This window comes from Engystomops pustulosus, chromosome 3 (genome assembly GCF_040894005.1).
Source record: "Engystomops pustulosus chromosome 3, aEngPut4.maternal, whole genome shotgun sequence".
Lineage (NCBI taxonomy): Eukaryota > Metazoa > Chordata > Amphibia > Anura > Leptodactylidae > Engystomops > Engystomops pustulosus.
This window is the reverse complement of record NC_092413.1, coordinates 36,249,955-36,309,131: the sequence shown is the minus strand read 5'-3', so window position 1 is coordinate 36,309,131 and position 59,177 is coordinate 36,249,955. Positions and strand designations below refer to the sequence as shown.

The 59,177-nt window shown below is 43.8% G+C and overlaps 2 protein-coding genes across 2 annotated transcripts; one reads left to right on the top strand and one right to left on the bottom strand.

The window, feature by feature from the left end:
- The first annotated feature begins 2,923 nt into the window (after positions 1–2,923).
- Positions 2,924–40,695, top strand: ANKEF1 (ankyrin repeat and EF-hand domain containing 1). Its single transcript, XM_072140470.1, has 10 exons — positions 2,924–3,081; positions 9,408–9,787; positions 13,108–13,307; positions 14,702–14,851; positions 15,965–16,088; positions 21,229–22,051; positions 26,933–27,159; positions 28,236–28,432; positions 38,021–38,143; positions 40,463–40,695. The coding sequence occupies exons 2-10, from the start codon at positions 9,430–9,432 to the stop codon at positions 40,628–40,630; spliced, it is 2,370 nt and encodes a 789-aa protein (XP_071996571.1). The 5' UTR covers positions 2,924–3,081; positions 9,408–9,429; the 3' UTR covers positions 40,631–40,695.
- Positions 40,696–55,433: 14,738 nt separating this feature from the next.
- On the bottom strand, positions 55,434–58,180 carry LOC140120449 (hemoglobin heart muscle subunit alpha-type-like). Its single transcript, XM_072139487.1, has 3 exons — positions 58,046–58,180; positions 56,376–56,568; positions 55,434–55,712 (listed from the first exon to the last, which is right to left on the bottom strand). The coding sequence occupies exons 1-3, from the start codon at positions 58,138–58,140 to the stop codon at positions 55,599–55,601; spliced, it is 402 nt and encodes a 133-aa protein (XP_071995588.1). The 5' UTR covers positions 58,141–58,180; the 3' UTR covers positions 55,434–55,598.
- Between the last annotated feature and the right edge of the window lie 997 nt (positions 58,181–59,177).

The window sequence follows — 59,177 nt, the reverse complement described above, 5'->3', positions numbered from 1 at the left end:
ATATATATTGTTCTTCACATGCTATTTTGTTCACACCGTTCCGCGCGTATCTCCTGACAAGTAAGCAGATGTGCCGAACATCTGTAATCTATTCTTCACTGTGTTCTTTACTGTGTTTTTCACTTAAATGATCCTGTGTTCACTGTGTTCACTGTTTTTATTCTATTCTTCACTGTTCTTCACATCTGCTAACTTGTCGGGAGATAATATATGCGCGGAACAGTGATAAATAGATTGCCGATGTTTGCATACATCTGCTAACTTATCAGAAGACATTCTTTTTCAATTAAATAAAACATTTTATTTCTGAACCAAAAGTCCCATTGACTTAAAAAACGCGCGTGAAAAATGCAAAGAAAACGCAAAAAAACGCGAACAACACGCGCGTGAAAAACGGAAAACCGCTAATGACTCCAAGGAAAAATGGAACAAAAACGCAGCCAAAAAAGTCAGTTTTTCACGCATTGCACCCTGACGTGAAATGCAACGCTAGTGTGGAAGGGGCCTTAATATTAACGCTTAGCACAAGAGCCCCATACAGATAATTTTACATCAGTGTCTATGCAAAGACTGAACTCTGCGCACAGAAGGCACAGACCCAGATAACCAAGCAGTCCCTGCAGTTTCTGTATCCTCATACTGGTTTTAGGTGTGCTCATGTCTCCTCCTATCTTGATATGATTTTATCATAATAAGCACATTGCAAAGCAGCAACAGACATGCATATAGTAACCACATTGCTACAATACTCCTAATGCTGGAGACAAACAGGTCAGAGGACGAAGAGGTCAAATCTTTTAATTTCAAACTTTGCACCCGAATCCTCAACCATATTGGACATGCTGCGTGTTTTTATACATAATGTGAAGAATATTTGTTTAAATCCAGGGGCACATTAAAGGTGCATTTCCATTTCAGCAAATAAATGTTATTGTTTGTATGATGAAAAATTATACAATCTTCCAATATATTTTTTGTATCAATTCCTCATGGTTTTCTAGAACTCTGCTTGCTGTCATAGAATAGAAAGCTTCTATGTTTTCTTCCAGTGGATAGAAATCTGACCATGGTCACACAGGTGCACGGCTCGTTATATCACAGAGAGTAATCAGAGCTGTGTGATGTAACGAGCCGTGCACCTGTGTGACCATGGTCAGACTTCTGTCCATTAGAAGAAAACATAGAAGCTTTCTATACTATGACAGCAAGCAGAGATCTAGAAAACCAGGAGGAACTGATAAAAAATATTGGATATAGGAGAATTGTATAGCTTTTCATTATTCAAACAATAACATTTATTTGCTGAAATGGGAAATCCCCTTAAAGGGAACCTGTCACCAGGAGACCCATTTTTAGTACTCCCCAGGTCCCCGCAGATCATAGTACATACACTGCCAAAGTGTTTTTGTATTAAAAATTGGTTTTACATAAAAAAAGATATGTTATATTGTACCTTTCATTAGCATCTGCTGTGTGACTAGGCAGTTGCCAATTAGGAGGAGCTGGAAAGGAGCAGTTTTCCCCCCACCCTTGGGAAACATGTGACCTTTTCAAATATATGAATAACTCCCCACATTCGGGATTGGCTGTAGAGGAGCAGGGGGCGTCGCTAAGCCAAGTGATGGATGATTTCATATATTTGAAAAGGTCACATGGAGAAGCTGTTCCCCAAGGGTGGGGGGGACTGCTCCTTTCCAGCCCCTCCCAATAGGCAACTACCTAGTCACACAGCAGATGCTAATGAAAGGTACAATATAACATATCTTTTTTTCTGTAAAACCAATTTTTTATACAAAAACACTTTGGCAGTGTATGTACTATGCTCAGTGGGGACTGGGGGAGTGCTAAAAATGGGTCTCCTGGTGACAGGTTCCCTTTAAACTGGTAACCAGTTGCAGTTGCGTACAGTGGGGAACCTTACTTCAGGGGAGTGAGGAAAGGTTAGTTTTTGATTCTGCCCCTCCTGACGAACACAGCAAAGGGGCACATAACAAGAAGAGCCAGAAGGTGATCATTTGTACCAGTGTCTTAAAGTGACAGTGGTACCATTGATTGGGGGGTGGGGGGCGAAATTTTCTTTTCGGCGCTCGAGTGGGCCCTCCAGAACCCTTGGCCGGGTAAGGCCGGCGGCACATGTGGCGTTTTGAACCCGTTTTTTGGACCGTTTTAAAGCATTCCTTTAAAAAACGCATGCGTTTTTGAAAAATGCATGCGTTTTTGAAAAAAAGCATGCGCTTTTTGAAAACGCGGCCATTTTTGACCCGTTTTAATCAAGATAATTGGTAAAGCTGGTCAAAAACGCATGCTTTTTTAACGGACTGCTTAAAAACGGCCCAAAAACGGGTTCAAAACACCATGTGTCCCGCCGTATCCTACGGCTTCACTCCGATATCCTACAGCACTGAGGGGACGAGGGATGAGGTGAGTATAAAGTGAAGTTATTTTGAGACTATCCCTGAAGAAACATACAGGGTGATTTGGAACACTAAAATACCAGTCCACAAGGACCTTTGGGTGCTCTAGTGACCAAAATAGCCCTGACAGGTTCCCTTTAAAAAACAGATAGTGGACATGTGAATTAAGGGCTAAAGCAGTGGAACAATTAACAAAGTTATTTAAAAAAAAAAGAAAAGCAGCAGCTGTACTCTGCTACATACAAGGGGAGGGAAATGCCTCACACAGCTTTATTGTTATATGGCCTTTGTGAACAGTGAGTAATTGCTGGTAACAAGCAGCTTAAAAGATTTTCTATGAATGTCTATGACTATGAGACCTATACATGGCACCAGTCTCTGCATCTATGGCTATTCATAGATTGAGCTCCGGACATATCCACTCACGCATCCTAGCGCCGGTCTACGCTGTGCGCATGCGCCGGGCGAGGATTGGATTCATCCACGCATGCTCAGACCTTCCGCAGCCGGCGCTGCTACATTGTATCCAGATCACCATGGAGACGGAGCGCCGCGTCCTTCCTAACACTGCGCTGCGGGCGGAGGAATGCGGTTCCTGTCTGTGGCATCTTGCGGTAATAAGAGGGGATACATGCAGGAGAACACAGACTGAATTCACATAAAACAGGTAACAAACAGCCTGTCATAGCTGCGGGTAGCTTGGTATTATTACAGGAGAAAACTCCGAAAAAAATTTTGTTTGTGTTTTTGTGAAAAAAACCTTTGAAATCAGACTTGACGTTTTTAGCCACCGATGTTACATTATTTATTAGGACATTATTTCCCCAAGTGTCAGGCTCTGTTCACACCGGTTGCTATTTCCATAGTAGATTCAGTGACAAATAGTGAACAAAATAACTTTTTTTCTTACATCTCAGATGGAGATAAAGCCCCAATATAGTCAGGGGGTCCTCTGAATATTATTTACATCCTTCATGTAACAGAACTGCTAATTATATTTCATATTGGAGCAGTCAATTTACCATAAATCATATCATAAATTTGTGATTTTTCTATATCTTTTTGATCTTGATGATGAAGGAAATGTATCCGAAATGAATTGTCATAGAAATTAAATCGATATAGAGTGTGGGAGGAAACCGGAAGGACCCAGAGGAAACCCACGCAAACATGGAGAGAACATACAAACTCTTTGCAGATGTTGACCTGGGTGGGATTAGGACCCAGGACCCCAGCGCTGCAAGGCAGAAGTGCTACCCACTCAGCCACCTTGCCACCCATGTATATGTATGTTTATGCTGTATGTGTGTATATATGCAATGATCGTTACAAAGGAGCCACTTTTGGCATCTGTGGGTCAGATTACAGGTTCTCCTTCAATGCCACCCTTCCTGCATTTAGAGGGGCTTCCAATCTGATCACATGACCGCAGCCCCTGTAACATCACAGCAGTGACTTTGATTAACCTCTCTGCCAATTAGATTAAGAAATATTATGATTAGCATACAGCACACACTTGCCACTGTAATCTGTCCAATCACCATTTATCTGGCACAATAAAAACCGTTGTATCATATTGTAAAGATTATCTTTCAGATCTGGTTGTAAGATGCTGGTTGGTTATCATTGGAGAAATATATTGAGTGGCTATGGGGTCCATTATGCAGGGTCGTAACTCAGAGAGGCTGGGCCCCATAAAAGATTTCTGAATTGGGCCTCCTAAGTAAATGAGCCGAAATATGTACACAGCACACACAACCAACGTGCAGAGCATGAGACTAGATAAGATGCAGTCCCTTCTTCCATGCTGTGCGTCGATGCTGGTTTGCGGGGAAGCAGTGTTATTATCAGCAGGATAAGGGATCAATGTCTGATTATTGGGGTTAGATGCTTTTAAAGGAAACCTACCACTTGTAGTGGCAGGTTTCTGTTGGAAATACCGGGCACCAGCTCAGGGTGAGCTGGTGCCGGAGCTTATTTTCGTTAGTGTTTTAAACCGCGGTATCACGGTTTAAAACACTTTTTAAACTTTATAGCCGGCGCAGGCAGGTACGCGATCGGCGCTTACCATACGCGCGGCTCTCATTCACTTCCTATGTAGCCGCGCGCACGGTAAGCGCCGAGCGCGTACCTGCCTGCGCCGGCTATAAAGTTTAAAAAGTGTTTTAAACCGCGATACCGCGGTTTAAAAAGTGTTTTAAACCGCGATACCGCGGTTTAAAACACTAACGAAAATAAGCTCCGGCACCAGCTCACCCTGAGCTGGTGCCCGGTATTGCCATCGGAAACCTGCCACTACAAGTGGTAGGTTTCCTTTAATATGTCTGTTGGATACCTGGTAGATTGACTTTATTGACAGTCTACAAAACATGGTCACGAATTGTTATAGGGAACCTGTTAACAGTTTTTACCCCACTAAACTACTAGTCACCTCAGGTAGGGTATGAAATGCCTAGAATTCCTTCTTTTATGTGGAATCTCATCCGTTTACCTAGAACAAATCTCCGACAAATATGACTCTTCTTATCCCATTTTCACATGAGATAAGTCAAGTTTAGTGGTTGCAGGGAGAAGATCACCATCTTTAGTTCTATAACACCTAGAACATGTTTCTGGATTTTAATCTGCAGTTCGAATTTCCAAATATGCCTTTAGCTGCCTGTATCTCTGGTTCTGTAAATCCCAAAGCTATAAGCCTGATGTGATCTTAAAGATAAGAATCTTATCTTAATACATGCTTCTAGGTGCTATGGAAGAGAAGATAGGGGCTTCTAAAGTTAACCTCCCCCTGAACCAATGAACTTGACTCATCTCATTTTAAGATGAGGCAAGAAGAGATCTATTTGCCTGACTTTGAGGGACATTTTTTACAGGTAAACTTGTGAGTTCTCTCATAAAAAGGGAATTCTAGAAAGGACATTTCATACACTACATGATAGGACTAGTAGTTTAGTGGGGAAAAGATGGTGACAGGAAAGCCTGCTGTGAAAATCCCTCTGCCAATGTGTGTCCAGAGCACAAAATGTGACAATGTGCCCTTACAGAGTGCTATCTCTCATATTTAAAGAGTTATCTGCCCCACTTAATCAATATTTTATAGAGTAAACATATACAAAAATATTTTTAGTTAATAAGTTTTATTTTTACAGTCTTGTGTTAAAAATTGCTGATTGATTTGGAATACTTATGTTGTAGTGCCACCAGCTGGTCAAGAGGAAGAATACAATAGTAGAAATATTCATGTGCTTCAACTGATACTGCTGCAGATATAGAAACCATACTGGGCTTGCAAATGATGTCTCACAGTCTTAAAGAAGTAAATGGATCTGTGGTCATGCATGTCACCCCTGTTTTCACCCTCAGTCTCCCCACTTCTTGTGATTGCTGATGCTCCAGGCCATTCAGATCGGCAGCGATAAGACACTTATTCCCTATCGACCCATCCTGTGCTGCCCTATAACCCATTTCAGCTTATGTATATTATACATTATGTGACAATGGTCGTACAGTATTTTAGCAGACATTGAGCCCTTTGCAGGAATCCCCCACCTATCACTATGTACATATTCTAACCTTACTTGACATCCATACCACCACAAACAGACTTGGCCTCCCTGTAGCTTAGTTTCAATATACACTTCCTTCTTTACACAGTATAAAATGTTATACACCTGAATAAGGAGAAGACACACTTCCTCAAGCCATTCACAGCCTGCCAGTTATTCCTGACAATGGCCTTTCTTGCACAATCTGAATGCAGTAGGTTCACTTACTAGTTACATGGTCTGACATCAGATAGATCATAACTTTATTCTGGGGTGAACTTCAAGGACATCTACCAGCAGGATAAAAGACTGTATGCAAATGAGCCTGAGGGGCTCCAGGCTCCATTAACACCTAAGGAGCCTGGAGCCCAGAGGCTTATTTCCATACAGCCCAAAAACAGCACCTCACCTGACTATGGGCCGTGCATGGTATTGCAGTTTAGGGACATCTACCACCAGAATCAAGGATTTTAAACCAAGCACACTGACATACTGGCAGAATCTGCTCTTATTTTAGCTTTTTATGTTCTTGTTCTTGTGTTGTTTTTACAAAACAGGCTATATAAATGATACAAATGAGTCTGATGGGCTCTGGGCTCAATTTACAGCTATGGATGCCAGAGCCCCTCAAGACTTTTTTTTGTAAAAGGGCATAAAAAGCTAAAAAAAAGAGCAGATTCTACTAGAGGGGGCACACACCAGTATGTCAGTGTGCTGGGTTTACAATCCTTCATTCTGGTGGTAGATGTCCTTTAAGCTTCATTTATCTCTACAATTGAGCTGCAATACCTGCAGTAGCCATGGTCAGGTGTAGTGCTGTTTTGAGAAGAAAGCAGCAATGTATTTCAAACACTGGAAAACCCTTTAAACCATAAAGCATCCCAGGAGATCAGGTAAAAAAAGAACAGCATCTCAGTGTAACTGGGAAGATGGATATGTACCTGAAACGTGCCCTCCAGGTCATGTTAGGGTAGGTGAGGCTAGACTTTCTTGTTAGAGAAGAGAACTCCAGCTCACCTCCTGCCTCGTTACGCAGTGGGGACGGCACCAACCTTGCTGTGAAGGCAGTCACAGTATGGAAAACATTCCAACCGTCCAGCCAATTCCCATAAATCTTCAAGTTTATTTCATGATAATTTCACAAATCCAGAGTGTAGATTCAACAAACCAACGCGTTTCGAAGGGCTAAACCGTTCTTCACCATGGTCTACTCTAACACCCCCACACTTAGCATGAAATAATCTTTAAGATATATGGGAATTGGCTGGACCGTTGGACTTTCCTGTTACTGGATCTTAATAGGAATAATTAGAATAAGAAGAATAAGATGAATTTTGGTTGCACAAAGGGTTTTGTCGCACAGTAACTCGATCAATGCCAGAACAGCGCAAACAATAAAATATGCAGTCTAATAGTAGAAGGCCGTAACCCCTTGTGGACACATAAGTCTGTATCCTGTTTGTGACCCCCTGGAGCCTAACAGGCATCATGGGAGCAATAGTCCATGAGTAGAGCGGTCTTGGTCTGCTGCCTAGAAGGGTGGTTACAGTGGCCCTGACTGATGACAATACTTCTCCCCCCGGAAGCAGGGCTGCTATAAGAAGTGGGCCCTTACTCCTGGCTGGTAATAGTCCCAGGCTGATGGTATAAGGGTAATGGTGATGGTCAACGCACAGTTCTTTATTCCAAAATAGGAATCCAAAACCAACTGTAACCTTATTGCAGAATCCGTCTGGTAGCAGGCTGTAGGTACAGTGGAATCAAGAGCGGAGGGCGCACAGCAAGACCGGGTATTGGTTTCCAAAATGATTTTGCTTTATTATTTCAATGTTAACAGGCTGGGCGGAGGTACCATAGTACTGTTTACCTGCAAAGAGTTTGTAAGTTCTCTCCGTGTTTTCATGGGTTTCCTCCAGTTACCTCCCACACCCAAAACATACTGGTAGGTTGATTAGATTGTGAGCCCCATTGGGGACAGGGACTGATTTGGGAAGCTCTGTGCAGCGCTGCATAATCTTTGTGCGCTATACAAATAAAGGAATTATTATTGTAGGCCGTGTCTCAAGCCTACATTGGCCAGTAGGTGGTTAGGGTTCTGTTACCTTTAGTCCTTCCATAACATCATTTTTTGGGGCTAATATGTGTGCGTGGTGGCTTAGTCATGGTGAAATTATTTACACAAAGCAAAATTCTTCAGTATGCTATAATGTGCTACAATCACCCAAAATTGCAGTACGTAGAATCACACCACTATTTTTCTTTGCAGTTATTGCTCTGAATTTGGGAAATTAACTTTTTCCTGATTTGAGTCATACTCAGGGATGTTTTTGACCACCATATTGTGCGGTGTTATATATTACTCAGGAGAATTCATTGCTGCGGCTCCAATGTCCATTGCTCATGTATACCATACCTCTCCACCTGACACTTGGAATAATGGATGGTCATCTTAGACTTGTGCTTCTCCTCCACAGAAATCCAATCCATTTTATTCTGACGTTCCTTCTAGCGTCAGTCTGTAACCTGGTAGTGAGTGATGCAACCATGAGATGTTTATTCTCATGCTATACCCTTAACATATTAAGGTCCTATCCTGCAATCTTATGTTACCTTTGACCACTAGGCTCGGGTGTCGTTGGTCCTAGGTGTTGCATTTCCCAATATCATGTAGTATGGGCTATAGATGGATATGTATTTGTTGGAAATTCAATATGTATTGTGAATAGATTCTGTTAAGAACCATAGTTACTGTAGGTTGTATCAGTATGTGTAATTTCAGGGAGGAGAAACCACATCCCCTAGGGATAGTGGTTAACCCAATTTTTGGTAAATTTATAAAATGGCATAAGACACTGAGACAGCAGTTTGTAGATTGAGCCCATATGCCCTAGGCTGGTCCCCAAACTTGGCTGCCCTTCCCATACATGTGGTGGGAGGGTGGCACAGCAGCAGGGCAATTTCATCTGCCGGAGCCCCATAGCTTCCTACAAGTCCATACGTATCACAGACAGTCCCACACAGTTGCTGTGGCTTTAGGCTAGTCTCCTTGGTGCCTATGTACAATCTTCTCTGCTCCTCCTGCTCTATAAAATGTTTCCTGCATATAGGACACTATGTACAATCTGTTTATCTAACCTTACTCTATAACATTTTGCATGCAGATCAGACAATGGGGCTTATTTACTAAGGGTCCCGTGGCCGCATTTTCGTCAGGTTTACGGACTTTTCGGGCATTGTGTGGCGCGCAACGGCTTTCACGCGACACAAATCAGGGGGTTGCTGACGCTGGAGAGAGGAGCAATATAGGATGATTGCTTTGAGCAATACAGTGTTCAGTACATTTTTAGGAATGGATTTTTGACGTTTTGCCTGGGTGTTAAAGTAACAAGTAGTTGTTTTCAATATAGTGTTACTACATATGTATTTATACTGTGACTTTTGTTAATAGAAACACCCCCGATTTACAACAAATGGCATTAGAGTCCTCTGTAGCAGAAGGAAGACTAGAAACCCTACAGATCTACAAAGTTCTTCAGTGCATCCGAGAGCAAGACAAAGAACAGATCGAAAAACTCACCAGACTTGGTGTCCCAGACCTTATAAACCTAACTGAACCCAACCATGGAGACGGGGTACTACACATGGCCGCCGTGGCTAATAATGTCGACATGTGTTACTTCTTGCTCAACCTTGGTGCCCATCCTAATATGCAGGACTTAAAGGGATACACACCAGCCATGAAGGCTATTGAATTAGGTCACGACTTGGTGCTAGAGGTTCTCCTGGACGCCCAAGCAGACATGACCATTGTGAATAAAGAAGGAAAAGGTAAATTACTATTATTCTATTGTTTCTCCTACTTTATTTATAGTTAAAGTGGTTTTCAAGGAAAATTAACATGTATATAAAATAGCTAAACATAGGGTCCTAGCATGCATACAGAAATATTCACCTCTTCCTGATCCAGTGGTTACCAACATTTTTGCAACTGGGGCTGGCTGTAGATAAAAAGTTTTTTATTTTCAGGGACTGGTGGAGGGAAAAGTCTATAACGCCTCCTTTCCTACAGCCTCCCCCCTAATAATTCCCCCTCTCATGCAAATCCCCGCTCCCCTTATAATGCCCTCTTTCCTTCAGTCTCCCTTATGATCTGACTTTCCTGTAGCCCCCACCTTAAACTTTTCCCATTTCCTCCAGCTATATAACTTTTAATGCCCCCTTTATAGAAGCTCCCTCCTTAAACACCCCCTTTTCTGTAGCTCTCCCTTTTACTGCCCCCTTTTAGCCCATAGCCTCCTTTATTATGCTGTGTTTCCTTCAAGATTCTGTATAATGCCCCCATTACTGTAACAGCTCCACTTTAGTAGCCTCCTTCCAGCAGCTTGCTTTATAATGCCTTTTTCCTGCTATAAACTACCCCTGTAATGTCCCTTTTTTGGCCTACACCCTCCATTTTCCAATACTTACCTTTCCCCCGTTCCCCAGCAGCTTCCCTCCTCTTTCCTCTTCTACAGCTATGCTCTGCTCTGAAGCCGGCAGGCAAAATGTCATGTCATCATTACATTTGACGTTCTATTACCAAAATCTCATCCAATGCCTCTCAGCTGCATGTGCCCCTATAAGGTCTCCATTTCCTGGTGTCTTACATCTCCTGGAAGTTCCTAGGGTAGATCACAAACTCAATGAATTGTTGATGAAGAATAATAAAAAATAAATGGGCAAAAAAGGGGCGCTATTTACAACATCTGATGAAAACAGATTCAACTCTAATAGTTAGTTATAGATTCATTTCATAGTATCATAGTTTATACGATTGAAAAAAGACACTTGTCCATCAAGTTCAACCGAGGAAGGGAAGGGATTGGATGAGGAAGGAATTTAGGGAAACAATTCTATTTAATATTACCCTATATTTTATTTAGGTGTTAAAAGGCATCTAGACCCTTCTTGAAGTTCTCTGCTGTCCCTGCTGTGACCAGCGCCTGAGGCAGGCTATTCCACAGATTGACAGTTCTCATAGTAAAAAAGCCCTGTCGCCTCTGGTGATTAAACCCTTTTTTCTTCAGACAGAAACAGTGCCCCCTTGTCTTTTGATTTGATTTAATCTGGAACAATTTACCACCATATTTTTTGTATGGACTATTCATATATTTATATAAATTAATCATGTGCCCTCTTAGTCATCTCTTCTCAAGACTAAATAAATCTAGTTGTTTTAATCTTTCATCATAACTAAGACCCTCCATACCCCTTATCATTTTTGTGGCTCTACGTTGAACCCTCTCCAGCTCCAGGGCCTCCTTTTTATGGACTGGTGCCCAGAACTGGACGGCATATTTTGTTACATTATATATATCCTCAGATAATGGACAAAAGGAAATGGAACTTCGTCTGGTTTGCTTTTGTCCATTATCTGAGGGACGGTCGGAAGGATCCGAAATGCTATATAGGCTACATTTTATACCTTTTTATGTATACCTCATAGTTTCTAACTTTCATTGCAACTAAATAAATCTATAACTGACTATTGGAGTTGAATCTGCTTTCATCAGATGTTGATACTCCTGTAAGATGTAAATAGCGCCCCATTAGTGCCCAATTTTTATTGTTTAGCTGCAATTAACTTATACTCTTCACTGGACCTTACTACTTTCCCACTGTGAGTACCCTGTTTGTGTTGACACACATTCAACCAAGTGAATACCGAGTGAGCACCACCTTTCAATCAAGGATTAATTCTTCCGATTATCCGATGACATCACCCAAGGCGTCGTCTTCTGTGTTCTTTTTTTCTGTTTTGATTCAATGAATTGTTGAGGCTGGTCACCCCCCCCCAAAGCCGACATCACCAACCCTGTATATTGGGAGACACAGTGGGGACCCAAGCCGTATCTGGCATCTGCAAATAGTAACTATTTTAGGTCACCATGTTCAGTGTAATTGTTGATTTAGCAGTCTTCCAGTCCCTGCAATAAATAACTTTTTTATGCTGGATGTTATGTTCATTACTTAGCAGCAGAGATCTTAAGTGGCAGGTGGCAAGGCTCACATTCTTCTGGTCTCTGTATTGGAAACGGTTGGTGATGTATATTGATTTTCATTACAACACACTAATTCTCAGTATCACTTTCATCATTGCCGGAACCTGAGCGTATTATTTTCAGTGTTTAGTATTTGATATATTGCAATATTTATTTTTATGTGTTGTGTAGTTTGGGGGTTTGTTGTGGAGTTAGTAGACGTTGGCGTGAAGACACCAACTCATGTCCTTGTAAGGCTAGATCATATCTTATTTTTTTCTACAATGTTGAAAGAATTCGTTGGGAGGATTCAGATGTATCCTTACAATGGAGGGGTATAATGTATCTCACAGTATGAGCATGCATCCTCTGGTTTAGTTCTTCCTTGCTGAAAGCAGGAGAAGAGAACATCGGCAGAAGCCAGTGATGTTAACAGTGTCTCCCAAGTGACATAACTGTCCATATTTGGACAGTTATATCATCAGGGAAACACCCACAGTGTACACTCAGCATAGGCTGGGGATGGATGCCATGCAGTTGCATCCATCCCCCATAGCCTCTAAAGACTTTGGGGCACATTTACTTACCAGTCCCGTCGCGATCCCTGAGGTGCGTTGTCCGACGAGGATTCGGGTCTGCCGTGATTCACTAAGATCGTGTGTCCAATTTCCTGCATTCGTCGCTTCCCCGCTGAGGTCCATCGGAGTTCACCTTCTTCTTCCCGGTGGATGTAAGTGCATGGCTTGCAACACAATTTTGAATGTTAAATCACGCGCGATGTCTGTATCCGTCAGATCGTCTGACGGCCCGCCCCCCGATTTGTGTCACGTGAAAGCCAGCGTGGATGCGGCAAAATACGATTGCGTGCAACAAAAAGCCCTTCTAAATGCGACGCACAACGGAAATCGTCGGATATTCCGACAATGGTGCAGTCCACGGACCCTGAGTAAACGAGCCCATTTGTAGGTAAAGTTAGAAGATATATTTACTTAATGTTTACTAGAAATGCCCTAAAAAAAACGTGTTTAAATCCACATTTTAGGAAAATTTGTAAATGTAAGTTACATGTGTTACCTTCCCCATCTATTACATGTTTATTAATTATGACTATATTCCTTTTCCTAACAGGAGTTTTATTTTACTGCATTTCTCCGACTAAGAGACATCTCCGTTGCTTTCAGCTAGTGCTGTCCTCTGGAGCTGATGTGAATAACACCTCAGCAGAAGGAATACCTGTGCTGCTGGCAGCATGTGAACATGCCCAAGATTGTAAGGAAATGTGTCTCAAATTGTTGGAGAAAGGAGCAAACCCCAATGCATTTAATCCGGTAGGATTATACCATAAATCTATATAAGACTGTGCAAAAGTTTTAGGCAGATGTGAAAGAAATTCAGCTACGTATGAATGCAAAAAGACAAGGGAATACATCACCATGATTAACCAAAGTAACTGCTCTGTTATGTAGGACGATGCCCACTAATGCCACCCATAGCTTTTTTTTTTGTCCAGCTGCTCCTTCCATGCCAAAATTTAACCTCAGAAATATGCAAATGATGCTCTAGTGCTTTGGGGGGCATTTTCAGAGGACCTCAGGGCACTGGCCTCAACATCTCGCTGGACCCTGGAGTAATGTAGCCCGAAGGGTAAAGATGGTGCTGGGTGGTGGAAGTATTATTGTTGCACTGGGGTGCTCTGCTACCCCACCCCCACCCCCAAAGCACTTCAGACTAATTTACATGTAGGGGAATGGGGGGATTAGAATACAATGACAGATTACAAAATTTGGGATTATTCAGATTAGAAAAAAGACGACTGAGGGGAGACCTCATTACAATGTACAAATACCTGAACGGACAGTACAAGGATCTCTCCAAAGATCTTTTTATACCTAGGCCTGTGACCAGGACAAGGGGGCATCCTCTGCGCCTAGAGGAGAGGCAATTCTACCATCACCATAGACAAAGGTTCTTTACTGTAAGAGCAGTGAGACTATGGAACTCTCTGCCGCAGGAGGTTGTTATGGCCGACTCTATGTACATGTTCAAGAGAGACCTGGATGCCTTTCTGGAGAGCAAAAATATCACGGGTTATGGGGATAAAACATTTATTTAATTTGTAAAGGTTGGACTTGCGGCTTTTTCCAGCCTTATATACTATGATACTATTTATAAAGTGAAATTTTGGCATGGAACGAGCATTTGGAAAATAAAAAGCAATGCTATGGAAGGCATAGCATAGTTTGTGTAGATAAATTGTGGTGGTGGATTCCCTTTCAGCCTCTATACTCCTTCAAAGTTCGCCTTCAATGGTAAGTTCTCTAAGGAGTTTAGTTTATTCCCTATTTTGCATCTACAGCCTCTCACTTAACTAAACCACTTTCATACACTGTGCTGATGAGATGCAAAGACTATGAAACAGCACTTTCTATGGTTGAGAGTCTATTCCTTTTGGATGGATGTACTAGTTTGACTATTATTCTCAATCATTACAGAAAGTAAAAGTAGAGGTAAAGGACACTGCCTTTCAAGAAAAAGTTTTCCTTATCGGTTCCTGTACAGAATCAGGATCTTAATATGAAGATTTATGACTCTTAGTAACAGCACTATGGGACCAAGCAGAGAAGTTGCAAAATAAAATCCACACTTCAGTGACCCAGAACATTTCGGAGATGACGTCCCTTTAACGTGACACAAAATCAATATGTTATATCTTTCTATTTAGAAAACAGGTCGAACCGCTTTGATGGAAGCAGCAAGAGAAGGAGCCCTGGAAGTTGTCCGCAGTATATTGGAGAAGGGAGGAGATGTGAATGCAATTGATAACCAGCGGTATCATGCTGTACATTTTGCTGCTAAAGGCGGATTTTTTGAGGTATGGTTTATACTTTTTTTATTCTGTTGCCCTAATCTCCCTTTATGAAAGGATTAAAGGGAACCTACCACCCCGATTCTACCTATAAAGGTAGAAGGGGTGGTAGGTGGATAAATGGGACGTGAGGATAGCCCTTTTTGGGCTAATCCTCACGTCCCGGCTATCTTTTAGAAAAGTTTATTGCAGGCATATGCAAATTTATGCGGCTACTGGGGCGTGGAGTAGCCGGACATGAGGCTACTAGTTGCGGCTACTCCACGCCCCAGTAGCCACGTTACTCCGCCTACCATTTAATCTTCGGCGCGCAGCTCCTCGTAGCTGAGTGCCCGCGTCCTAGTCCCCTGCGTTCTGCGCAGCTACGGCTGCGCGGCCGCGGCTCTGGGGCCGGAGCTACTGCGCATGCACAGAAGGCCGCAGATGCCGGGGGACTCGGACGAGGGCGCACAGCTACGAGGAGCTGCGCGCCGAAGATTAAATGGTAGGCGGAGTAACGAGGCTACTGGGGCGTGGAGTAGCCGTGACTAGTAGCCTCATGTCGGGCTACTCCACGCCCCAGTAGCCGCATAAATAAATTTGCATATGCCTGCAATAAACTTTTCTAAAAGATAGCCGGGACGTGAGGATTAGCCCAAAAAGGGCTATCCTCACATCCCATTCATCCACCTACCACCCCTTCTACCTTTATAGGTAGAATCGGGGTGGTAGGTGCTCTTTAAATACTGGAGGTAGGCGGAGTAACGATGCTACTGGGGCGTGGAGTAGCCGTGACTAGTAGCCTCATGTCGGGCTACTCCACGCCCTAGTAGCCGCATAAATAAATTTGCATATGCCTGCAATAAACTTTTCTAAAAGATAGCCGGGACGTGAGGATTAGCCCAAAAAGGGCTATCCTCACATCCCATTCATCCACCTACCACCCCTTCTACCTTTATAGGTAGAATCGGGGTGGTAGGTGCTCTTTAAATACTGGAGGTTGGACAGCTGACCAACAAAACCTGGAGTGTTCCATCAATAAACAGCCTCATGTATTCCCATTACACAATAAAAAAACATCTGATGAATATTTATCTATGGATAATTAAGGTACAAGTCTCTTATCCCTCTACTTTCTAGATCTTGAAGGTGTTGTCTGCATACAAAGGAGATATGGGAATTATTGCAATGGATGGAAACACAGCTCTTCACCTTGCGGCCAGTGGTGGTTTCGTTGATTGCTGCAAGTTCCTTGGACAAAGAGGTATTAGATATGGAGTTAAATCATGTTTTTGATTTTCAGGTCACATGACTATGCCCTTGGACAGAGGAAACAAATTGTTCAATCACAGATAAAATAAGCAGTAAAATTCCCACTGAAAAAGTGTAGGACATATTGATGGACAGTAAAGATTAAGCATGCTTAAACTTTTGAAAAAATGCTATACATGAATAGTGCAGAGGATAATAGTAAGTGTTGCAATCTATTTTAATATAAAAATCTGTTCCTGTGACCTTTATTCCCCCTGCCTTTCTTCCTTATTTAAACAGTTTGTGTAAATCAGCTTTCTGCCCTGTATCCACTGACAGCAGAAAGATAAACAAAACTGTTAAAGTGTCTAATAACTTAACTCTTTACGGACAGTCCCTCAATAGTTTAATCTACTTAGAAAGGTGAACCATCAATGGGAATATGCTTTTGACATGGAAAGCGTTCATAGCTGTCTAAGGTGGACAGACCTCAAAATGGTTCCAGATGCTGACACTGCTCACTATAGAGACTGCCTACTGCAGGGATAATATCAGGAGAAGGCAAAGAGAAGCTGCATTACTTAGTGAAGTATATTACAATGTTTACTATTATCACCTGCTCTATTCATTTCTGAAATAAAAAATATTGTTTAGTTCCTCTTTAATTCAATGGATGTATCATGAGATGCCTAGATAAGCGTCATAATTCATCATGTTTCACAGTTTTGCTTCCATGTAGATTCACACTTAAGGCATCAAACTATGAATGAATACATCTGAAATTATATACTTAATAAAAAAGTATGAAACAACTGAAAATATGTCTTATAGTCTAGGTTCTTCAAAGTAGCCACCTTTTGCTTTGATTACCGCGTTACACACTCTTGGCATTCTCTTGATGAGCTTCAAGAGGTAGTGACCTGAAACGGTCTTCCAACAGTCTTGAAGGAGTTCCCAGAAATGCTTAGCAATTGTTGGCCCTTTTGCCTTCATGTTGTGGTTCAGCTCACACTAAACCATCTCGATTTGTGGAGGTCAGGTCATCTGGCGTAGCACACCATCACTCTCCTTCTTGGTCAAATAGCCCGTACACAGTCTGGAGGTGTGTTGGGTCATTGTCCTGTTGAAAAATAAATGGAGGTCCAAACAAATGCAAACTGAATGGAATACCATGCCGCTGCAAGATGCTGTAGTAACCATGCTGGTTCAGTATACCTTCAATTTTGAATAAATCCCCAACAATGTCACCGGCAAATCTCCCCCACACCATCACACCACCTCCTCCATGCTCCATGTCGGAAACCAGGCATTTAGAGTCCATTTGTTAATCTTTTCTGCGTCTCACAAAGACACGGTAGTTGGAACTAAGGATCTCAAATTTGGACTCATTAGACCAAAGCACAGGTTTCCAATAGTCTGATGTCCATTACTTGTGTTCTTTAGCCCAAATAAGTCTTGTCTTCTTGTTGCCTGTCCTTAGCAGTGGTTTCCTAGCAGCTATTTACCATGAAGGCTGCTGCACACAGTCTCCTCTTAACAGTAGAGATGTGTCTGCTGCTAGACCTCTGTGTGGCATTGACCTGGTCTCTAATCTGAGCTGCTGTTAACCTGCAATTTCTGAGGCTGGTGACTCGGATGATGGCCATGTGAGTGCTGATCTTGCGACACAATTTCATTTTTAAATTCCGCAGTTTGTTTGAATCAGTCGGGTTGTCTGACGGCCACGCCCCCAGTTTTGTGTCGCATGAAAGCCGGCGCCGTTGCACCACAATCTGATCGCGTGCGCAAAAACCTGGGGCAATTCAGGGCAAATCGGAAAAATTTGTGAAACCCAACAAAAATGCGTCAGACGGACCTTTAGTAAATGTGCCCCTTTGTGTCCAAACTTTTGTTCTGTACTGTAAATGGGGTCATACTACCTGAATGCTTATTCAATAGACAGATGCTCAAAAGTTGTTGAATTGTGACTCAAAGATTTATGGGAGAGGTGTAGTGTATAATTCAGGGGCTGTTTATAGGACATCTACCACCAGAATCAAGGATTGTTAGCCAAGCACACTTACATGCAGGTGTTTTCCCCCGTATGGCAGGATCTGCTTTTCTTTTAGTTTCTTATGCCCTTGTATTAATAAACAAAGGCTTTAGAATATGCAAATGAGGCTGAAGGTCTTCCGGTTCCATAAACATCTATGGAGCCCAAAGCCCCACAGGCCATTTGCATATTTATAAAGCCTTTTTTTGTGAAAACATGGGTATAAAAAGATAAAAGAAAAGCAGATCCTGCCATAGAGGCGCACACACCTGGATGCAAGTGCTCTTGGTTTATAATCCTTGATCCTAATGGTAGATGTCCTTAAAGTAGTTTTCCAGGAATTCTAGGAAACCCCATGGAGACTGGGAAAAGGGGGTTCCAGTACCTCTCCAATACATCCAACTCATCTGGAATCAGCAGCAGTAGTAGGGAAAATGGCTCCATGGAGGGGAGTAAACCATTCATACTTCATTGGAGACCTTCCTCGTATCTTGGGACGTCATTTGGTCCCTTTGGTCCAGAAGGCCACTGAATGGCCAAATTGCATCCCTTCATCCCCCGGCTGGGCACAGGTGCTAAAGACCAGAAGTGCTGGACAACAGGGTACCCCCCCTATGAGCGATGGAAAAATATATTTTATATATAACACAAAAGTCTCAAAGCTCCACATACTCGAAGACTTGCAGACTTATGACGATGTGATCAGCCATGTGCATCAACCATTTTCACAAATTTGCTCCCCTCCCTATCTTTGTTCCCCGGTGGTTGCAAAAGTTCACAAAGTCTTTGTAAGCTCAATAAGATATTGCTTGGTGCAGTACAAAGCATAGGATTGACCGGCATCAGCAATTTTACTTCAAGGTCCTACAGTAAGTGTGGATAACTGGTATGATATGTTACCAGTGCATTAATAAAATATAGGAAACATTTTAATGTACACATCAGCAATCATATATGTAAATGAAGGATGCGGTCCCATATGCATTATGTATGGATTGCGTTATCTGGGAAAGTTTTCCAACATTTTGTGCAAAAGAAATATTTTTCTATAATAACATATTTGAATAATTACAATCAGTTTTGACCTGTTCCGTACATGAAAGGTAAAGGTTTATCAAAAATGTTTTAATACATAATCATATAAATATATGAGGAAATGAATCCATTGTCCAAAGTAAAATTTATTCCTCATTTCATTCCCTTTCCCGGTCCCTGCACTTTAGTAAATTGAATATTCAATATGCTCTATGGGATTTATGATAGCAATTCTGTAGAAAATCTTCTTAGGTGAATACAATGATTTTGTGTCTATCATGATCTCATGACCAGCTGGAGAAGTTTAAGATGAGATTTTTTTTAATCCACTCTTTATATTCAGATTTATATTGTTTCTATCATTCCTGAAGCGAAAAAAGGAAGAAAGAAATGAATATATTATTACCATCTCACAGACAGGGTACAGTTGAATTTAATATAATAATCACACTTCAAAAGTAATTCTAATGGTTACTTAATAAATTGCTTAATCATTTCAATGGGGGTCATTTACCCGATTCGCGTTTTCCCGACGTGTTACCCGAATATTTCCGATTTGCGACGATTGTACCTGAATTGCCCCGGGATTGTGGCGCACGCGATCGGATTGTGGCGCATCGACGCCGGCATGCGCGCGACGGAAATCGGGGGGCGTGGCCGAACGAAAACCCGACGTATTCGGAAAAACCGCCGCATTTAAAACCCGAAAAAGTGTCGCTTGGGGAGCGCTTACCTTCACCTGGTCCGAGGCGGTGCATTCCGGCGCGATGAGATGACTTTCAGCGAAGCAGCGCCACCTGGTGGACGGCGGAAGAACTACATTCATAAATCCCGGCCGGACCCGAATCCAGAGCAGAGAACGCGCCGCTGGATCGCGACTGGACCGGGTAAGTAAATGTGCCCCAATGTGTCTGACATGACAGCCTCCAGACTTTTTGTATGGACAAATGATACATAAAGACTTATACATCAAGGGAAACCGAGCTAAAGTCAACACAGATAGCCACTTCTACCACTCTGATGTCCTTCAACTAGGCATCTGCTCCATCATGAAGTGTCTAAATAATTCACTTAGAGTTATTTAGTAGAAGGTACAAACATAGTCCATCTTGGGAAATCTCCTGGTCAACTGGAGGTATCTATAAATTCTAAATTCTTGTGGGTTGTTAAAATCACTTTTCTTAAAACGTTCCAAAGTCACTAAACTTCCAAAGATTTCCTCAGAAAATTCCTCCTGTCCTGGTGGTAGGTGGATTATAAAAATATAGAGGGAGATTTATCATAAGTCTCTTAGAGCAGAACTGTTCTAGTTGCCCATGGCAGCCAATCAGAGCGCAGCTTTCATTTTCCCACAGCTGTGTTTATAAGTTGCCATAGGCAACTAGAACAGTTTTATCGCGGAAACTTGATAATAAAACTCCACCATAGTTTTTAACATAGACATCTAAGTAATTTCTGTCACTTAAAATCTAGTTGAAAGATGTTGATCCCACAATCATTCAGAAAGATACCCCTCCATTTGTAGCAGTAACAATAAGAAAAAGAAAGTAAACTTACCCTGCTTTGACTCTTTCTAGATCACATTTCTTTCTTGGCTCAGTGTTGATGGCATCAGCCACAAAATCAATTTTGGAAAGAAAAAGTCATGGGGACAGAGAGCTCGGCACTGAAGTCAAGCTCTCCCAGTCTCAAAATGCTCCTCAACTGTGATTGACATTATGTACCAGACTTCTGGAGAACTGATTACTTTAGTCCCTGGGCTGTCAAATGACCATTTAGGATGTTGGTCGGTGTAATGTGCTGAAGGTTTTTTGGCATGTACCCCAGCACTTCACTTAATCTACAGTACTACATGGCAGATTAACTCATATTATCCAATAGGTGGACGATGTAAGATTCTACTAAAAGTCACTGCATAGTACATTTCAGGCATCTTTATTAACTTTGTGTAATTGGTCACCTTACATCCTGTTTTTTTTAGTAAATTTATCCTTTTATTATTAAAACACAGACATATCAAAGCTTTTAGGTTTGTAATAGCTGATATTTTACTAGAAACTGGTAATTGTATTTTGTATTTTTACAGGTTGTGATCCTACCTGGAAAAATATACAAACCCTGACGCCTAAAGCCATTGCCAAAGAAGGTGGTTTCAAAGCTGCAATGAAAGAAATAGGGAAAGCAATGCGTCTATTTAAAAAATATTCCAAGCCAAGTGTTAAAAATCCCAACCCGCCATGGGCCCTTAGATTACATGACTGGTCATTTGAGCACCAGTTGGCTCTTCGAGAATCTTTTGCCGCACTGGATAAGGGCGAAGGGATTGTTTCTAGGGCAGATTTTGTAGAAGTTCTTACGGAGAAAGGAGCTCCAGTGACCCCAGAAGAAATGGACAATATACTTCGCCTTCATGAAAAGGGGAGGGCAGGGGATATCAGTACTGAGGAGTTTTTGAAAGGATCAAAGTACCTGCAAAAAAATTTTTTGCTCTCATCCTATGCACCAAAAAAGAAAAAAGGAAAGAAAGGGAAGAAAGGGAAAAAGGGGAAGCGTACACTACCAATGCCAATATGTACAATGCCAAGTCATCTAATCACACGCAGGGAAGATGGCGGACCTCCCAACTTCATGATCGAAGCTTGCCATAATGTAACTGATGTTAACCGATTTGATTATGATCATCCACCCCAAAATCCACTAACAGACGATACCGGTTGGTATGTGGACGATCAGGAGAGAGCATACACTCATATAAACTTTGCCACAAAAGCTGGAGACCTCGAATCCTTGAAGCGGGCCTTCGAAGAAGGCATTTCAGTGGATGTGAAAGATATCTTTTATAAAACACCCCTAATATCAGCATGCACTTATGGAAATATGGAGGCTGTCAAATTCCTGCTAGAGAAAGGGTAGGATCTTTGTTCTTTTAAGATATATAACATTAAAGGACATCTTCCTTCAGTTTGTCTGATGGTACATGTGTAGAACTAACATGCAGATTAAAAAATATGCAGATTAGCCGGTGGCGTTTGGGCTTTTTCTACCCGCATTCTCAGAGCCTTGCCTGCTCCTGGCCAAAGAGCTTAGAGAGAGCTTACAGAGATTGCCGGGCAAGAAATCTCTTTAAACTCCTCGGCCTGGAGCAGGCAGGGCTCTGAGAGTGTGAGGAGTGCATAAATGAAATTATGCAGTGCCGAGAGGCGCTCAGTTGACGTAAGGGTACATTCACACGCGGTATGCCTGCCGTGCGGGCATACCTCCGTGTGCTGGAGAGGAGGTGATCCCTCCTCCCTCCATAGAGAATAGCGGCGCACGGGCGCACACACGCCAAAAGATAGAGCATGCTCTATCTTTTTGCGGTGTGCGGGCCGGATCGGTGTCACACATGTGTGGCACCGTATCTGCGCCGCGCCACTATTGCCATCTATGGGGGCGTACATACGGCCGCATGTACGTCCCCGCAGACGGCCATGTGAATGTGCCCTAAGTCTGAACGCGTTTGGCTAATCAGCATAATTTTTTCTTGAATATTGCTCCTTTCCTGCATGTAATAACATCCGACTAGGCTGTAAGTTGTACACATCTAGGATCAGTTAGTCAGTCATCAGACTCCATTAAATTTTTCACTCTTGGTTTGATGCAGCTAATTGGTAAGATCAAAAAAAGTTCATTTCTGCTCATTAATGTGCACTCTGCACCTCAGAAATATAGATATTTTTGCTAATTTATTAAACAAGAAAAACTGAAATATCACGTCATAAATATTCAGACCCATTGCTTTCATTCTGATCCTCCTTGAGATGGTTCTACTCCTTCTTTGGAGTTCAGCTGTGTTACATTAAACCAATTGGACTTGATTAGAAGGGAGGTACAATCAGTAAATCTGATGGTAGATGTCTTTTAAAAATATTTCATTTTAACTAAAATAATAATATATGGAACTATTATTATAATGTATACTAGAATTTTTAGTGCAAATATAAATATGGTTAGTATGTGATGGCTTCAATGTGGTATTCATATATCATACCAGCAGAGGGTGCAGAGTTGTGCAAATGCTGAGTCCTTGAGAGCAAGAAGCTTCATTCATCTGCAGGACCGCACCTCGGCTGTATCTGCAGTGTGGATGGACCGCTCATCCCTGCTTATTCCCTGAGATTCCTGGAGGTCTCTGCAGTCTGATTCTCTCTTTACACACAATGACCACAGAATCAAAAAGATCAGATCCTGGGCACATAGAACAGTTTGCAGGCTTTGTCCTAATATATAGGAAAAATGTGCTTATTTTCTTCATTCTCATATTAATCCTTGTGTGACTCTAAAAAAATTAAAAAAAAATCAAGTGATTATATTGATTATAACATAAGAAAATATATTTTCTTATGTTATAATCAATATAATCACTTGATTTTTTTTTATTGGTTTGGTATTAATCCCACATTATGTCATTAGGCTTCCTGAAGGTCATTCTTGATGTCAAAGGATCTGCCTTACAAAGTAGCTAAAAGGGGCGTCGTTTTCCTTATCCAATCCTGGAAAGTGTTGCATATTTTCCCAGAGCTATTTGCCAGCTATTTGTCACGTTGGGATTTTTTTTCTCAGTTGTTGTAATTTGTACCATATTGAACAAATGTTATAAAATCTTTGATCAATTTGGCCCCTATTTAAATAGATGGACGTCATGGTTGTCATACCCTTTGCGGATCTGATATTAATCCTTAATGGGTTGTCTAGAGGTTTAAAAACATGGATGCTATCTTAAAAAATCAGCACCACTTCTGACCAGGGTGTGCGCCGGTATTGCAGCTCAATGTTATAGAGATGAATAGAGCTTAGTTGCAATGCCATGCACTACTTATGGTCAGGAGAGGAGCTGTTTTTGTAAGAAAGCAGCCATGTTTTTTCACTTTTGGACCGCGCCTCTACGAAAAATTTTTACCAGCATCATACCCCTTTAACACAAATTTAGTGGGTAAGAGAGTTAAACATTTTGCATTTTTTTTGTAAAAGTTGTAGATATTGTGAATTTTTCAAAAGAATCAGTGTGTGGCTACATTTTCATGAAAGTAATACAGCCTGCCCCCTGTAGTATACAGCCTGCCCCCAGTAGTATACAGCCTGCCCCCAGTAGTATACAGCCAGCCCAGCCTGCCCCCAGTAGTATACAGCCTGCCCCCAGTAGTATACAGCGACCCCAGCCTTCCCCAGGAGTATACAGTGAGCCCAGCCAGCTGCCAGTAGTATACAGCCTGCCCCCAGTAGTATACAGCCTGCCCCCAGTAGTATACAGCCACCCCAGCCTGCCCCCTGTAGTATACAGCCACCTCAGCCTGCCCCCAGTAGTATACAGCCAGCCCAGCCTGCCCCCAGTAGTATACAGCCTGCCCCCAGTAGTATACAGCCTGCCCCAGTAGTATACAGCCTGCCCCCAGTAGTATACAGCCTGCCCCCAGTAGTATACAGCCTTCCCCCAGTAGTATACAGCTTGCTTCCAGTAGTATACAGCTTGCCCCCAATAGTATACAGCCTGCCCCCAGTAGTATACAGCCACCTCAGCCTGCCCCCAGTAGTATACAGCCTGCCCAACAAAGGCCTGCCCCCAGTAGTATATAGCCTGCCCAACAAAGGCCTGCCCCCAGTAGTATACAGCCACCTCAGCCTGCCCCCAATAGTATACAGCCTGCCCCCAGTAGTATACAGCCACCTCAGCCTGCCCCCAGTAGTATGCAGCCTTCCCAGCATTAAAAAAAAGAAACTTATATACTCATCATACGGGGGCCCCGATGTGCAGCGCTGCTCCCCCTATGTCCGCGCAGGTCCTCTTCTGGCTTCCGTGCCTATTTTCTTTCTGGGCACCGCGATTGCCCTCTCCTGGGAGAAAAACATGGCGGCACCCAGCCAGAAGAGGACCCGCGCGGACATCGGGGGAGCAGCGCTGCACACCGGGGCCACCGAAGGGTGAGTATGTAAGTTTATTATTTTTTAAGTATTTTTTATACTCGTATTGACTCGTGAAAAACTCTGCTTATACACAAGTATATACGGTAAATGGGAAATGCAATTATTTAGGTACAAATCAAAGCTCTTATAAAGAACAAATGTGTGATATTAGACCAAATACATGTGCGTCCAGGACAGATTTTATAGCAATGGAAGAAAACAGTAACTTTCTATATGAACAGTCTGTAAGCAGAGATGTCTAACTCTGATACACAAAGTGGATTTTACCAACAATATTCCAAAATCTGAGATAACCATGACCCTGGCCATGGAATTCCTTAAACATAAAATGTAATAGTGATGCACAATTAAGGTAGTTAGACATAGGGCCCAACCCTTTAACAATGTTACTAGTATGAGCTGCCCATACCTTAACATGGCAGCCCAGCCCTAAGAAAGGCCTCAGGAAAGATGTCATTTCAGCGGATGTGAAAGATATCTTTTATAAAACACCCCTAATATCAGCATGCACTTATGGAAATATGGAGGCTGTCAAATTCCTGCTAGAGAAAGGGTAGGATCTTTGTTCTTTTAAGATATTAAACATTAAAGGACATCTTCCGTCAGTGTGACTGATGGTAGCACCTACATGATTGTCCGCTTGATTATGTTACTGGAACAGTTCATATTACATGCAAAAACAGAGAAATATTCAAGAAAAAAGACTTTTTAAAAATATGCCGATTAGCTGGTGGCATTTAGGCGTATGTCACCTATATCAGCACTTCTCGACACCGCATATTTTAATTTATGCATTCCCCACACTCTCAGAGCCCTGCCTGCTCACACCTGAAGAATTTAGAGAGCGCTGGTGAAGTCAGAAAGCCAGGCACAGAGAGTGCTGGGAGCAAGCTCTCTTTTAGTTCTTTGGCCTGGAGCAGGCAGAGTTCTCAGAGTGCAGGGAGTATATAAATTAAAATATGCAGTGCCAAGAGTGCCTCTGGCTAATCAGCATATTTTTAAAAAGTATTTTTCTTGAATATTGCCAAGGCTCTATGCCCATTAGGCACTTTGCCTGTGAGCGAGTTCAGTCTGAGATTGGTCGTCGTGATTGGTTGCTGTTCTGCCACAGGTCATTAATATGAGCTCTGAGCTTTGATTGGTTGCTATAGGCAATGAGTATAAGACAACATATGTGTGAGGTAAGATGGATGGAGATAGAGAGATAGGGGCATTTAAACAGTATAAAGCATTTATAGATGCAAGCCCCACATCAGGGACCTGTTCCAGTACCTGGGAGGCACCCAATTAAAAATTACCCTCCCCCCCCCAAAAAAAATAATGGGAACTAGAGGGGTTTTCCAATATACATCATGTATTTTGTAATGTGTGTGTGTGTGGGGGGGGGGGGGGGTGGAGGATATAAGGAAATTTAAAGTTAAAATGGCCGCAGTTGGAGGGTCATGTGATCTCTAACTGTCCATGAACAATCACCTCGCCAAGACCCTGATCTTAGTATTCATGAATACTATCATAAGGTCCTGGCAGGGGGATTGTCCATGGACAGTTACGGATCACATGACCCTCCATCTGCGGCCATTTAATGGGCAGGAATCTCTGGCTGATGAGGTAAAAGACAGGAGGCTTCACTTTACATATCAAGAAAGCAGAGCAGAACTATTATTAGATGTGTATTGGTAAATTACCTAATATCCTGCCCCCCACACTTACACATACATTACAAAATACATGAGGTAAGGTGGCCAACCCTGTCAAGGATTATAGTTGTTTTTACCTCAATTGCCTAAAATTAAAAGTTTTTAACATTTTTTATCCCCTTTGGCTTTTAGTGCTGATGTCAATTCAAGCGATAATTTCATGTGGACCCCACTTCACCATGCCTGTCATGCGGGCCAGAGTGACATTGCTGAGCTGCTGCTACAATACGGGGCCAAGATAGATGCCATTGCCCTGAATGGATCCACACCGCTCATGAGGGCAGTGGAGAGCGGAAGCTTGGACTGTGTGCAGACATTAATGAAATCCGGAGCAAAGGTGCAGATTGTGAACAAGAAAGGTAAAACTGGAAGAAAAAAATCTGTAGATGGAAGTATTAAAGGGTTACTGGAGCACAAAGTGAGGACAGGGGGAGATGAGACTACTAAACATCTCCTTGTGTTTAAGAAACTTTCAGATTTGTTTTTGAGGAGTCTTTTAATGGCAGTTATTATTTTGCTAGAACATTCCAACACTTTTTTGCTTAATTTATGTTAAACAATTTTTTTTAATTAAAAAGTGAAATTTATTAGCATGATAAACCTGGGACACTTACTGATAGATCCAGACACTGTGACTGTGGTAATTTTCTTATATTTGTTATTCATGGGCTCTTTCCTTCTAAAATAAACTTTTACAATTATGCTAATGAGTATGCAGGTCTCCTCTAGCTTCACAGGCTGTTAGACTGTCTCATCCCCCTATGATACCTCTGCATCTATGCCTCCTCCCACAAAGTCAAAGGGGGAAGTGCTTCTGCACTGTGTAACAGCCTGTGAATCTGCAGCATGGAGGGTCTCTGGAAAAGCCCCAAGGAGCCCTTAAGACTCATTAACATCATTTTACAATTTGATTTTGAAAGGAAGGAGGCCATGGATAAAATTATAAGAAGATTACCACAGTTACAATGCTGGGGTCTATGCATAGGGGCTCCTGGTTTATCATGCTTAATTTGGCTGGTAGATTTCCTTTAACAACCTAAGGTAAAATATTCTTGTATAGTACTGTACTTTAGACAAACATTTAGAATAGCTCTAAACTTTAACTCTATTCTTCTGTGGGCTCATAAACCATCACATCATTTAGACTGAATTCTTAATTTACTTCACTCCTTTTTATGGACTAAAAGATTTTTCTTGTAGGTTTTTTATTTCTCAGAGAAATCCACCAGCCTGAGCTGTGCTTATATCTTTAATCTCTTAATTCACCAAGTGGTTATAAACACCCATTTAAGCCTATTTATGGTCAGTTGGCTTAAGGGGTGTTTCTAACCACAAAGGAGAGCAGATAAGATAAAAAGTTCTCACTTATATTGAGAAGAAACACCTTCAGAAAATATTGTCATATAATGAAGTACTTTTTATTTTCTATTCATAGGACAAAATGTTCTTGATGTTGCGAAAGCCTATGCTGATTATAGACTGATTGACTTGATTCAGGCCAAACTGGACAGTTTGCCAAAACCGAAAGAGAAGAAAGGAGGCAAGATGAAAGGTAGAATGGAGGGCAAGGCTAAAGCAGTGTCCAAGCCACAAACCCCTGCAATGCCAGAGCTGGCACCTGCAAAGCAAGAGGTAGGAAATCATTTCAATTTATTGTTAAAGAAATTCTACCATTTGATTTCATGCATTATGAACCAAACATACCTTGAGAATGCTGTAGCTACATGGATGCAGGCACATATTTGTTTAATCTCTGAGCAGAAAAAATAAAGATAAAATTATGACAATGAATCTGTGTCACTCCTTTACCTGGCTCGGTGCTTCTCCTCTCACATTAGTTATGCACTACACCAGAGAATGATGTAATCACTGTGTTGTGCCCACAGGCAGAAGTAATCAATCGCTGCACCATACCCCAGCTGCTGTGTATGAGTCATCCAGCTCAGGTTGTTTAGTCCTGTGTGGACTTTTCAGAAAGCTCTGTGTAATGTATTTATCAAGGGCAGGCTGTAGCAATCCAGCTATCCCAAGGTTCTGAATGTTATAATAGTTTTTTTCTGCAAAACCACTCAGCACAGGGATTAAACAAGATATGTGCCTGCATCATTGTAGCTACAGCATTCTCAAGGTATGTTTGGTTCATAATTAGAGATGAGCGAACATACTCGTCCGAGCTTGATGCTCGATCGAGCATTAGCGTACTCGTAACTGCTCGTTGCTCGGACGAATACTTCGCCCGCTCGAGAAAATGGCAGCTCCCGCCGTTTTGCTTTTTGGCGGCCAGAAACAGAGCCAATCACAAGCCAGGAGACTCTGCACTCCACCCAGCATGACGTGGTACCCTTACACGTCGATAGCAGTGGTTGGCTGGCCAGATCAGGTGACCCTGGGATAGACTAGCCGCTGCCCGCGCTGCTCGGATCATTCTCTGTCTGGATGCCGCTAGGGAGAGAGCTGCTGCTGGTCAGGGAAAGCGTTAGGGTGTTCTATTAGCTTACTGTTAGGCAGGAGTGATTGTACAACAACCCAACAGCCCTTCTTAGGGCTACAATAACGTTATACTTTTTTTTTTTATTTGCTTGTGGCTGGGCTTGGTGGCACTAGTAGTGCAGCTAGTACCATATTGTGAGGAATTTGCAGGGGGACTTGCTACCGTTGTGTTTAGCTCTTAGTGACACACATATCCACCTCAAACACCAAAGTGGGAAAATTTATTAGGGGTTTGATTTCAATTAGGCACAGTCTGGCAGTTTATTTTTATTTTACGTTTATTTTTTTAATAACTCAGTGTCATCTCATCTTGCATAGTAGTGTGCTTTCATACTTGGCTAGAAAATAGCCATAGGAGAATCCAAACGGCTTACTTACGCCTACAGTAGCGTTATATAAATTTGATTTCTGGTTGATCTGCTGGTGGCTGTACTTGCTGCAGTGCATCTACTAGCAAATTGTGAGCAATTTGGAGTGAGACTTGCGACCGCTGTGTTTTGCGCTTAGTGACGCACATATCCATCGCAAAGACCGAAGTGGGAAAATTTATTAGGGCCCGGGGTTGTATTTCAATTAGGCACAGTCTGCCATTTCCTTTCTTATTTTACGTTTATTTTTTTAATAACTCAGCGTCATCTCATCTGGCATAGTAGTGTGCTTTCATACTTGGCTAGAAAATAGCCATAGGAGAATCCAAACAGCTTACTTACGCCTACAGTAGCGTTATATATATTTGATTTCTGGTTGATCTGCTGGTGGCTGTACTTGCTGCAGTGCATCTACTAGCAAATTGTGAGCAATTTGGAGTGAGACTTGCGACCGCTGTGTTTTGCGCTTAGTGACGCACATATCCATCGCAAAGACCGAAGTGGGAAAATTTATTAGGGCCCGGGGTTGTATTTCAATTAGGCACAGTCTGCCATTTCCTTTTTTATTTTACGTTTATTTTTTTCATAACTCAGCGTCATCTCATCTGGCATAGCAGTGTGCTTTCATACTTGGCTAGAAAATAGCCATAGCAATAGGATAGCATCGTTTGGTTTTAAAAACTAAAAAACACAAAAAAAAAGTTATAACTCTCATTTTCAAAATGTTTAACCCGAGGGTTAGGGGTAGAGGACGAGGGCGGGGACGTGGGCGTCCAACTACTGCAGGGGTCAGAGGCCGTGGTCCTGGGCGGGGTGAGACACCACCTGCTTATGAGGGAGCAGGGGAACGCCGCAGAGCTACACTCCCTAGGTTCATGTCTGAAGTTACTGGGACTCGTGGTAGAGCACTGTTGAGGCCAGAACAGTGCGAACAGGTGATGTCGTGGATTGCCGACAATGCTTCGAGCAATTTGTCCACCAGTCAGTCTTCCACGCAGTCCACCCATGTCACCGAAATCGGCACTCCTCCAGCTCCTGCACCTCAGCCTCCTCCCCCCCCAGTCTGCCCCCTCCCAGGAAAATTTGGCATTTGAACCGGCATACTCTGAGGAACTGTTTTATGGACCCTTCCCACAGTCACAAACCACTTGTCCGGTTGCTGCTGAGCAATTTTCCGATGCCCAGGTTTTCCACCATTCGCAGTCTGTGGGTGATGATGACCTTCTTGACGTAGTGGAAGAAGTGTGTAAAGAGGTGTCCGACGATGAGGAGACACGGTTGTCAGACAGTGGGGAAGTTGTTGTCAGGGCAGGAAGTCCGAGGGGGGAGCAGACTGAGGGATCGGAGGATGATGAGGTGACAGACCCAAGCTGGGTTGAGAGGCCGGGTGAACACAGTGCTTCTGAGACGGAGGAGAGTCCTCGACCAGAACAGGTTGGAAGAGGCAGTGGTGGGGCCAGACGGAGAGGCAGGGCCAGAGCTGGTGCATCAGCGCCAAATGTGTCAACTAGTGAAGCTCCCGTGGCGAGGGCTCCTGCGGCGAGGGCTAGATTTTCAGAAGTCTGGAGGTTCTTTAAGGAAACACCGGATGACCGACGGACTGTGGTGTGCAACATTTGCCAAACCAGGATCAGCAGGGGTTCCACCACTAATAGCTTAACTACCACCAGTATGCGCAGGCATATGAATGCTAAACACCCCACTCAGTGGCAACAAGCCCGTTCACCTCCGGCCGTGCACACCACTGCTCCTTCCCCTGTGTCAGCTGATAGTCAGCCCCCTGCCCAGGACCCTGCCACAAAAACCCCATCGTCGCCTCCACGATCCTCCACAGCATCCACCAGCGTTCAGCTCTCCATACCCCAGACGCTGGAGCGGAAATGCAAATATAGTGCAACCCACCCGCACGCCCAAGCCCTTAATGTCCACATCTCCAGATTTCTCAGCCTGGAGATGCTGCCCTATAGGCTAGTAGAGACCGAGGCCTTTCGCAACCTCATGGCGGCGGCCGCCCCTCGGTATTCGGTCCCCAGCCGCCACTACTTTTCCCGATGTGCCGTCCCAGCCCTGCACCAGCACGTGTCAGACAACATCATCCGTGCTCTGACCAACGCCGTTTCTGACCACGGACACGTGGACGAGTGCTGCCGGCCAGGGCCACTATATATCGCTGACGGCACATTGGGTTAACTTGGTGGAGGCTGGGACCGAGTCTGACCCTGCGGCTGGTCATATACTGCCGACGCCGAGGATTGCGGGGCCTACCTCGGTCCAGGTGTTTCAGGCCTACTATGCCTCCTCCTCCTCCCACCCCTCCTCCGAACTACCATCCGTGGGCATGGCACCATCAGTCGGTAGCTCTAGGCACAGCAGCAGTGCCGTCGCTAAGCGACAGCAGGCGGTGCTCAAACTGCTGAGCCTAGGCGATAAAAGGCACACTATTACAGGGCATCACGGCGCAGACTGATCTGTGGCTGGCACCGCTGAACCTTAAGCCAGGCATGGTTGTGTGTGACAACGGCCGTAACCTGGTGGCGGCTCTGCAACTCGGCAGACTGACACATGTGCCATGCCTGGCCCATGTGTTAAATCTGATAGTTCAGCGTTTCCTCAAGACATACCCCAATCTGTCTGATTTGCTCACGAAGGTGCGCCGCATCTGTGCGCATTTCAGGAAGTCCAGCACAGATGCTGCCACTCTCAGGGCAGCGCAGCGCCGCCTCCAACTGCCCGCTCACCGACTGTTGTGCGACGTGCCCACGAGGTGGAATTCAACACTGACCATGTTATCCAGAGTTTACCAGCAGCGCCGAGCGATTGTAGACTGCCAGATGTCAACTTCCACCAGAACTGGTAGTCAGGTCAGTCAGCTTCCTCAAGTCTACAATGAGGAGTGGACGTGGATGTCTGATATCTGTCAGGTGCTGAGTAACTTTGAGGAGTCAACACAGATGGTCAGTGGCGATGCCGCCATCATCAGCCTCACCATCCCGCTGCTTGGCCTGTTGAAAAAATCTCTGATCAGCATGAAGTCGGAAGCTTTGCGCTCGTCACAAGAGACGGGGGAAGAAGATTCCCTTGTTGATAGCCAAAGCACCCTTAGGTCTGTTTCTCAGCGCATATCGGAGGAGGTGGAGGAGGATGAGGAGGAAGAGGAGGAGAATGTTGGCGAGACACAAGAGGGGACCATTGTTGAGTCCTTCACTGTTCAGCGTGTATGGGCAGAAGAAGAGGAGTTGGAGGAGGAGGAAATGGACAGTCAGGCCAGTGAGGGGAGTGAATTCTTACGCGTTGGTACTCTGGCGCATATGGCAGATTTCATGCTAGGCTGCCTATCTCGTGACCCTCGCGTTCAAAGAATTTATTCCAGCACCGATTACTGGGTGTTCACTCTCCTGGACCCACGGTACAAGCAAAATCTTTCCACTCTCATCCCTGGAGAGGAAAGGAGTGTGAGAATGCATGAATACCAGCAGGCCCTGGTGCACAAGCTGAAACAGTATTTCCCTTCTGACAGCGCTAGCGGCAGAGTGCGTAGTTCTGCGGGACAAGTAGCGAGGGAGAGTAGGCGAGCAGGCAGCTTGTCCAGCACTGGCAAGGGTACGCTTTACAAGGCTTTTGCCAGCTTTATGTCACCCCAGCAAGACACTGTCACCTGTCCCCAGTCTCGGCAGAGTAGGGCTGATCTTTACAGAAAGATGGTGAGGGAGTACGTAGCTGACCATACCATCGTCCTAAATGATCACACAGCTCCCTACAACTACTGGGTTTCAAAGCTGGACATGTGGCACGAACTGGCGCTGTACGCCTTGGAGGTTCTTGCCTGCCCTGCCGCTAGCGTCTTGTCCGAGCGGGTTTTCAGTGCAGCTGGTGGCATCATCACCGATAAGCGTACACGCCTGTCGACTGACAGCGCTGACAGGCTGACGCTTATTAAGATGAATAAAGCCTGGATTTCTCATAATTTCCAATCTCCACCAGGTGAAGGAAGCTCAACCTGAATAATTTATCCACTCCTCCTCCTCCTCATTTTCCTCCTTCTCCTCCTCTTTGTACAGTAAAGCAGAGGAAACTGGCTATTTTTTGACAGGGCCCACTGGCTCTAGCTATAGTACTTTATGCATTTAATTTTTCTGGAGGGCCACCGACCCGGTCCTCTGTTTTAAACAATTTTTGGGAGTGCCACATACAGGCACTCAATCTATTCCATTTTTCTGGAGGGCCACCTACCTGCTCCTCTGGTTTGAAAACTTTTTTGGACTGCCACATACAGGCACTCAATCTATTCCATTTTTCTGGAGGGCCACCTACCTGCTCCTCTGGTTTGAAAACTTTTTTGGACTGCCACATACAGGCACTCAATCTATTTCATTTTTCTGGAGGGCCACCTACCTGCTCCTCTGGTTTGAAAACTTTTTTGGACTGCCACATACAGGCACTCAATCTATTTCATTTTTCTGGAGGGCCACCTACCTGCTCCTCTGGTTTGAAAACTTTTTTGGACTGCCACATACAGGCACTCAATCTATTTCATTTTTCTGGAGGGCCACCTACCTGCTCCTCTGGTTTGAAAACTTTTTTGGACTGCCACATACAGGCACTCAATCTATTTCATTTTTCTGGAGGGCCACCTACCTGCTCCTCTGGTTTGAAAACTTTTTTGGACTGCCACATACAGGCACTATCCAAATTAAATTGTCTCCATAGCAGCCTCCACACGTTGTCTCCATTGATACCTCCAAAAGTCGTCCATATAGCTGCCTCCATACATCGTCCCCTTATCAAACGAGGTGTGTCAGGCCGAAATTTGGGTTGTTTTCATGGATTCCATGTTAACTTTGTCACCACCCTGCTGTGTTATCCACAAAATATACTGGCAAACTTTTATCATTTACCAATATTATTTCAGCGCTTCTTGCGCATCTGTTTACATTCCCCTCACCCGCCATATCCTAAACTTATAAGAACGCTACTACACTTGATCTTATACAAAAGGTTCTTAGAAGTGCTGTTTGGGGAGTAGCCTAGAGACAGGGGCTTGGATTGGCGAAAGCTCACCTGGCAGCGGAGCGCCAGCTCCATGCCAAGATCCAACTAACATAGTTTTAACTGCAGCACCTTTAATCTACTACTAGTTCACTGCCTCCATACATGGTCCCCTTATCAAACGAGCTGTGTCAGGCAGAATTTTGGGTTGTTATCATGGCTTCCATGTTAACTTTGTCGCCACCCTGCTGTGTAATCCACAAAATATACTGGCAAACTTTTATCATGTACCGATATTATTTGAGCGCTTCTTGCTCACCTCCTTTGGTTCCTCTCTGCCACCCATTGGTTTGAAGCCTGAGTCCATTTAGGGTATGTCGCCATGCCACTCTCTAGCCTGCCGCTGCTGCCGCTGCCTCTGCATGCCGTCCCCTATAGTGTCAGGGTCAATTATTGGATGTTTTACATGCTATCTAGCTTCATTCTGTCACTCTGTCATGGCCATGCTGTTGCCCATAATTTTGGCATAATGGTGCGATTAAGCAGCCTCAGAGGCATCCATGCATGCTGCCCCTGCTGTTGCCTGTCCATTTCCGTGGTGTTTCCATCCTTTTCTGAGGTTCCCAGGTGTTTGGCCAAGCTTCCCTGTGCAGAGCCTTGGTCCCCTTGAAAAATGCTCGAGTCTCCCATTGACTTCAATGGGGCTCGTTATTCGAGACGAGCACTCGAGCATCGGGAAAAGTTTGTTTCGAATAACGAGTACCCGAGCATTTTAGTGCTCGCTCATCTCTATTCATAATGCATCAAATCAAATGTTAGATTTCCTTTTTGATTTTTACTGCATCCCTGATTGGGTAGTGCTGGGTAAAGCCAGCTATACATTCCTAGTGGGGGCTGACTGAACAACCACTACGGCCTCTCATACCAGGATCCAAGTATGCAAGTGTTTGATTAGGAAGGGGTTTCAGCTACTTCCAGAGACATTCCAAACACCAAAAATACACAGATCACACAACAATCAGTTGGTTAAGCCAACATTAATCTAATGTATATGAGCAGCATAGAACAGTGTATAAAATGAAATCCACCATTTGATTTCATGCATTATGAACCAAACATTGATAATGCTGTAGCTACACTGATGCAGAAACATATCTTGTTACTCCCTGAGTGGTTTTGCTGAAATAACAATTATAACATTCAGGACCTTGGAAAGCTGGATAGCATGCAGCTCGCAGTTTATAAACAGATTACACGGAGCTGTCTGCAATGTCCAGACAGGACTGGATCACTAATACACAGCAGTTGATTACTTCTGCCTTCTGACTGCAGAACACAGTGATTATATCATTCTCTGGTGCAGTACATAACTAATAAAAGAGGAAAAGCGTGGAACAGGCACGCGAGAGAGCTTCATTATCATAATTTTATTAATTTTTTTTCCAGCAAAACCACTCAGCACAGGTATTAAATAAGATATGTTTCTGCATCAGTGTAGCTGCAGCGGTATGTTTGGTTCATATTGGTAGATTCTCTTTAAAAGGAGTCCACTAGCAGATTTAACCACTGCAGCGGTTCAATCATTATTTTGCACACGTTGCAAGTGACAGCTGTGAAAATTGGGTTTATATTCTAGAATTGTATCTTATCTAAGGGGATCTTAGGTATGTCCTCACACTGCTGTAAAAGATGGAGCAGGCTCCTGGTTAAATACTAACAAACAAATACAACGAGAAAGCCAGCTCACCATCCTGGTTCACTCTACAATCCTCCAGGTACAAGCAAAGTAGCAAATCCACATCCAAGAAAAATCCAGCATGATCATGGAAGATGCATAAAAACTTGGCTTTATTTCATAGTTTAAAATCCATGTAAAATTTCAGCAGCATGTACACAACACAGAGTAGACCTACTCGTTTCGCCTTACGACTTTGTCATGGTCCCATTATACAAAAGCACACACCAGTTATTTAAACCCAGTGCACAGCACCTGCTGGATAGGGTGAGGATCACATGATTGAAAAAGAGGGGAGTGGTTAAGGTTACCTAATACACCTCTGGGCGTGTAGCTCATTAGCATCATTTTAAAAGTTGATTTTAGAAGTAAGGAGGCCATGGATAACAAATACAAAAATGTTTTTCTAAGTAGGTGTCACTGATTTTGATGGTAGATTTCCTTCAAACCAACCAATCACATAACAGTTCTTATTTTTCAAGATCTAAATGAAAGCTGATAGTAGTCATGAGCAGCAAAGACCATTTTTCTTTCAATCTCCACAATTATCTGCAGAACACTGATTGTGTTGTCACCTGTCACATATTAAAGCAAATAATGGTTAACATCAAGCAGACAAAGGCAAGACTTCACAAAATGTACAATATAAGAGGATCCTATCAATTTATATAATAGAAAATGATTACTGCTTCAAAGGCTATCTTATGTTTGTAGCTAATAACAGGGAGTTTTGTTGTGACAACTCTCAGGAGACATTCATCAAAATTGTCATGATGAAGATAAAATAATTTTATATATAAAAGTCCTCCATTAAAGGGGTTGTGCCAAGATGAAGTCTTATTCCTTATCCAAAAGAAAGGAGGCATCCTGACGGATTCTAACTGGTTGGAACTGACTGGTTCTAACAATGTGATCCCCACTCATCATAATAGGGGTCTCATGAACATCAGGTCAAGGGTGCACCAATCCATTGACTTTCTACGGAATTTTATGGCAGGGTCCATAATTAATGGACACCAATAATTACCCCACTAATTTAGGATAATTCCTAAATACACTGTACATAGACCGACCAGTTGGGTTTGGCCACAGCCGGCTGCACCATACCATTGTCAGTAGAACTTCCATGACTAGCGGAGAACAGGGCTTGGCTACCTCCGAAAGGGCCATACAGATTGAAAAGAGTGTAAGGGCATGTGAATGGGACCCTTGTACTTGTGATTGGAGCGGGGAAGGGGCTTTCACAGTTGTAAGACCTCAACTGTTTTTAAAGAGCACCTGACAGATCGATTTGGGATCCTACACCAACTGCAGGTCCTTATGCTTTAGGGTTCCAAATTGACCTGTATGGTGGCTGTGAATGGGGAACGATTTAAAAATTAAACTTTTTTACTCACCTAAATGAGAAACATCAGTCTCACATGTGCAGATTCCACCCAAGTGCCTCTTCTCTGGATACGTCAAGTGAAGCTGGGATAATAACCTGGCTTCGAAACGTTATAGACGATCAGCATACATTTGATTATTATTGACAAGAGCTCTGTTTAACTACTCCATTATGGGTTAGTTTGAGTAAAATTCTTGTAAAGTCTTTTTTATTTTTCATGTGACTCTAATGATCTCCTCTGTTATCATTGACAGATATTTAAATCTACAGAGGTTTTACTTCCAAGAAAGGAGAAGAAAAGTGCCATTGTCCACCTTAATAATCTTATTACTTTGGGAGAAACAAAGAAAGTCGACATAACATTTGTACCGAAAACAGTAAGTGTTTTATTACTTTTTAATATTTGTCTATGATTACCAGGTAGCACAAACAGAATTATGATTTATAACATGATCCCCGGGAGATAATCCAGCACTAGAGGTCATTTATATTAGCTTAAAACACTCTCCCTATGGAGGAAACAAGCATGTTCGGCTTTTGCATGTGTATAGTAGTAGGGAGGAATAGCTGGCGGCCGAAAGATTATTCACTATAAATGTATGGGCAGAATAAAAATATAAAACCTCTATCCCGAGTTTTAGTTTATACTAGCTGTAGATCCCGGCATTGCCCGGGATAGTAAATAACCCATTCTATTTTGTTATAGCAGTTAACAACTATTTTATATGTATCTATAGACTGTCTCTGACCGTCTCTGTCACTGACCGTCCCTTTTTAATAAACTTCTTTGACCATCTCTATCTCTGACCTTCCCTGTCTGTTACCGTCTTTTTGAGTCACTATCTGTCTCTGGCAGTCTCTTTCAGTGACTGTCTGTCTCTGGCAGTCTCTTTCAGGGACAGTCTGTCTCTGGCAGTCTCTTTCAGGGACAGTCTGTCTCTGGCAGTCTCTTTCAGGGACAGTCTGTCTCTGGCAGTCTCTTTTAGGGACAGTCTGTCTCTGGCAGTCTCTTTTAGGGACAGTCTGTCTCTGGCAGTCTCTTTTAGGGACAGTCTGTCTCTGGCAGTCTCTTTTAGGGACAGTCTGTCTCTGGCAGTCTCTTTTAGGGACAGTCTGTCTCTGGCAGTCTCTTTTAGGGACAGTCTGTCTCTGGCAGTCTCTTTTAGGGACAGTCTGTCTCTGGCAGTCTCTATTAGGGACAGTCTGTCTCTGGCAGTCTCTATTAGGGACAGTCTGTCTCTGGCAGTCTCTTTTAGGGACAGTCTGTCTCTGGCAGTCTCTTTTAGGGACAGTCTGTCTCTGGCAGTCTCTTTTAGGGACAGTCTGTCTCTGGCAGTCTCTTTTAGGGACAGTCTGTCTCTGGCAGTCTCTTTTAGGGACAGTCTGTCTCTGGCAGTCTCTTTTAGGGACAGTCTGTCTCTGGCAGTCTCTTTTAGGGACAGTCTGTCTCTGGCAGTCTCTTTTAGGGACAGTCTGTCTCTGGCAGTCTCTTTTAGGGACAGTCTGTCTCTGGCAGTCTCTTTTAGGGACAGTCTGTCTCTGGCAGTCTCCTTCAGTGACTGTCTGTCTCTGGCAGTCTCTTTCAGTGACTGTCTGTCTCTGGCAGTCTCTTTTAGGGACAGTCTGTCTCTGGCAGTCTCTTTTAGGGACAGTCTGTCTCTGGCAGTCTCCTTCAGTGACTGTCTGTCTCTGGCAGTCTCTTTCAGTGACTGTCTGTCTCTGGCAGTCTCCTTCAGTGACTGTCTGTCTCTGGCAGTCTCTTTTAGGGACAGTCTGTCTCTGGCAGTCTCCTTCAGTGACTGTCTGTCTCTGGCCATCTCTTTTAGTCACTGTTTGTCTCTGGCAGTCTCTTTCAGTCACTTTCTGTCTCTGGCAGTCTCTTTCAGTGACTGACCATCTCTGGCAGTCTCTTTTAGTGACTGACTGTCTCTGATACTCTCATTTCAGTGACTGTCTCTGACACTCTCATTCCAGTAACTGTCGCTAACACTTTCATTCCAGTAACTGTCGCTGACACTCTCATTCCAGTGACTGTCGCTGATACTCTCATTCCAGTGACTTCTTCTATCTCCGACTGTCACTTTGTCCATGGGGAGATATATCAGAAGTGTCTGAGAGCAGAACTGCTCTAGTTGCCCATGGCAACCAATCAGAGCTCAAGTTACATTTTCCAACAGCTGTTTATAAAATTACAACTGATCTCTTATTGGTTTTTATGGGCAACGACAACAGTTTTACATTTTTACATTTCTGATAAATCTCCCCCTATCTCTGTCTCCCTATCCATCTTACCTCACACATAAGCGTCTTATACTCATTGCCTGTAGTACCAATCAAAGCTCAGAGCTCATATTAATGACCTGTGGCAGAACAGCAACCAATCACGGCTCAGCTTCTAACTGCCACAGCAGCAGCAGACAATGGCTCCTGTATATGGTGTGTAATAAGTGGATTTTGGAAAGGGTGGGGTGAAATTTTTGGCTCAAGACCTAGTCTGTGACATTCCCTGAGTCACAAAGAGCAACTGTGCAAAATTTGGTGATTGTAAACATGACGGTACAGCTTTCTTTAGCGGACATACATCCGCACACACATACTCGTACATCCAGCTTTATATATTATATTCCCGGCTTTGTGTTTGACAGGTCAGACTTTGTACCTCTACTGGTCATTAACACTGTGTCATATTTTTCAAGGTTTGGATTACTGAGCCTTCAACATCAGATCGTATAAGGAAGAGAGAACATCAAAGGGAGCGATTTACATATGAGGTGGATTTTGAAGACTTCAAGATGCCATTTAGCAAAAATCTAATGGAGAAATCATTGGCTCTAGTGAACGGCAATCCTTCAATGTGCATCTAAAAACTCACTGTAGTGCCCAAGTTTACATAAAATACAGTTTACATGTAATAAAAAGTTAAAACGTCCATAGGCATCACTATCTGTACTATAATAATGCTACATATACACAGTAAATATGCAAATAAGTTTTTCATGATGGGAAAAAGGAAAATCACATCTCTTTTGCTACCTTGTAAGGTAGACCCCTTAAAGAAAATCTACCATTTGTTTTATGCATTGTGAACCCAAGATATCTTGAAAGTGATGTAGCTACATTGATGCAGAAACATATCTTGTTTAATCCTTCAAATGAGTTTTGCTAAAAAAAAAAAATTGTAAAATTCCGGACCATCCACATACACAGGAGCTGCCTGAACTGACCAGACAATCTACCTGAGCTGGATGACTCATAGACAGCAGCGATTGATTACTTCTGCCTGTTAGGAAAAACACAGTTATGATGTATTCTTGGCTTATGCTGGGCAGGACAAGGCAGGAGCAATGACTTTTTTTTAGGTAAAAAAGGGAAATCTTAAAACCATCCAATTATGTATAGAAACAGATATTTTGTAATTTAATCGCTTAACACATTTTACTAATATTAAAGAAAAACTGTCATTCAAATTTACCTAACTAAAATAAATACTTCATATAAAACTATCATTACAAACCATTGCCTTTGTCCCCAAATGATTCCTTTTCATGGCTGTAATGTTAAAAAGGTGAATCCAATAACAGTGAGTGAGTCCTGCATATTCATTGTTCCCTGCACAGCCATGCCTCCCTGTTCCTGATCGACAGGTCTCACTGTTACCGATATGGAACTAGTACCTAGGGTCCGTCTGCAAATATTCAAATACAGACATATACAGATCCCTTTACTTTCCCCTGCAGGGGCAGTTATCAGGGGTAGGACATGCTTCACAATGCCTTGTGTGGGGAATTGCTCTGGTAGTTGACATTTAGCAGTGCAAGAAGCAGTGACACACGCAGGTTTAAAAGTCCAACTTAAGTGTTTATTCACACTTGCAAAACAGAACACAAATTCAGCCTTGGCTTAGGCACATGCAAAAACATTATAAAAGTAATTCCTGCCCGGCTAGGCGCTGTCTAATACACTTGACAGACCCTAGCTATCCGGGTACCAGGCTGCCTGGCACACGCTCTTGGCCAGCAGCAAGACAGGAGACCCTCAGTTACCTTTGCTGTGAGAATGCAATCTCACTTTCAGCTCTCCAGGTAGGGCCTCTCCTACTGCTTCTGGCCTGCAGACTAAATCAGACCCTAACGAGGCCTGTGACCTGCACCTGTGGGCTATACAAAAGCCCAGGACCGAAGCCCGGGTGGAGTAGGAGTCCCACTACCAGCCTACCCCTACTCCATAATAAGCAGGCCCAGTACGGACATTACAAATGTGTCTGTGTTAGCTAGGCCAACACAGACAAAACAGACTATTCCTGCTTATCATGTCTGCATTAACCCTTGGGTTACTGCAGACAAACCCAGGGCTTTTACCACCAGCATTTCATCTGCCTGTAGGACAGATAGCGGTTTTCCCACACAACACCTCTCACTTTCTCACATACCCTCCCCCTCAGTTCAGACCCACCGGGGCGAACTCCTGACATTAAGCAATGCGTTCGGGACAAGGCATCCGCATTGCCCTGTAGCTTCCCGGCTCTGTGCTCCACCATGAAACTGAAATTTTGGAGGGACAAGAACCACCTAGTGACCCTGGCATTCTTCTCCTTAGTTCTACTCATCCACGTGAGAGGAGAGTGGTCAGTTATGAGACGGAACCGTCGTCCCAGCAAGTAGTACCGTAGGGACTCTAATGCCCACTTTATCGCCAGACATTCCTTCTCTACGATACTGTAATTTTTTTCAGCTGGCGTGAGCTTCCTGCTCAGGTAAGTAATGGGGTGTTCCTCGCCATTCACCTCCTGAGACAGGACAGCTCCCAGTCCTACATCTGACGCACCCGTCTGCACAATAAACTCTCTCTTGAAGTCTGGCGCAATGAGGATGGGAGATCCACACAACGCAGACTTCAAGGCCTGAAAAGCACCTTCTGCTTGTTCATTCCACCGCACCATGACAGGCCTTTTACCCTTCAGCAGGTCTGTCAGGGGAGCGGACATGGTGGCAAAGTTTGGTATAAACCGTCTGTAGTACCCTACAATGCCCAGGAATGCCCTGACTTGCTTTGTGCTCACTGGTTGAGGCCAACCCTGTATAGCGTCAATCTTGTTGACCTGAGGTTTAATTATACCTCGACCGATCACATACCCCAAATAGTGTGTCTCCTCCATTCCCAGCGCACACTTCTTGGGGTTTGCAGTCAGGCCCGCTGCCCTTAGAGAGTTCACTACGGCCTGTACCTTGGCCAAGTGACTCGCCCAGTCTTGGCTGTAGATGATAATGTCATCTAGATAGGCGGAGGCGTATCTCCTATGTGGCTTTAACACTATGTCCATTAACCGTTGAAAGGTAGCGGGGGCCCCATGAAGCCCAAACGGTAATACAACATAGTGAAAAAGGCCCTCAGGGGTGATAAAGGCTGTCTTTTCTTTAGCCCTATCTGTCAGGGGTACCTGCCAATATCCTTTAGTTAGATCCAGGGTGGTGAAGTACCGAGCACCCCCTAGTCTCTCAATAAGCTCGTCCACCCGGGGCATGGGATAGGCATCAAACTTAGACACCTCATTCAATTTTCTAAAATCGTTGCAAAATCGCAACGTCCCATCCGGTTTGGGAATTAGAACAATTGGACTGGCCCACTCACTTTTGGACTCCTCAATAACCCCTAGCTTCAGCATCTTCTGAACTTCTTCTGATATGGCTTGTCTACGAGCTTCGGGGACTCGGTACGGCCTTAATCTTACCCTTACCCCTGGCTCAGTGACAATGTCATGTTTAATTACAGATGTGTAGCCTGGCAACTCTGAGAACACATCTGTATTTCTTGCTACAAACTCTCGAGCCTCTCGCTGTTGCTCTTTGGTAAGGGTATCGGCTATTCGCACTTCTGCCTCCGGCACAGGCTTATCTGCAGCCTGTGAGGGTAGCGCAGGAGGTGGACTGGCCAGGACCATCTCTGTATGCAGACTCTCTCTGTCTTTCCAGGCCTTCAACAGATTTACATGATAAGTCTGCTCGTGTTTTCTCCGTCCGGGCTGACGTATCCTGTAGTTCACCTCTCCTATTTTCTCTATAACCTCATACGGTCCTTGCCATTTAGCGAGAAACTTACTTTCTACAGTGGGGACTAGCACCAACACACGATCACCGGGACTAAAGCTCCTTACTTTTGCTGACCTGTTATAAACCCGGCTTTGAGTTCTTTGTGCCTCCTCCATATGCTCTTTGACAATGGGCATGACGGCTGCCACCCTGTCCTGCATATCTGCGATATGGTCTATCACACTTTTGTGGGGGGTGGGCTCTTGTTCCCATGTCTCCTTGGCTATGTCCAGGAGACCCCTGGGATGTCTGCCATACACTAACTCAAACGGTGAGAACCCAGTAGAGGCTTGTGGGACCTCTCGGATGGCGAACATTAAATATGGCAATAGTACATCCCAGTCCTTCCCATCCTTGTTTACCACTTTTTTTAGCATACTCTTTAAAGTTTTGTTGAACCGTTCTACCAATCCATCCGTCTGAGGATGGTACACAGAGGTGCGTAACTGTTTAATATTAAAGAGCCGACATAGCTCCTTGGTGACTTTTGACATAAAAGGAGTCCCCTGATCTGTGAGGATCTCCTTGGGAAGTCCCACCCGACAGAACATGGCAAACAACTCTTTAGCAATTAGTTTTGCAGAGGTGTGCCGCAGTGGGATGGCCTCAGGATATCGGGTAGCATAGTCCATGACTACCAGGATATGCTGATGCCCCCGAGCAGATTTAACTAAAGGACCGACCAAATCCATGGCGACCCTTTCAAAGGGTACCTCAATAATGGGCAGAGGTACCAACGGACTTCGAAAGTGTACCATGGGAGCATGCAATTGACAATCAGGGCAAGTTTCACAATACCTTTTTACCCTATCGTATACTCCTGGCCAGTAAAAACGCTGCAAGATGCGTTCCAGAGTTTTTGTGGTACCTAGGTGCCCTCCCATCACATGCTTATGTGCAAGGTCTAACACCATCTGACGATATGGCTGAGGCACCATTAACTGCTCCCGGGTTTCACCGTGGACCTTATCAATGCGGTACAACAACTCCTGATTTACCACCACACGCGGGAACAACTTATCCGCACCTGGGTGCTGAGGTACGCCATTAATTTCTACCACATTTTCTCTGGCGCGGACCAGAGTGGGGTCCTGGAGTTGGGCAGTACCAAAGTTGTCACGGGATACCTCCAAATCAGACAACTGCGGTCCTGTCATTACCTCCTCAGTTTCGCCTGCCATAACATCTAGGGGAAACATTACACTTCCATCTTCTGTGGCGGTCACCCCTACGGCAGGAACTCGAGAGTCTGGGTCATCAGGCTCGGCTTCAGAGATCTGACCAGACAACACAGGAGAACAACCCCCAAACTCTTGGTTTCCCCGCCATAGAGTCCAGAACATGGGGAAGTCCCGTCCCAAGATAAGGTCATGGGGCAAGTTCTTGACAACCGCTGCCTCATGTAGTGTCTCTCCACAAGAGGTCTGGAAGTTAATAACTGTGGTGGGGTAGTCCTTTACGTCCCCATGGATGCACAGGACTCCAATTGTGCGCCCTGTGACTGCCTTGGGGTCTGTGAGGGACCCATTAATCAAGGTCACCCGACTGCCTGAGTCCAGCAGGGCCAACGCTGGATGCCCTGCCACAGTCACCCGGCACAGGTGGCGCTCATCAGCAGAGTCGGGGCTAGTAGCTGTGTAGACAGGGGCAGCATAGAGAGAAACCCTTCTGGCGGAACTGCAGTCCATGGGCTCTGAGGAATTGGGGCAATGGGCTGCAATATGACCTGGCTCATGGCAGGTCCAACAGGTGGGAGCCTCCCCCCTCCTCCTCCCCTGGGGTACTTCCCGGACATTGGGCGTTGTCCTGCCCCGGGAATTTGTGGGTGACAAGACCTTCCGTGCCTTAAGGCCTGTCTTGGTATAAGGGGCTTTCTTTGTTAGGGCCTGAGTGGCACAAAACCTCTCCACCAACCCCACCAGCGCATCGGCATCAGACGGGTCCCCGTGTCCCACCCATTGTTGGATCTCACCCGGCAAGGCCCTCAGGAAACGGTCCAAAACAACCTTCTCGACCATCTGGGCTGGGGTTGATGTCTCCGGCTGAAGCCACTTGCGGACCAAGTGAACAAGTTGGTGCATCTGCCCCCTCGGTGGTAGCGCCTCCTGGTATCTCCAGCTATTCACTCTTTGAGCGCGTAGATGCTGATCCACTCCTAGTCGGGCCAAGATCTCTGCCTTTACCTTGGAGTAGTCCCGGGCATACTCCTCGCTCAGGTCGTAGTATGCCTGCTGGGGATCAGCGACGAGGAAGGGGGCCAACACCTCTGCCCAGTGTTGCTGTGGCAACCTCTCTCGGGTGGCCACCCTCTCAAAGCCTATCAGATAGGCCTCCACATCATCCTCGGCGGTCAACTTGGTCATAGCTTTGCGGACCTCTTTCCTGGCGTCCTTCACCGTCATTGCTGGGACAGTCCTTTGCTGAGCAGCGGTCAGGGCTGTTATCTGCTGGAGCAGCAATCTGTTTGTCTCTTGCTGCTGCACGTTGGACTGGACAAGCTGCTTGATTAACTCCTCCATGGCTGTGGCTTGCAGCTTCAGTGCTGTCAACTTCCAGGACATGCACTAGTGTATACTTCACTGCACTTTGCCCGCTCCAATCCACCATATGTGGGGAATTGCTCTGGTAGTTGACAGGTAGCAGTGCAAGAAGCAGTGACACACGCAGGTTTAAAAGTCCAACTTAAGTGTTTATTCACACTTGCAAAACAGAACACAAATTCAGCCTTGGCTTAGGCACATGCAAAAACATTATAAAAGTAATTCCTGCCCGGCTAGGCGCTGTCTAATACACTTGACAGACCCTAGCTATCCGGGTACCAGGCTGCCTGGCACACGCTCTTGGCCAGCAGCAAGACAGGAGACCCTCAGTTACCTTTGCTGTGAGAATGCAATCTCACTTTCAGCTCTCCAGGTAGGGCCTCTCCCACTGCTTCTGGCCTGCAGACTAAATCAGACCCTAACGAGGCCTGTGACCTGCACCTGTGGGCTATATAAAAGCCCAGGACCGAAGCCCGGGTGGAGTAGGAGTCCCACTACCAGCCTACCCCTACTCCATAATAAGCAGGCCCAGTACGGACATTACAAATGTGTCTGTGTTAGCTAGGCCAACACAGACAAAACAGACTATTCCTGCTTATCATGTCTGCATTAACCCTTGGGTTACTGCAGACAAACCCAGGGCTTTTACCACCAGCATTTCATCTGCCTGTAGGACAGATAGCGGTTTTCCCACACAACACCTCTCACTTTCTCACACTTGCTGGAACATTGAGAGAGAGACCTCTGTGAGGCTGAAGAGAATTCCTGACGGAGGGGTGAGAAAGACCGGTTGTGTGTGACTTGGCTCTGCTACATAATTAAGCATTCAAAAAGGAGGGGGTGAGAGTGACACTGACTCTGTGAAGAAAAATAAACCTTCCTCCTCATGCCTCCCTCAGGAATTTTTGTCAATCAGGTTTGCCGTGTCAGTGAGGAGGGCTGGGGAAGCTTGACTGTACGCTGTAGCTCCCCGCCTTCATGACTGGTAAAGAAGACGTCAATTAAAGTATATTTTAAAAGCATGCTGGCTCTAATCCCATGCATCAGGGGAGGGGGGTGTGGCTGGCAGCAGAGTGGGCCGGCACATGGTGAGGCACAGGGCTTGATTGCATTGTTGAGCTCCCCTACTTCCTTGACTTCCTTGGTCTGTGTCTGTGGATCATCGCGGCTCCTCTCGTATCTGCTGACCTGTGTTGATGTACAACGCGGCAGAGCTCCCCCGAAACAGCATCTGACTGCAAACTATATTAAGTAATAGCAGGTGTGCGTTGCCGATGGAGTGTTACCGGACATAGGTAAATATTATCTCTTTATTATTTTTATACCATCTGTTGCCTGTAGTATAGAACTTTTAAAAAATGACATATTTTACCTGATTATGTTATGATTTAGCAATTTTCAACTTAAAAGGTCAAATGGTTAAATAGTAACTTTTCAACTTTGCAAATATGAATAGTACTAGGGAACACAAGAAACTTTGTAATATATTTTATTGGAGTAAAGTGTCTATTTCCCTAATTTGTCCCCATTAAGATCCGCCACTTAATGGGGACACTTATCCCTACACCATCAGTCAGGGATCAGCATCTGGGGCTCCGCACCGGGTATCCAGTGGATGACCCTACACTTGGGTTCATCCAAGTACTTCTTGACACCTCGAGGGATGCTCCTGTACTCTGGAGGTTCAGTTTAGTTTTTACTATTTCCACCGCAGTCCCTCTGAAGAACCTACAGCAGGAAGAAACAAGTCAGGGAAGGGGAATGCAGGGTGTTCTTTAGATTAGGGCAAGAATGTGCTACTGCCCTTGTCAGGGCTGGAGATAAATATATCTACCTGGGTGACAGGGACAACTGTAGGTTTAGTGCAGGTCCTGACACCTTGTCCTACCATATGCAGGTATGTCCTCTATCACCTTGCATGCTCCTGTCCATGCACGTACCTGACATGGAGACAGCCCAGCTGATGGTCGGATAACTGAATACCGCTTTATCGACAGCACACGTCAGATATGGTAAGAACTATCCATCTGTCTTGTTCTCAAGGTGTTTGTCATATGGCATAGTGCTTGGCACCTTGAAATTAAAAGGTACGTGAGTATCCCCATTGTTTTATCCACAACCACTGGGGGTTTGTGGCAACCAGTATAGTTGCCTCGGCTGGCTTCTATAGTATGGATTGATGTTTTTATATTTGACTTTTTCTGTTTTACGGCATACCGAATAAAAATTATAAGTTTTAAAACAGCCACTTACCAGCAACCCAGCTTTTCAAACACAAAGGAAATTGGGTGGTCACAAGCCTGCTACCAGAGGGTCATGACAATCTCTCACAGTAGAGACAAAACTTGCCCTTGATCCATTATGGCGGTTTTCAAGATGGTGGCCATATTTCAGACATAACCTAAAAGATAGACCCCCTCACCCATTACTTACTGGGGTAGTTATAATATGTAATAAATAAAAGGGGGCCCTGCTACTTTGGACTCACCCTGTAGCGCCCGATTGTGTATGTATTCGCATATGTACATCATTCCGGTAAATCTCTACTACTCCACTATTATGTACAGATGCTTTAACTTGAAGCCAGGCCCTGTATTTAATGATTACTGCAGCAGAATAAAAATAGAATTAATTTCTATTTGTCGTCCGGGGTAAATGTGGAACAAAAGACGATTGTGGTATGAGTGACACGTCACCTCTCTTCCTCGTGGATCTGTAATTATTCTGTATTTACTCACCTGCTTATCTCAGGTTTCATTGTTTTCCCCGTTATTAATACACCCTCCATCTTTCTCTTGTAAAACAGCTGAATATTCTCCACCTAAGGAGGAAAAACCAAACCACTGCGACCATGAGAGGGGCGCATACGCCCTGGTATATGTCACTTTCGGGCTGCCGGGTAGTTTTAGTGAAGCTTTTTGAAGTGAAAATGAAAATTATCTAAGCTGGAGCTTTGTCGCCGATGACAAAAGAATATAAATTGCGCTGTCTCTTTGATCATTTTACTTCCCACACATAGTTGTCTCACTCCAATTATCACTTAGTATTCTTTAGAAACCGGAGAAGAGCCTTGAAACAACAGTTTTAACCCCTTTAATCCTATAGCTGATGTTTACCAGTGTTCCCTTTAACTCTTCTGGATAACAGAGAATTTTGGAGTCAGATAAACTCTGACTCAATACCAAGCAGCTGTGGCAAAAGCATGTGGTAATTTTGTTGGGGCTCCTCTGATATTATATAGTAGGCAAATTTCTCAAAATGACTATCTTACTATACAATTATTAGTGTAAAAATTTACAATTCGAGTTTCATTTTTTTTAATTAACTTGGGATATTCCAAAATTCTATCATTATTACTGCATATTAAAGGAGTTGTCTGGAAAGAAAAAGGAAAAAAAATTGGGATAATGTAATGATTTTAAAAAAAGCTTATACTTGCCTGTTTATTCCACTACCTAGATGCTTGGGGTCTTCACTGATCTCTGCCTACCTACCTGTAGGTAATCAAACATGTACAGTACACAGAGATAAGAGAATTTTTAAAGATTTGATTCGTAGAAGCTTTGCAAAATTTGATGCCAGATTCCTGGGTCGCCTCCAGTATTCATGAGGCCCTTGGGCGACAGAGCCTTAGTGGGCCCATTTTCAGTGAACTCACATGGCGGGATTAAAAATTCAGAAACTAAAACAGTCTTCTGTTCCCTACTTTATTATACCAAACAGCCCCTCATGGTTATTTTATATAAAGCCCCCTCAGCTCCTATGGATTCATTAGATACAGCCCCTAACCCCCATGGATTCCTTATGTGGGCCCCCCAACAGGAACTTCCCCAGGTACGCCCAGTGCTGGCGCCAGCCCTGCCAGATTCTAATTTGATCCATGTCAAATCAGTCCAAACTAATGTTCCTTTAATTGTTCACAACACTCTTTGTCACCAGCTTTTACCCCATAAAAACAACAGCCTATTCAGGTGAGGTATGAAAAATCTTATCTAGAATCTATCTCTTTTTTTATGTCAAATCTTACCTGTTTTGTGAAAATTCTCCTTCAAAATCATATGCAAATGAGCAGAGAAGAGTCACTTTTAGACTAGAGGAGGTAGTGTCTCTTCAGACATCTGTATCTTGGTCTCTATAATATCTAAATGACATCTTTCAGATTGCAACAGGCTTGTGGTTCTGTGAGCTACAGATGGGAGATACAGACAGTTAAAGACATAGGAAGGAATATGAGCTGTAAAGATCTGATCCCAAAATATAGCTTTAGTTTCCCCTATCTCAGGTTCTGTAGTTGAAAGGGCCACATTTGAAATGTAAGGTTAACATTTTTTATATACAGTCCCCACAGAGCACTTTGAGAAGCTCAGCCCCTACTTGATGGAGATGACCAGATCATGGCCCCCAATACTATTCTGTGTATGGAGCCTAAGGGAAAGTGGGCCCCATTCAGAAATTTGCTAGGGGGGCGACCCTCTCATAGTTACGACACTGTTCATAGCTTTTATATATAGACAGGACTCTCACACATAATATATACAGGCAGGACCCCCTCATAGATAGTATATACAAGCAGAACCCCACCACCACCCCCATAGATAATATATACTGGCAGCACCCCCACCACAGACAGTACAAACAGGCAGTGCCCCCATAGACATTATACATTGGCAGCCCCATACCCCATGGGTAGTATATCCAAGCAAGACCCCCTAAATAGGATATCCAGACAGATACCCCCGAGGCAGGACCCACCATAAAAAGTACATACAGGCAGGACCCCCATCGATAGTATATGCAGCCAGGACCCTCATAGACAGTAAATACAGGCAGGACCCTACCCCCCATAGATAGTATATACTCACCTCCAAGCTCCAGCCCCAAGTCTCCTTTGCCACTGCAGTCTCTCTTCCTCTTCACCTGCCGGCAGTCGCATCTTCTCTGGCGTGACGCGTGATGACACCAGCCTGTGTCAGCAGAGCAGTGTAGACGGATGGGTCTATGCTGCACCGCTCTGCCTGTCAATTCCATCCGTTTTTTGAAGACGGCGATGTAATCGATTTTCTAGTAGTATGGACTTGTCAGCGTTTGGCAATATCGTATTATCAGTGATGCGTTGCCGCCTTAGGGCTCCGTAATCTGCAGGATTTTTACAGATGCGACCCTGGTGGTCTAGTAATTTAGTCATAAAAGCTGTAAAATTGTCCCTTTAAAGTTAGCTGCAATCCTTTGAACATTTTGCAGTTCCTCTATATCCCTCTAAAAGCAGGATATGTGTATTGTACCCCATAAAGTTATTATAATACTATTTTATGCTTTCCCACCTCCTTCCTGGCATTGAGTGCTCTGGTTTAGCTTACAGTAATATACCCCAAGTACTTCTCTTCCCTTTCTATTTAACTATGTAGCATTTTATCTCATTTACTGACAAGATTATTACTATGTCTTACAACCTAACATTACATGTATCAGCATTAAACATGACAACCCATGAACTCCACTCTTCATTCAGAAAATCAGACCTCCATGAACTCTGCTTGTGCGGGCGCTGGATAGAGCAGAAGTAATAAATTAGATTTTCCCGCACTTACTCTTCCTTTTCTTGCAAAGGACGGGTAATAAGTATATTGCTGAATTACAATTTCATGCTATAAAGACTCGTATGGCAGGACGTATATAGGTCAGAGAGTCCCATTATCATCCCTTTTATGACATTACATTCTAATAACACAAGCTCTGTACACAATGAGGCATCCGGGCTCTCTGGGGCCGCATGGAAAGTGTTTGGAAGAGAAAGCTGCTGATGTAACCTATTACATAGAGCAGTGTCCTTATTATAGCTCTGGATTATTCCATATATTCATTATTAGGACTGCATTAAAAAAGGAAAAATAGTATGAAAAAAAGTGTTATGTTTTCTGAGAAGAAATGAAGTATGGCCATCACGTAGTCACTGGGGACATTTATGATTTGCTCATTTATTAAGTACTGCAAAGTTCAGCAGTACCTTTATCCGCCCCTCCAATTAATAAATACAGAGTTCAGCAGCCCCTCCCAACCTAATTAAAGCGGTTTACCCACAAAGGCAAGTTAGGCCCTATCCGTGGGATAAGGCTTAACTTGCTGATCAGTGCCCCCCCTCCACATCTCAGACTAATGGAGCAGATGACCGCTCTTCTCCAATAATCTCTATGGAGCTTACAGATATTGCCGAATGCTGCGGTCACCAATCTCCGTCAGCTCCATAGAGATTAATGTAGCAAAATGGTCATGCGCGGCTGTCTGCTCCATTAGTCTGAGGAGCGGTGAGGGGTCGTTCGGACCCCTCGTTCTCGCAATCAGCGGGGGTCTCAGCACTGAGACCCCCACCAATCAGCAAGTTAGGACCTATCCCGTGGATAGGGCCTAACTTGCCTTCCTAGGAAAAGCCCTTTAAGTATGCAGAGTTTAGCAACCCTCTGTGTCCCTCTTATTAAAGGGATTGGCCACTTTTCAATAAATCTGTTCCATTAGATATGTGGTATGCATTTATTTGTCGCCTTTCATAGCTGCAGCCTTTCCCTGTTCTCCCCATGCTGTCCTCTGTATATATACACGGCTATCTCTCTCACTGCTGTAGGCTCCTGCTCCTTCAGGCTCGATAGAATGACGAGGACAAGGAGCAATTATTGTACAGGGAGTTCAGTACTTTCCGTACTGCATAGGATCATAAAGCAGGAATCAGTGAGATGAGAAATAGAGGAGACACAAATGCTACAGAAGAGCCACAGCACCAGCTATATTTCTGTATATGGCATTTTTGGACAGTGTACAAGCAACGTCAGTGCAAGCACCGACCGCGGTTATTAGCGGAGGGGGGCTTGCTGCAATATACAACAAACCTCACCTGTGTATGAGAGAGCTCAGCCTGTGAGCCATTTTCATACACCCCCCCTTCCCCCATCTCTGTGCCTTACATGTACGGCATGGAGGGTAAAGGGGTTAATGTCTCCAACTTTGGGTGCTTCCTGTAGCAAACCCCAACTGTCCCATTACCCTACACTGCAGGCATCATGGTTACAGGATGCTAATAAATGGAGCCTCAAAATCTTAAATCCATGTTCAATCCTGACTCTTCATTTTCCCGGTGGAATGAAATAAAATCCAATACTTTTGATCTGAAACATGCAAAAGGATATGTAGTCTCTCTCTGTCCTAATGCAACTTTAAGGGGTATCAACCCTACATTCTATATTGTATGGTCGAGTTTCTCTTGCATATAGAAACAGCATATAGGACATAGTCCTGTAGCTGGGCCATTGGACTGCTGTTTCTTGTAGCAAAGAGACAGGATTCAGCCAATCAGCACTTTTAATAAAATTGACCAATCATGTAGTGACAGGTCATTAAAGGGGTATAGCTTTCCAGGTCATGAAGGAATGTGCCCTTCACCCCCTATATGCATCTGCCCCCCTTTTACGGGTCGGTATTGTATGGTTTGCTGTTTGTAATCCTTACCTTTGTTTTGGTTACATATACATAGCACCCCAGCAGAGATTGGGGTCCTACTGCCTTCCCCATTTGTATTTGGGCGGCATTATGGTTTTCTACACATTAAAGGGAGTTTTGTTAAGTGGAATAGACCATTTTATTCTCACAATAGCTTTATGCTGTAGTTTTTAATGCATAATGCATTTAACTATTTCAGATTTATATCAGATGTAGAATCTACATGTAAGATTGCAATATCCGTGACGTACCATTCTCTATATAATGTTATGAATGTGTTTTTATGCTATTGTTTTAAACCCATTTTATCATTTGTATACTTACGATCATCCGGAGGTATTGTTTCTGTGTCCTCCTAGATCATGTGATTAATGGGCGTTACCGGCTATCACGTGATCTGGGAAGGGGAGTTACCTAGTGTCACATGACATGATGGTTTATTTTAAATAGCATGTATTTACCACTGAGTAGTAGACCATGAATAAGGCGTGACCGCCGAAACGCATAGGTCTGTGTATTGGACTCTTTGGATACGTGTTCTGAGTTTTATATTGTGTATTCAATAAAGGAGAAACTTTACTATGAATGTCTTGCGAGTCTGTGGAGCAGTGCCAGGATAATCTTTCCGCTACATATTTTTTAATGGTTATGAATTATTTTGTCATATATTTCATGTCTCTGTATTACTTATTTTCATCTCAGCTATATTTGTGTATCACCCCTCTTTTTTATTTTGGTTTTCCTACATTGTCTATCCTTCTTATTTGGTTTGGCATTCTAAACACTATGGGGGTCATTTACTAAGGGCCTGAATAGCTTTTTTTCTACGGGTTTCCCCGAAAATTACCGCTTTGCGCCAAATTGCCCCGGGTTTTTGGCGCACGCGATCAGATTGTGGCACATCGGCCCCGGCATGCACGCACATACCTGCACCCAAGATAGGACGGTGAACTCCAACGAACTCCGGCGGACTTAAGCGTAGCAGCAACACCTGGTGGACATCGGGCGCACCACCTTAGTGAATCGCCGGAAGACCCGAATCCTCGACGGAGAACGCGCCGCTGGATCGCAACAGGACCGGGTAAGTAAATCTGCCCCATTATTATGCAATAAATGAAACCTGAACCCCAACCACTAGTAATATTATTAAACCCAGCATCTTGCAAGGGGAGGTTAGGGCCTAACTTGTTGATCGGTGGGGTTCTCAGTGTTGAGACCACCACAGATCACAAGAACAGGGATGAATGGAGCAGACGGCCGAGCATGGTTCTTGTGATCTGTGGGGGTCTCATCACTGAAACACCCACTATCCTGTGGATAGGCCTAACTTGATTGGTGGCAAACCCCCTTTAATTCTTTCTGCCCCCTTGGACGCTGCAAGGGGACTAAATATTATAATATAGCCATGTATGAATACTATACACTGTGAGATGACTATATAGGAGGGAACGTTCTAGGATTTGGCAATATAACCCTTTCACCACTCCCTTCCCCCAAAAAAGCATCTTCTTCACTTCTAATTTTGCAGTTTTTTATTTTGTCAAAAAAAAAATCTGCATTCATTACATTACACTCTCAGTTATAATGGTAAAGGTGCCTCTAAGGGGTTAAAACATCAGTGGTAAGTTCACAGTAAGTTATTCCATAGATGGGGTCAGGTAGGGGAAGCTAAAGGTCATAAAGCATATGTAGAGATTATATCTCATCATGGTTTTCAGGGATTAGCTAGAAACCAGGATTCCAGTGGCCTCGGTGAGGAACTTTTCCCAGGCAGCTTGGTTGAAGTCTCCTGGAAAATGACTGGCCAGCACCTCCAGGATGCAAACATTGATAAGCTGGTGGAGAAAAAGACAGAAGTGAGACACAAAAAAGGACCCATATGATAAGTTTTTGAAAAATCATACATATTATGACCTCTTGCCATGTTTGGGTGGAGCTTGTGCAAATATATACCCAAAATTATGGATGGAGCTTGTATAAACTTTACTTAAAATGGGTGTTTCTAGGGGCAATGAGTGGACCACAGAAAGTCCTGTATGATTGTGTTCTGCCATACTATGCTATGTAGGATAATATGTAAGGAGCAGGAAAACTCCATATTGAGCATGCATAGGTTCATAGGGGGAGATTTACCATCAAGTTTCTGAGGTTAAACTGTCCATGGAAACCAATCAGAGCTCAGCTTTCATTTTATTAAAATCATATATTGTTCAGAAACCTTATCATAAAGTTTGTGGAAAAGTGAGGTACGGTTTAAGAAGAAGATGCCGATGAAAGCAGCTAGCACAAGACTGCTCGATCAGACTACACAGGGGTTTGTAGTCTGTTACCATGGAGACACAAAGGCTTGCATATGTGGTAGATGTTGTTGATTGCACTTCATTAATAATATATCATGAGCATACAGGACTAGCCTACGGTTCTACAGTATGTTCTAACTCTACTTTCTTAATATTGTGTACATTGTTACTAAAATTATATGCAGAAATGTTCCTCACCTTCATATGGTCAGCATTGACCTTCAGCTTGTTGGTGTGGAGGTCCTGTAACTTGTTCAGGCTGCTCAGGTTTTTGGAGGCTTCACCAAGAGCATTCAAAATCTTTCCTCCATGGGTCAACAGGTCCTGAGAATTAGGTGTCAGGTCAAAACGGCCAAAGAATGACTTGGTCTCGGGGTGGGTTGCGAACAGCCTAGGTGTCAAACATGAGGTCAGTTGTATACAAATAGTAACATAGCACAAATGAGCAAAGCTGTGTCATTTCATCTTCACATACTACATCCGACTATATGCTTGACTCTATATATTGTACCCTGCCTCATTACCTCAGACTCTGTCCAGTGTATTATGACAGACTTCAACTTATTACCTCAGATATCAGATCTTACCTTATAACCTCGAAACTAGTCTTCTGTAAATATCTGGACCTTCCTTATTAACTCAGGACTAGACAACTGTATTACAAAACTCTACCTTATTATATAGGACCTTGTTTGTTATATCAGGTATATAATCGTATTGTATAATTGTATAATCTAAGAATCAGGCCTTGTGACCATGTTTGTTGGCCGTGTGCTAGCCATGTTTTTGAACGGTTCACACAGGCCCCTTGTTTTTTTTTTGGACTCGTTTCCCTGGACATTTCATTCATCAAGGCATGAGACTGTGCCACAAATTGTAGAGCTAGTCCTATTCCTGTTTGAATTTGCAGCATGGTCCCTCCAATAATTGTCTATAGGTAGGCAAAAACAAAGAGCCGGATGCAGCGGACAGTTTGCTGTCCGCCGCATCGCCCGGTTTGTCGTTGGGTTGCTCTGGAGAGTAGCACAAGTGGGAGAACTTGTGCTGACAGTGGTTTGCAGCAGCCAAAAGAGAAGAGCGAGAGAAGCCTGGAGTGCGTCATCATGAACGTTCTCTTTTCTTGGTCTAGGAGCACCCCCTGTAATGGAACAAGCCCCTTGGTGCTTACCAGGACAGGGGGCGCAATAACCAGGCATGGGCCTAGATAGTTCAAGGATTGGCAAGTGGGGTGCCCAAAACCCCCCCCCCCCAAATTCCCCTTATTTATTGCGAGGTGCTAACCAAAAATTAAAGCTGTAACTTATTGCTCCCTGTTCTTCAATAACTTTCAATCATATTGGCCTCCTGAGGACAGCAACAAAGTAGAAAGATGGAAAATTTACATCATTTTAGCTTCTTTTCAGTGTCCCTCTGTACACAGAGAATCGTGGGGCTAGCAGAAGGTCCTCCAAGGGTAATTCGGCCCTGTCTATACATTCTCCCTCTTCCTACAGTCCCAAGTAGCAAAGTATCAAAATATGACTGAAAGCTGCATCTTTTAAGTTGCTTGGAACTGCAGGAAGATTCTTTGAGTTCTGTCTGGTGTGCTGGGGCGATGGCCCGGGTGCCCACAGAAAGGGCTCTGAGTGCCGCCTCTGGCACCCGTGCCATAGTTCGCCACCACTGCCCTAGACTAATCTTACTCTTAGGTTAGGGGGTAACCCTCAGAGTCAGCTTACAGTATTATATAGTAACCCACCTTATTAACTGGGAAATATTATACAATAACTCATCCTATTACCTCATAGCTAATCCGCATTGTTCTATAATAACCTGCGCTATTACCCCTGAGACAGCCTACAATATTATACAATAACCCACTTCATTACCTGGTTAGTGTTTCAGCGCCCAGTTTATTGGCCTCTGGAGCAATCCTCTCCCATAGGGAAGCGACGGCTGCCTTCTCACTGTCAGAAAGTCCCATGTTGTAGTTTTTAAGAGTCTTCAGTAAGTTCTGTAGCCCCTTCCAGTAGACTGGTCCTTATAAACATGCAGGGGGCTTATTCTATGTCATTGTATGGTGAGGGTCACATGTTCTAGATAAGTTAAATCCCCATAATCCGGTCTGGACTGGAGCTGGAGGGGGTTGGTGCGGACTGGATCCATGATCCAGGTAACAGAATTACATTCTGCCATAATGTTTAATTGGTCACAAGTTGTAAGTAGCTGAAATCTAATGCCGACCATGGTGGTGGAATGTAAAGTATGTAATGCTCATTTACAGCCTTTGTCATTTGTATCACTAATGACTAATCAGTCTTATCGACCTATATGAGTATGGTCCTAGCCCCACGTACACATTGCTTCCTGAAAGGTGGCACCTCAAGGGTATATCATGCACCCCTGCCATATATTCCCTATAGAGGAGAAATCATGGACATTCACATACATATATTAAATTAGTGGAAATTGCATTTACAAATCACTGGTGTGTTGCATTTTATTCTTTGAAATTTTCTGCTAATTATTAAGAAATTGTAATAAAAAAGCATCTGGAAATGTTCTATTACACTGTTGTCCTGCTATGAATTATTGATAGAAATTATTAGATATTACACCTATGCTTAACGTGTTCCCTTCATTCCAGCCATGGCTCTCTGATTTGAGGCCAACAAAATACACAGAGGTGTAGCTAGAGGTTCAGCATAGGGGCAAGCCACCCAAGTGGTCCCTCAACCCGAATGTGTACCAGTATTCTACACTACAGTGGCCATATAGTGGTATATACTGGTTATCCTCAGCCGTCACTATTAATAATTACAGAACATAATGTAGTGACTTACAGAAGATATCTCTGTACTCAGACTTCTGCTATCGACATCTTGAATTTGTTAAAGAGAACCTGTCAGATGGATTTGGGACACTAAACCACCCACAGGTCCTTATGGGGCTTATATTTAGATGAGGCACATAGGATTCACATCTGGGGCTCTTGGTGTCTCCTTTCTCAGTGAAGCTTGA

Bases quoted from the DNA above. Each gene is read 5' to 3' on its own strand.
- LOC140120449 (XM_072139487.1), bottom strand. From the start codon at position 58,140: ATGGGACTTTCTGACAGTGAGAAGGCAGCCGTCGCTTCCCTATGGGAG. The intron at 56,569-58,045 runs GTAATGAAGTGG...TTTGACACCTAG, and splicing joins GGCGCTGAAACACTAACCAG to GCTGTTCGCAACCCACCCCG. The intron at 55,713-56,375 runs GTGAGGAACATT...TTTCTCCACCAG, and splicing joins TCAATGCTGACCATATGAAG to CTTATCAATGTTTGCATCCT.
- ANKEF1 (XM_072140470.1), top strand. From the start codon at position 9,430: ATGGCATTAGAGTCCTCTGTAGCAGAAGGAAGACTAGAAACCCTACAG. The intron at 9,788-13,107 runs GTAAATTACTAT...TTTTCCTAACAG, and splicing joins TGTGAATAAAGAAGGAAAAG to GAGTTTTATTTTACTGCATT. The intron at 13,308-14,701 runs GTAGGATTATAC...CTTTCTATTTAG, and splicing joins ACCCCAATGCATTTAATCCG to AAAACAGGTCGAACCGCTTT.